At 41.2% G+C, this 64,714-nt stretch overlaps 2 protein-coding genes across 9 annotated transcripts in view; both read left to right on the top strand.

Annotated features, from left to right (window-relative positions):
* ZBTB8B (zinc finger and BTB domain containing 8B) overlaps nt 1-409 on the top strand; it is a 17,062-nt gene extending 16,653 nt beyond the window's left edge. Inside the window, exon 4 of the mRNA XM_037149197.2 lies at nt 1-409. This exon is cut by the window's left edge and continues 198 nt beyond it. Coding sequence (XP_037005092.2) covers nt 1-120 — 120 coding nt within the window. The 3' untranslated portion in view covers nt 121-409.
* Nucleotides 410-25,443: 25,034 nt separating this feature from the next.
* Nucleotides 25,444-64,443, top strand: ZBTB8A (zinc finger and BTB domain containing 8A). Of its 8 annotated transcripts, none has more exons than XR_008390635.1 (7): nt 25,631-25,823; nt 39,385-39,488; nt 50,339-51,159; nt 54,048-54,217; nt 60,629-60,957; nt 63,421-63,576; nt 64,176-64,443. XR_008390635.1 is itself a non-coding variant. In XM_037149800.2 (7 exons), exons 4-7 carry the CDS (start codon nt 50,340-50,342, stop codon nt 63,467-63,469), a joined length of 1,368 nt encoding a protein of 455 aa, XP_037005695.1. In that variant the 5' UTR covers nt 25,631-25,823; nt 39,385-39,488; nt 49,993-50,115; nt 50,339; the 3' UTR covers nt 63,470-64,443. The 8 variants fall into 8 exon arrangements, 7 of the variants coding, with proteins under 7 accessions (XP_053516097.1, XP_037005695.1, XP_053516100.1 ...); XM_037149800.2 differs by adding an exon at nt 49,993-50,115 and having other exon boundaries at nt 63,421-64,443; XM_053660122.1 differs by lacking the exon at nt 25,631-25,823 and adding an exon at nt 25,444-25,465 and having other exon boundaries at nt 63,421-64,443.
* Nucleotides 64,444-64,714: the final 271 nt, after the last annotated feature.

Below are 64,714 nucleotides of genomic sequence, written 5' to 3'. Positions count from 1 at the left end.
ACGGACAATGACTGGCCCATCTACGTGGAGTCGGGCGAGGAGAACGACCCTGCCGGAGACGATTCGGACGACAGACCACGAATGCGGCCCAACCTAACAGACCGAGAGACACTCATGTAGCAGTACCGTGGTGGGGAAGAGATTTTAGAATTTGTTATCACTCATTCTGTGGTTGAAAGCCACCATTTGTCCAATTTTGTGGAACCCTGAGAGGAACATCTTTTTCACTTTTACTATATTTGCATTTTTGTTAGACTATGTAGCAGAGGTTCGATTTTGTGACTCAAAGGACAAATGACTTTTTAGTACGGCGCCCTTGGTTTGCTGATGGCCTGACTGTCCCAGATTCTGAGTGAATCAGGGCTGGCCCTCAGGCTCCCCGCCCTTCCTGCTGTGCACCCGAACCCTGGTTAGGAGGAGAAAACCTCCATATGCCTGTTTTACATTGTCTGTCTTCTGCATTCCTTCGTCATCCTCCTCTTTCCTCTGGACAGGTGGGCAAGAAAATAGTTAAGTTTTGAGATCAGTCTTGCCTCTGCCTACCTATCGATTTCCATATTCTAATTTTCTGAAGTATTTCCGAGAAAGCTTTATTGACGTGAGGCTGGCAGGGCTGCCTAACACACGATTGTTAAGAGCACTTTCTAAATCTGAGACTGCAGTATTCAAAGCCGGGGGTATTTACGTGCAGGCAACCGTGGAGATGAGCTAAAAGCCTCGTCGTGGCACTTCGACTTCCCCCATTGAATTAAATTTTAAGTGAGCCCTGCGAGGAGGCCCTGGGAGCGCAGGTCTGGATGGTTTTCCTGCTTAGTTCAGCATTTGACGATTCTATACACATCAAGAACCTGTTTTGTGATCATAAAGCGTATTTTCTGGTTAAAACTAAAAATTCTCTCCTGCTTTTTCCAGCCATTTCCAAAGGCTATTGCTGTGGAACCTGGAAGTGGAGCTACTGCTGACGTTCTTTTACTTAGTTCCTGAAGAGAATTTTAATTGGAGGGAAAAGTGTAAGCCTATATAAAAATGTAGAAGTTATATTTCTACATTTCTTATCTTTTAAAAGATCCTCTGGAAGGAAAGGGATGTTGAGTAGAACAGGTTTTTAAAACAAGTCTGCTTTTCACCCACTTAGCAGCTGTACAATTACTCTCACAAAAGGCTGCATTTCTTTAAAGGGCTGAAGAACAGGAACTGTTGCGATTAAAAATATTCAAGGCACCCTGGCTGGTGCGGTTCGGTGGATTGAGTGCTGGCCTGCAAACCAAAGGGTCACCGATTCAATTCCCAGTTAGGGCACATGCCTGGGTCCCCAATAGGGGGCATGTGAGAGGCAACCACACGTTGATGTTTCTCTCCCTCTCTTCCTCCCTTCCCCTTTCTCTAAAAATAAACAATGTTAGTCATTGCAGAGTTCAGAAAGTGTTTAAGCTGTACTCAGGAGTTCAACTCTAGCTGTCAATACTCAAGCTGCGGCCCACCCACAGGTGCTGGCCTGTGGGGTGTCGACACCAGGCCGCACAGTAGGACCACCTACTGCTGGTCTGCAGTGGACTGAAAATTTAAAAACTGGTCTTTTACCACAGGGAGTTTGAAAATTATTGTTCTAGGTCAAGAGTTACAAATGGAAACTTACTAAGGACCGGAAACACTTTTCTTAATCTGAAATGAACATATTAGCTGCTTTTTGGGTGTTTTTTTAAATAAGTGTATATTTTTTTAAGATTTTATTTATTTATTTTTAGAGAGAGGGTAAGGGAGAGGGAAAGAAACATCGATGTGAGGAACATCATCAATCATTTACTTCTCAGAAGGGCAACCCAGGCATGTGTCCCAACCTGCAATCAAACTAGCGACCTCTTGCTTTGCGGGACAACATCCAGCCAGCTGAGCCACGCCAGTCAGGGCTGGCTATTGTTTTAAAAGAGGGAATCTTAGCAAAAGGCAAACCTAAATGGATATGTGGAAGCTGTACTTTGCAAGGAGTTATGTTTGGTATATTTGCTCTTTTCTGTTTATGAAGTATTTTTGATGTTTTCTTACGACTTTTCTACCTCACATTTTAACTTCTCTGCCTACTTTCTCAGGCAGAGCAAGGAGCCTCTTCAGTGACCTCATGACCTATTCATATTACTGGGTGCAAAATAAAAAATTTTACATTAGAGATATCATTGTAAGACAGTGATTCTCAACTGAGGGTGATCTCGCCCCCCAGGGAGATTTGGCAATGTCTGGAGACGTTCTGAATGGTTACATCTGGCCAGGGGCTGCTAACATCTATCTAGTGGGTGCGGGAAGGGATGCTGCCACCCATCCTGCAGTTCGTAGGAGGGCCTCTTACAAAGCATTAACAAAGCATTGTGCAGTCCCAAATGTTAAGAGTTTGAGGTTAAGAAACCCTACTAAAAAGTAGGATATAAAAAAGACTTTGAGTGACTTAATTTTGTGTTATATTTTAGGCTACCTTTTACCTTCTGAATATTTAATAGACTCTTAGGCTCCCACAAGTTTTAGAAAATAGTGGATAGTAAAATGGGGAGTGGAGGTCAAATTATTCACAACTTGCCCTCAAAGCTAATTAGGTTTGTGTTGCAGAAACTTGGAAATTTGAACTCCGACTCATACCCCTAGAACCACTCTAGGATTTGATCATTGTATTAAATTTTAAAGCAGCAGAATCTGTGGAGGGAAAACAGAACATGAAGATTAATATTTAAGTGATTCTCTTTTTCCATAATGTTTCAGATTGTTGCATTCCTGGTTGGCTGTTTAGAGTTTGTGTTGGTATTTGTAGTAACTGAATCGCTGGATTCTCTCACTTTTAATGGAGATCTTTGTCTGGGATATCAGACCATAAACTGCCCTGTTTTAAATTTATGTTTATATTTAGTGGTCAGTATTTATAATCCATGCAGTGTGTTTGAGGTTTAATTGTGGAGTTGGTGATTTTTTTAAAGATTTTATTTATTTATCTTTAGAGGGGGGAAAGGGAAGGAGAGAGGGAGAGAAATACCAGTATATGGTTGCCTCTTGTGCATCCCCTGCTGGGAACCGGCCTGCAACCCAGGCATGTGCCCTGACTGGGAATTTAACTGCGGTTGTTTGGTTCACAGGCCCGCATTCAATCCACTGAGCTATGCCAGCCAGAGCAAGTTGGTGATATTTTTATAGTAAGTAAATTCACAGTTGGGTCCAACACAGACCATTGGTGATTTAGGTTATGTTTTGGCATCTTTCTCGCACATTCTGTCCACATTCGCGAAGGGATACTTTTACCTTATCTTAGATATATTGCATGAATGGGAACAGGATTCTTACTTATAATGTAATTAAAAATGGTGTCCTTGGGAAGTTGTTTCACTTGGGGGAAGGGGACAGGCTTTCTCAGTGAGGGTTGGGGAGGAATATAAATAAGGCCTGAAATTGTAATACATTAAGAAATGATGTAAAGCAACATGATTTGTGGTCACTTGGCAGAAAGATGCCATTCTGGTGTAAATATTTTGGTGGCCACGAGACTTAAAATACTCCCGAAGAAAATGACTGACCTTGTGGTCTGCAGAGTATTTTGGAACTGTGTAGTCTGGTGGTTCAGAATGCTGTGATGGTTTTTTGTCATTATTGTTAGTTGATGTTGCGATAAACCACATGGAAAACAACAAGTAGGAAGGACTTCATGCACTGACTCTGAGGGCAGTGGGGAAGACTGGAGGGGCCATTGGTCAACGGGATTCGGGCTGTTCCACTTGGACTTCTGGGTTTTTATTGTGTGTCCCTCGTGAGGTATAGCGTAACTGCGTGGGGAGGGGCCGAGGGCTGGTTGGGCTCTGTTTTGAGCATTACCTGTACTTCCTGTTGTTGTGGGTCCTTTATAGCTCACCTTGTGCTTCCACGTGATCACACTATCTTCTAACCCAAAAAAGGGGGCACTTGATTCAGTTACTTCTGATGGGCAGTGTTTTCATTGATTTTTATTCAGTATTTCCACAACATCCCTTATTACTGTGTTCCTCCAACCTCATTATAGTGCTGAAAATTTGAATTCTTTTCATTGAATAATGCTTCTGTAGAAATGAATAAAAAGTTTTTTCTTTGTCAGAAATAGTTTGGTTGGTTTCTAACATGTCCTAGTTTTCCGAAGGTGACAGTAACTCACGCCATTGTGATCAGATGATACAGAAGCTTTGTGATTTAAGGAGGACATTTAGCATCTGCTCTGACCCTCCAGGTGGATGATTTTACCACTGTCAACTCTTCATTGACAACTGTGATTTTTGGAGCAATTTTTTAATCCATCATGTGAGTTTTGGACAAGGAGATGACCCATATCAGGCAAGTATGGGAGCTGTCCCGGCTTGGGGGCAATCTCTTATAGTAACCCAATGGACATAGCTGTTAGGGTCCCTGCAAGACACATGTCTGTTCCAAGAGTCACTGTACTTAGGGAAGCCCAGAGCTGTGGCTTCTTATTAGGTGTTTATTGTTCTCCCAGTTTGGATGCAATTTACTGATTAGGGGTTCATGTCTACCATATGTAATGTTGCCTAGCAACATAGCAGACACACTATTCTTTAGTAGATTATCAGGGGAATAGAACTAGGAGTTAACCAGTGGGCTTTTTCTCATAGTGAAGGATAAAAAATTCTGTTAATCCTTTACTAAAGAGTATGTTAAGCAATTATACAATAGATACTCTACCTAATTTCTCTAAAATACAGCTAGGGGAATTTCCTATAAAAATGTAGCCAACACCAACTAGCTTTTCCCCTCTTTCTCTCTCTCTCTCTCTCTTTTTTTTTTTTGTTAAAGATTTTATTTACTTTTTAGAAAGAGGAGAAGGAGGGGAGAAAGAGAGTGGGAGAGACATCAAATGTGGTTGCCTCTCATGCCCCCTACTGGGGACCTGGCCCACAGCCCAGGCATGTGCCTGACTGGGAATCAAACCAGCAGCCTTTCAGTTCCCAGGCTGGTGCTCAATCCACCGAGCCACACCAGCCAGGGCTAACTTTTCCTCTCTTGAAGAGTGTTCAATCTTTGTGCTTAGCTGCTTGTAATTAACATACCATTTGCAACTTTTGCTGAGATATGTGTAAGAATTGGATAAATAGTCAAAATGGTCCTGCCAAAATGCCAAGTATCCTTTGGCACTACTCCTAGTGAGCAGGTACAGTATGACATGTTATGAGGACATTGAATGAAATTTCTGGGGATCCCATCAGTCACACTTTGAGGGGAACCTGTGTGTACCTCGCAACCACCAAACACTGGGCTCTTGGTAATGGTGCCCTTACTGCTATGTCATGTGGTGCCACTCCTGCCTGCTTCTGTTGCTCCTTGGCAGACCCATAAGTGAGGATAGTGGGCTCTTTATCCAACAGTTATTTATGTAGTCCTGTATTATGTGTCAGGCACTAGGGGGACATCAATGAATAATCAAGCTCTCTGCCCCCAAGGAACCTGCAGTGCATAATCAGGAAAACTAGCAACCAAGCAACACAGTTTTGGGCGTGACAGTAGGGGCGAGGACAGTGCACTGGCAGTGCTTGGGTAGGGCCTCGTCAACCTGACAGAGAAACATCGACTGCCCAGCCGACCAGCCGGGACTGAACCTGCAACCCAGGCACGTGTCCTGACTTAGAACTGAGCCGGCAGCCCTTTGCCTTGCAGAACAAGGCCCAGCTAACTAAGCCACACTGGTCAGGGCCATAGAAGGCTTTCTGGTCTAAGCTACTGTTACTGTGATCTTTCCTATCCAGTAAACTTCTAGCTTTGGTATACAATTTATAAACAAGTCAAACAGTCTTGGGCATTTCCTGCCTTTTCCAAACATGGTGGTTTGGGACATTAACAGTGTTTAAATTTCTCTCTTTATTTAGGTATGTAAATTTAGTATAAACATTTTAGAATATCCCAGTCTTTAGAAAATATACATTAGATGCTATGGTTTTCTTATTAAGAAGAAACAAACAACTTCCCATTACCTGTATGCAGTGTCGTAAAACAGAACAAAGGTAGTGTTACTGTGACAGGTGTGGAGGGGCCCTACGGCACCTGGGTTGGGTCTTGGCTGGCCACAAAAACCAGTTAATACCCCAGAACCTAGGACAGATACGGGACAAGACCATGAAGTCAGGCATTTGGGAAGTAGAAGCCACGTTAGAGAGTCTAGTCCAACTTCATTTTATAAAGGGGTGAAATGCCTGGTCCTTAGTTCCCACAGCTCTGGCTGGGATCAGATGCCAGGTCTTGCCAGGCCAATGCTGATGACAGACATGTTTGGGTGATGAACAAAGAGCATCTGTAGGTACAGCATTTGCTTCCTTGGGGTACCCGTCAGACTGAAACCACAGAAAAGGAAAAGGCTGTGTTAGCCTCACGGAGCTCTGTGTACTCATGGCCTGCGTTCTTGTAATGCTTAGACAGGGAGGGGGGAACTCACATGTTAAGCGTGGGGGTGTTAATTTAATTTCCATGCCAATAATACCCACACATATCTTAAACAACATAAACCACCATCAACACACGGCAAACAAAAATCTTTATTGTCCACTTATTTCATATGCATCATGTATTTGATTTTAATATATTCCTTTTGTTTGTAAAAAACTTTCAAAATTAAAAAATATACAATATTATCTTGAAATTACTGTTGCCAACCTCTCCGACTGATTTTTGAAATATAAATTGGGCATGATTCATGAAAGTTAACAAGGATGATCTTATTTGAAATAACAACAACAAAAAAACCCTCACATATATGTAAGACAGCAACCCATATAATATTATCCATTTTAAATATTTCTTGACTCAGTAAATTTTAATAAGTGTACTGCAAAAGGTAATTTTATATAAAGGTCCATGATAATATATAACAGTTATTAGCAAAACACATTAGCCACTTTATGATCTAAAAAATACCTAGAAGCAGGGTTTCTGGTTGTTAATGAAATATTTATTAAGTTTTGGATTTAAATTAATGCAAATCATCTTTAATTTGGTTAAACCAGCCTTGGGGGGTAGACAGGGAATAGTCTCAAAATAGATTTTTGTTTTGGTTTATATAAGTCGGATTGAGACACTCTAGTGACAAATTTAGAATAGGAACAGCCTCAGCCGGATTCAAGGAAAAGACTTTTGTTCCCTTATTGCTTATTTTGTCTTCAGAAACAAATGTAATTTAACTGTTTTCGGTGCCTTCCAGAATTTTTAAATTGACCTAAATTAGATAACTGGAAATTTTAGAATGGCTAAGATCAAAATGATGGAAACGGTTTCTTCAGAATGGATGAAACAAATTAAGGCTTGATTCCCTCACATGGATGAGTTCATAATAATCCCTCATAATTTAAATTTAGTTAACTGTTTTTCACAGTGCAATTATTTTACAAGAATTTCTAATGAGAAATTTTACAAATAAGGTATTAGTTAAGGGGGGTGGGTGGGAAGCAAGCTATTAGAGTTCCAAACAATAGAAGCTTCCATCAAATGTCTTTTCCCGCCTCTCAGACCAATGGTGTTAGGACCAATTACTTCCTTCCTTATACGACATGTTTTCTATGCAGAGTAGCCCAAACCCAGATTTAGATTTTACAAAAGACGACTGACCACTGCTTGATGAATGAGTAGGTAATCATTCATGGGATGCAGTATAAGCAAAAACTAGTGTCAGACAACACAAAAATCAGAAAAGTCATAACCATTCTAAACTCCGAGTTCTATAGTCACACACTTTCCCATAAGTCTTAGAAGAAAAATAGTAACTGACTATCTTTGGCTGCCAAGTTGCCAAGTGGATTAGTTCCTCTTACAAAGGCACTTGCCAAAACTGCTATCCAAAAAGGAGAAGATGAAGTTGGAACTGATCCTGGCCATTTAAACAATAGCAACTGATACCTCTTCTAAGGAGTGGGAAACTTCCTACTTTTTGGAACTGAGTCAGTCTTTATGTTAAAGTGGCTATGTACCAAGTCTGTTTATGTGGTTCAATAATGTCCCGGTTGTGTGGTGTTTTCTTATTTTTACTTTTTATATATAAAGAACTAAAAATAAAATAAAGTAATAACTTAGTGGATATAATCTATATAATCTAGATCTGACTTCTCATTTCAGTTGTCTTGGTATTCCATTTTTTTATATAAATCTTTAAAAAAAGTGTTTTAAAAATTTATTTTAGAGAAGGGGAAAGGAAGGAGAAAGAGTGGGAGAGAAACATCAGTGTGTGGTTGCTTCTCATGCGTCCCCTACTGGGGACCTGGCCTGTAACCCAGGCATGTGCCCTGACTGGGAATCGAACTGGAGAACCTTTGTTTCATAGGCCTGTGCTCAATCCACTGAGCTATACCAGCCAGGGCTTATGTAAATCTTAAAGATGTGCATTTTTTATTTCAAAGATTTTTTTCTGCTTAAACAGTTTCAAATATTTATCTTTTTTTGTAAGGATTTTATTTATTTTTAGAGAGAGAGGAAGGAAAGGAGAAAGAGAGGGAGAGATACATTGATCGGTTGCCTCTTGCACGCCCCCAGCTGGGGACCTGGCCTGCCACCCAGGCATATGCCATGACTGGGAATCGAACCAGTGACCTTTTCAGATCGCAGGCTGGCAGTCAATCCACTGACCCACACAAGTCAGGGCTCAAATATTTATCTTTTGAAGACAGGAGGTAGGTTCAATTTTAGCAATGTGTTGATATCATTTTACATTTAGAAAACATGTTGAGGTTGGGTATATTTAAGATTGGCTGGGCTTACTTAGCTCCTCACAAAAGCATTTATAGCCTATAGGTTTTTAAAAGATTCCCCTATAACAATATAGAACCACTAACACTAAATATACTTTCCATTCTTTTGAAGACTCATTAACTTCATTTAGTAAGAGAGAGAGAAAAAAAAAAAAGGACTATCTAAAACAGGTTGGGCCAAATCCTGCTTGCTGACTGTATCGTGCAAGTAAAGTTTCAAGGAACCATCTGTTTCAAGGAAAACATCTGTTTCACCCAGCAAAAACTGGGTTCTCTTGGGTCACAAGGCACACCTTAAGTCGGACAACAAGGGCTCTGGGTGGTAGGGGTTGAGGCAATGTTATTTAGAAGTTGGGGCTGGGTGGTGGTAAAGGGAACAGATCCCCTGAGGAGGGCAGGAATATTGACCTACATGTCTCCTATACCCAGAAGATTAAAGCAGATGAAATTTTTCTGTCGCGAGCATGCATGATACACTTTCAGGTGTTCACAGAATCAATGGGGGGAAAACTGCAGGTGGTTATGGGGTTTTCCATTAGTAGCAGAGCAAAAGTCTAATTTAGTTATATACTTAAAAGAATTGAATATGAAAACACATTCAAATAAAACTTGTATGCAAATACAAACATTCATATAAGTATTATTCACAATAGCCAAAATTTGGAAACACCCAAATGTCAACTGATGAATGAATAAACAAAATGTTCTATACGCATACAGTAGAGTGTTACTCATTCACGAAAACTAATGAAGTTCTCATACATGCTATCTGATGTATCTTGAAAACATTATGCTAGGCAAGAGAGGCTAGTCACAGAGGACATCATATTGTATAATTCCATTTATATAAAATATCCAGGGTAGACAAAGCCTTAGAACAGAAAGCAGAGTGGCAGTTGCCAGGGGCTGGGCCGGCTGGAGGGAGTGACTGCCGATAGGCGCAAGTTTCACTTTCAGGTGATGGAAAAGTTTCAGAACAAGATTTTGGTGACGGTTGCATAACAGTGTGAAAGTAATACTACCGAATTATCCTTTAAAAGGGTAAATTTTGTTACATGTATTTTAACATGTTTTAAAAATAACAGATTACATTTTCAGTCAATACTGTTTCTGGAATTTTGTGGATTCACTAGAGGGCAAGGGAGCAAAGGCGCCACCGGCTTTGATTGCCCAGGCTGCGATTGCCCAGGCTGCGGCCCTACGGGTCTCCGTCGGGGCCAGCAGCGGAAGGAGCAGAGGCGAGCGGGCACTATTTCCAACCCCGGGAGCAGCGACCATGATGCGCTTGCTCCAAGGGGCTGGAGACGGTCACAAAGGTGGCGCAGGACGAGGCGGGAGGGGGCGGGGGGAGCCGCCCAGACGCACTGGCTCTTGGACACGGCGCCTGCGGGGCTGGCAGCCTGGCCCCGCCCCTCAAGGCATTCAAGGCTGTGCTGGGAGGATCTGCGGGACAATGGCAGCGCCTTGGCCGAGGTTGCTGGCGCACATCTCGCCTCCCCGTCTGGTGGCGGCTTGGGGAAAGGCGGGAAGGCGCGCGCGGAGCCTCTGGTGGTGGCGGGAAAGGGGCGCCAGGACGGTGCCGGGCGTGTCTGGAGCCGATGGGCGCCGGGATTCCCGGAGGGCTGGCAGCCGGCCAGGCTTGTGCTGCTGCGCGAGTGACCGACTGCTCGCCCGTTGGGGCAAACGGGGGCGGGGCAGCTAGTTTGGATAATCTTCCTGTACTTGGTTTTGTGTTTTCACTCTTTACGAGATTCAGGTTATACATTTCAGGCAGGACTGTCACAGAAGTGATGCCGTATTCTTCTCTTTACGAGATTCAGGTTATACATTTCAGGCAGGACTGTCACAGAAGTGATGCCGTATTCTTCTCCATACCTGATATAAAGCGAAACAAAATTTTAGCTAGTCAGTTTGTCTCATTGTTTATGATACTTTGGTCCTTGATTAAGATGCGGTCTGCCATGCTTCTCCACTATAAAGTTACACCTTTTCCTTTTGTAATTATAAAGTATATATGGGGGTACTTTCAAACTACATAAATCACCTATTTCTCATCAAACCTTTTACAATTTTATTCATTTATTTTTTATATCATATGGACTCATGGTTACCTGTTTTATTCATTTGGCTATAATATGGTGCTATCATTTAGTATAATAATAAAATTGTTCTAATTTGGCAAATGGAGGCTCATTCCAGCCAGTTTTTGTGTCCATTTGGCATGTCCCTATTGTCACTTGAGCACTTCCTTTCTTGCGCAAGATGTTCCAGGCTGATGTGGTACCTCATCCCTGTGCCAGCCCTGGAATGAGATCCTTCTCCAAGGAGCTTGGTTCTTTTTAGTGGAGAGCAGTTATTTAGAAACCAAAATCCAGATTCGAGATGTGCTCATTGCTTTTGAAGTGTTCTGCTTTCATGCCCTCTCAGTGGACATTTCCCACAGAGAGAGCTAGATAGAGTGACAGATTTATATCTAGATGTGGACATATAGAAATAACTCCAGGTCCAATCCAATATCACAGGAGTCATTCTCATTTTCTCCCTCATCATGATTTCTGGTATATGTGCTGTTAGAGTGAACACTACCACATTTATTCTTTCAAAAAAATTTATTTCCCTCATTAAAGAAAAATATTACCATCAATAACATTGGAAAGTACCGAAAAGAGAATAAATTGACCATAATCTCAGCAAAACAGTACAACTACATTTTATAGATTTATGTCTAGCCTTTTATTTACGTGTAGATCTCTTTTGAGTTACAAAAATTATGCTGTAAATACGATTCTGTACACTGTTCGTTTTCTCAGTCAATATTGCAGGGGTAGGCAAATGACAGCCCACAGGCCAAACCTGGCCTGTTACTAGTTTTTGTCCACGAACTAAAGCTAGTTTTTAAATTCTAAATGCTTAAACAAAATCAAAAGAGGAATGATATTTGCTAACATGTGAAAATTATATGAACTTCAAATTTAAGTGTTCATAAATTGTTTCATTGGAACACAGTCATGGATATTAATTTACATATTGTTTATGACAGCGTTTTGCTAACAGCAGTGTCGAAGAGTTGTAAAAGAAGCTCTACTGCCCGCAAAGCATAAATACTATTTGGCCATTTACAGAATAAGTTTGTCAACTCCTGAAATAACATCTGAATCATGTTATTAAATTGGCTGCTAAATCTGTTCTTTGAAATGTTGGGGAAGTGACAACAGTAATACTCAGCACATTTTAGGTGTTTAATAAAGGAATTTCCTCCAAATTTAGGAAGGGAAAGGATTAGGTGGAAAAAAAGGAAAAAAGATAATGAATTTTAGACATGTCTCTTTTCAAGCATCTGTTGAATTTTTTATTCCCAGTGGGAAAAACATGTCTTCTCACTAGTCATTAAGAAGAACAATGTGCCCCGGCTGGTGTAGCTCAGTGGATTGAGTGCCAGCCTGGGAACCAAAGAGTTGCTGGTTTGGTTCCCAGTCAGGGCTTATGCCTGGTCCCCAGTAGGGGACATGCAAGAGGCAACCACACATTGATGTTTCTCTCCCTTTCTTTCTCTCTCCGTTCCCTTCTGTCTTAAAATAAATAAATAAAATCTTAAAAAAAAGAAGAAAGATGTGTTTCATCAAACTTTCATGGCTAAAATAATAGCTTCCTAAATGTCCTTTTAAAAAGTTATTTGGCACCAAAATAATCTTGTCACTACCGAATTAGTAATATATCTAATTTTAACTTAGCTTTGCGGAAGCTTTGGTGAATTATGTATTTATTTATTTTTAAAAGTTTATAAAGTTTTTTATTGATTGATTTTAGAAAGAGAGCGGAATGGGCCAGGGGAGAGAAAGAGACATTGATGTGTTGTTCCACTTATTTATGTATTTCATCGGCTGATCCTTGTATGTGCCCTGACTGGAGGTATATGGGGATGACACTCTAACCAACTGAGCCATCCAGCCAGGGGCACTTCAGTACATTTTCATTTATTTATTTATTTATTAATAAATATTTTATTTATTTATCTTTAGAGAGGGGGAAAGGAAGGAGAAAGAGTGGGAGAGAAACATCACTGTGTGGTTGCCTCTCATGTGTCCCCTACTGGGGACCTGGCCTGCAACCCAGGCTTGTGCTCTGACTGGGAATCAAACCAGCAACCCTTTACTTCACAGGCCCGTGCTTGGTAAATTTTTTTATAATGGGTTTGTAACAAACTTGGGAAGATGGTGGGGAGCTAAAGAGGCCTTTCCTGTGTTTATCCCTCTCCCAATCACAGACATGTGGGCTACACAGGAATAAATGCTGAGACACCTTTTTTTAGCTCTCTTCAGCCAAAGAACAGTTATGAGTTTATCATTTTTATTACTTATGTCTGTGTTTTTTTTAAGTGGCAGTAAATTATTTTAATAAATCTGCTGTGGAGAGGTGGACATCTGTGTAGTCTCCCCTTGAATCTGGGTGGGCTTGTACTATGCCCTGTAGAGTACTGTGGAATGACGTGTGCTTTCTGAGGCTAGGAAAGGCCATGCCCTCTCCACCCAGGTTTCTTGCAATGCTGGCTTTTGGGAGACTCCCTCTGGCTCCCCCCTCCCCCCACCACGGAACTCAGACACCTTGTGGTGGAGAGCCAAGCCACAGGGGAGAGGCCACAGGTAGGTGGTCTGGCCCTGGCCCTGTAGCTCAGTTGGGTAGTGCATCGTGCAGATACATTGAGGCTGTGGGTCAGATCCCTGGTCAGGGCGAATAAACGAATAATGCCTAAATAAGTGGAACAACAAAAACCCATGTTTTTTTTCTCTCCCTCTCTCTCAAAAATCAGTTATGTACATCATTGATTTTAAGTGGCAATTATGTAAATATATATAAAATATATTAAATATATATATGCTGCATGATTTTGTATATACCCGGCATGACAGACAATTCCAGTTGAGCCCAGCCCTCAGTCTTTCCAGCCCAAGCTCAGCCACGTGAGCAAGAAAACCACCTTACCTGGCTGGTATAGCTCAGTGGATTGAGTGCTGGCCTGCAAACCAAAAAACTGCGGTTCGATTCCCAGTCAGGGCACATGCCTGGGTTGCAGGCCAGTTCCCAGCAGGGGACGCATGAGAGGCAACCAAACATTGATATTTCTCTTCCTCTCTCCTTCCCTTCCCCTCTAAAGATAAATAAATAAAATCTTAAAAAAATAAAAAAATAAAGGACTGTATACAATACCATTAAATAAGTATAAATTATAAAAAGCAGAGGGATAATTAAAGCTAAAAATAGTCAGTATATCTGAATATTAACTATAGTTCTAAGTTTTCTAGTGGCCAAAATTATAAGCAGACAGATTGCCAAATGTAATAGTTCTCATTTTATAGCAGTAAGAAAGATGATTATTTGTCAGGAGAAAAGAAATTTTTCTGGCATTAAACTCTAATAGGACTTTATTAAACCATTTCCTCCATAAGGGATATTGAAAAATATAATTGGCAAAATTTTTATCAGCAGTTTTATAGAGTTCATAAGGGCTGCTTCTAATATGGACCATCAATAAACTCCAAGTACACAATACTAAATCATAAACTCAGATTGTCTGAGTGTAGTTTAATTCAGGGACACAGCTTGTAAAACCTAGAGGAATGAATAGTTAGCACATTCTTTTGACCCTCTGAGCAATCGTATCAACAGGCTTTCATCAAGGACTCATCATCAGCCAATTAATTAAAAAATAAGTTTTCTGGGCTCAGGCCAGGTGACTAGGTTCGTTGAGGTTGCTACTTCAATCCCCAGTTGAGGGCCATGTGGGAGGCAACCAACTGATGATTCTGTCACGTCAATTTTTATTTCTTTCTCTTCCCTCCTCTCTCTATAAAATTAATTTTTTAAAAGTTTTCTGGTGCCCTGGCTGGTGTGGCTCAGTGGATTGAGCACCAGCCTGCAAACCAAAGGGTTGCTGGTTCGATTCCCAGTCAGGGCACATGTTTGGGTTGCAGGCTGGGTCCCCAGTATGGGGAGTGTGAAGGGCAACCACACATGGATGTTTCTCTTCCTCTCATTCCCTCTCCCTTCCCCTCTCTCTAATAAATAAATAAATAAGTAAATAAACAAATAAGTAAATAAATACAGTGGTGAGTGTACTACTGGAGCCTGAGGGGAATTAGAGTTACATGCAATGACATGGATGAATCTCTAACATATTAAGCGAGAGAAGCCAAAGAACTAATGGTTAAAATAGCAAATTTTGTTATATATATTCTGTCACAATAAACAAAGGACTACAGACTGTAGGATTCCATTTATATGTTATTCTGTAATCTTTAAAAAAAATACAAGGAAAAAAAGGTGGTGATGCCTACAGTCAACATGTGTGTGTTGGGGGGAGGCTATAGACCACAGGCAGGGCTAAAGTTCCTTTCAAAAATAATCTTGAAACTCATTAGAAACAAGCAACTCAATTTTTAAAAATGAGCAAAAGATTTGAACTTCATCAAAGAAGAGATATGGATGGCAAATAAACAAAGGGAAAGATGCTCAATAATATTACTTATGTGGGAAATATCAGTTAAATCTACAAGATAAAATCACTGCACATCAATTAGAAATGATACAAACAAAAACCAAACCTCACAGTAACAAGCATTGGCCAAGGACATAGATCACTGGAATTCTCATTTGTTGCTGATGGGAATGCAAAATGGTACAGCTATTGTGGGAAACAATTTGGCAGTTTTTTATAAAGTTAAATGCACACCTAGCATATGACCCATAAATTCTCCTAAGTGTTTATACCCAAGAGAAATGAAAACACAATCACACCATATATGATTGTTTATGGCAACTTTTTTCATAAATACCGCAACTGGAAACAATCCAAATGTTCTTCAACTGGTGAACAGATAAATGAGGAGTATATTCATACAATGGAATATTACTCATCAATAAAAAGGAAGAAACTAGAGTTACGTGTAATGACATAAATGAATCTCTAACATATTAAGTGAGAGAAGCCAAAGAACTAATGGTTAAAATAGCAAATTTTGTTACATATATTTTATCACAATAAACAAAGGACTACAGGCTGTAGGATTTCATTTATGTGTTATTTTGGGAAAAAAACAAAGCTATAGGGACATAGAACAGACCAATGGTTGCTAGGACATGGACCTGGGAGAGATGAAGTACTACTGTCAACCATGGTTGTTCATGCCAATGTAACCCTGGCAGGAATCTCCAATTTGAAGTAGGAAGCAGTGAAGAAGGAAATTTTCTTTAGTGCAAACAGCTCAGTAGTAGGTAATACGGCATGGCTGTGAAAACAGCACTACTGAGGAACAGCTTAATTGTGCTATAGTGCCACTGTGAAAACAGCACCGCCTTGAGGCTCTCCTGTGAACCAGGCCCGTCCTCACCTAGGCAGCTCCACTCTACCCCATTCTGCGCAGGTCTGCTCCATTCTTCTCCTACCTGCGTTGGGGAATCAAAGTGTTCAGTCATTGGTGGCAAGTGTGCTACCAGAGCCTGAGAGGAGCTGGCTTATATAGAGAGATGTACCCGCTTCTGGTTCCTGATTGGTCAGAGAGCCTCTCTGATTGGTCAGAGCTGTGGGGATCCAATTGGATGGGAAAAACCTCAGTCCTGTTAGTTGAAAAAAAACAGCCCTTTTTAAGAGTTGGCTTAGACAGCAGAAACACAGCGCAGGTAGGCAATTTAGCACAGAGGTTTCTCTGCAAAGTGTAGTTTGGTTGAGAGCCCCTCTGTACAGAAATGGCTGATGAGCTCTGCTTTTTTTTTTTTAATAATTTGAGCCCAGTTAGCCACCAGGAGCCCTTCTTAGTCCTCAGGGTTTACACTACTAAGGTTCAGCATAAAGAAAGTTTTGGGGGGAGCTTAGAGAACTGACCTGTATCTTAATTGTCGTACTAGTTATATGACTCTATGCCTTTGTCAAAACTTATAGAACAATCCCTGGCTGGTGCAGCTCAGTGGATTGAGTGCAGGCCTGTGAACCAAACAACTGCATTTCGATTCCCAGTCAGGGCACATGCCTGGGTTGCAGGCCAGTTGCCAGCAGGGTTCTGCACGAGAGGCAACCAACCATACATTGATATTTCTCGCCCTCTCTCCTTCCCTTCCCCTCTAAAGATAAATAAATAAAATCTTTAAAAAAAACTTATAGAACTATACATTAAAAAGAGCAAGTTTTACTGTATGTTAATTAAAAAAATTTAGTGGCCACGTTTAAAAAGATAAAAGATTAAATAAATATTAAAATTAATAGTATTTTATATTTCCTTTAACTCAGAAAACTCAAACTGATTTCAACATGTAATCAGTATAAGAGATTATTTAAGAAGCTATTTTTCATTCTTTTCTTTGTACTGTCTCAGTAATTGGTATATATCTTACACTTATGTTAATTTAGACTAGCAACATAACAAGTGTTCAATAGCCACATGTGGTTATGATAGGGGACTCTAGAGTTGGACAATTTTAGTTTAAGTAATAGTTAATAAGCTTAGTCATCAATGCATGTAAAAACTATCATTCCAGGAACTGAAGGTATGGCCCACCCTGACTCTAGGAGACCACAAGCAGTCCCACCTTTGTGCCTCAGGGGGACAGCAAGCCATTGAGGTGGTGTCTGAGCCATTGTCCCCCAGACTGAGCACAGTACATGAAGACCACTGCCCAGGCCCCAGAGGAAAGAATGCTGCAGCTTTTATCAGGTTAACTTTTTCCCTGAGTTCCAAACCCCTTACCTACACTTTGTTCTTCTTATAAAAAGGGCCATTTTAAAATGGAATTTAAGATGGTCTGTTAGGGTATGAACCTGCTGTCTTCCTAGATCGCCAGCCATCTGAAGAAAATGTCCATAAAGATTCGATCCCAAGCAGCACAAACTCTGGTCTTTTCGGGTTTCAGGTAGAGACTTCCATATTGGACAGTGCAGGTCTCGATCATGAAATGAAAAAAAGTAAAGGGAAGTGTTTCCAGCCTGGAGCAGCTCTAACCAAATACATTCAATATTTCCTCTATGTGGAAATATACTACTTAAAGTTATCACTTAAAATATCTTAAAAGAATCATAATGGGTTGGTGTCTCCACACCATGCCCCTCTCCTTTCTTGGAGAGTGAATAAAATCTTTACTCTCTATACTTTCAAAAAAAAGAATCATAATGAAAAGTTATAAAAATATCAACTCAAGGGAGTCATAGTCCTACAAATGCATCCAAACTGGCATCATCTTCAAAGGTGACCTCCCGCCCTTATTTGCATCTTCTGGAATACGTCCTAAAAAACGCCATTTCCTTCCATACTGCGCTTGCTTGCATTTTCTTCTGCTCTCTTTCTTATCTCTTCCTCACTGCACACACCCACGTACACTTCTCCACCCTGGTGAAAACTTCTTTTTAAGACCCAGTTTCAGCGAACTTCCTTCCCCCAAATCCCTGCTCCAGGAGGGCAGGAACCATGCCTTTTGTTTTGCATAGTGAGCTCTCAACACTGTTCTTTCTTCTAATCTTCAGTGAAGACCTTCAGGTGCTGAGGGTACCTGGGTGAATGAGCTACAGCCCTGCCCCCCAGCTATCTTATGGTCTGGTGGAAATTAAGAATCAAATGGCACATTAATATAGTTTGCTAAATCCCAAAGCACAGTGTTGTGGAGAAGCCAGCTTTTCCTGCACGACCTCTGAGGTTGTACCTTCCTGTTTTCCTTTCCACTGTGGAAGTAGTATAGGGCAGGCCTTGTACTGAGTTCTCGGGGCTACTCAGCCTCGGCCAGCCATGGCCTTGAGTTTTATTGGGGCACTCAACTGGAGATCACTGAGAGAGTGACCACAGAGATTAGACGCCCTCTCTCCTTCCCCCATACTAATATTGTACTGTGGGTACTTCTCCAGCAGCCTTGTCCCCTGGTGAAAGCTCCCTGATAGGCTCCTCCCTTGGAAACCCCTGTCTGTACCACTCTAAAGAAACGATTCTCCCACGATAGCAATTTTGGGAGACATGTCTGTGGGCCAGCAGCCTCATCTGCCAATCTGCTCAGGCCTGGGACATCCAACAATGTACACAGAAGTCAGCTGTCTCAAGCTCCAAGAGCCTCAGATTTGGTGCTTCTAATATTCCTAATTTTGCTTTCAAAAGTGGGGAGGAGCAATAAGACAAAGCTGTAAGGCTCATTGAATATGCTTTATTTCTTTAAAAAATATTTATTGATTGATTTTAGAGAGAGAGAGAAGAAGGGGGAAGAACGAGAGAGAAAAACATTTATCAGTTGCCTCTTGTATGCACCCTGACTGGGAATCGAACCTGCAACCTAGGTATGTGCCCTGGCTGGGATTTGAACCCACCACCTTTTGGTGCACGGGCTGATGCTCCAACTAATTGAGCAACCCGGCCAGGACATTTAAAAAATTTTAATTTGTTGCTTTGAGAGAGAGACAGAGCAAGCAATATCAATATATTCATCCACTCTTAATGCATTCATTGGTTGCTCCTCGTATGTGTCTCAACAGGGGGGTCAACCCAAAACTTTGGTGCATAGCGACAGTGCTCTAACCAACTGAGTTACCGGACTGGGGCAAGGCTATCTATTTTCAAAACCATCAAGTTCTGGCTTCCTTTTGTTTACTAGTCCTTCCTTTAGCTTATCTCTCTCCTTTCAGATTTTACTACAGGTGGCCCTTTCCACGCTCCAGTTGAAGATCTCCTTCACTAGATCACCCAATTCACCAGGTACATTTTCTACTCTTCACCTTACTGCAGGCAATAGTGTTGCTAAGTTTCTGCCAATACGTAACAAGGGCCCCCTTTCCTCCAGTGTCTGATAAGATTTTTACCAATCTGCAACCTGACCAAAAAATTATGGCTCAAACAGAAAAACAAATGAAAGCCCCAGAGCCAATACTTTTAAGCAACCAAGAGATAGCCAGCCTATCAGATGCACAGTTCAAAACACTGGTGATCAGGATGCTCACAAAACTGGTTGATTTTGGTCACAAATTAAATGAAAAAATGAAGGCTACACTAAGTGAAATGAAGGAAAATGCACAGGGAGCCAATAATGATGGAAAGGAAACTGGGACTCAAATCAATGGAGTGGACCAGAAGGAAGAAAAAAAAAACAAACAGAAAAGAATGAAGAAACAAGAATTCAAAAAAAATGAGGAGAGGCTTAGGAACCTCCAGGACATCTTTAAATGTTCCAACATCCGAATTATAGGGGTACCAGAAGGGGAAGAGGAACAGCCACGAGTAGAAAACTTATTTGAACAAGTAATAAAGGAAAACTTCCCCAATCTGGCAAAGGAAATAGACTTCCAGGAAGTCCAGGAAGCTCAGAGAGTCTCAAAGAAGGTGGACCCAAGGAGGAACACATCAAGGCACATCATGATTACATTAGCCAAGATTAAAATGAAGGAGAGAATTCTAGAAGCAGCAAGAGATAAGGGGACTGTCACCTATAAAGGAGTTCCCATCAGACTGTCAGCTGATTTCTCAAAAGAGACCTTACAGGCAAGAAGGGGCTAGAAAGAAGTATTCCAAGTCATGAAAGGCAAGGACCTACATCCAAGATTGCTCTACCCAGCAAAGCTTTCATTTAGAATGGAAGGGCAGATAAAGTGCTTCTCAGAGAAGGCCAAGTTCAAAAAGTTCATCATCACCAAGCCCTTACTATATGAAATGTTAAAGGGACTTACCTAAGAAAAAGAAGATAAAAAAGATGAACAGTGAAAGGACAGCAAACTCACAGTTATTAAGAACTACACCTAAAACAAAAGCAAACTAAGTGGATCGCTAGATCAGGAGCAGAACCACAGAAATGGAGATCACATGGAGGGTTAGCAACAGGGGAGTGGGAGGAGGGGATGGGGGGAGAAGGTACAGAGAATAAGTGGCATAGACATGGTGGGTAGAAAATAGTGGGGGAGGGTAAGAGCAGTGTGGGAAATGCAGAAGCTAAAGAATTTGAGACACATGGACATGAACTAAAGGGGGGGAATATGGGGGGAGAGGGTATGAAGGGTGGAGGGGAAGGAAGGGGGGAATGGGACAACTGTAATGACATAATCAATAAAATATATTATTTAAGAAAAAAGATTTTTATTATTCTCCTTTAAGCCCTCTCACTGGAAACTTCCTGAAAGGCCATCGGGAGTCTTTTTTTTTTTTTTTAAGATTTTATTTATTTATCTTTAGAGGGGAAGGGAAGGAGAAAGGGAGAGAAATATCAATGTATGGTTGCCTCTCATGAGTCCCCTGCTGGGAACTGGCCTGCAACCCAGGCATGTGCCCTGACTGGGAATCGAACCGCAGTCTTCTGGTAGGAGTCTATTTTTTAAAAGGCTCAGGTTTTCACCAATGCTCACCTCCAAGTCCTTCCAGCATCTTCCCATTGCTGTGTTCCAAAGTCATATGTTTAGGCTATTGTTATGGTAGCACTTTCAGGTACCACAATTTATTTCTGCATAACAAATTATACCCATGAGCCCTGGCTGGTGGAGCTCAGTGGACTGAGAGCAGGCTTATGAACCAAAGGATCGGAGTTCGATTCCCAGTCAGGGCACATGCCTGGCTTGCAGGCCAATTTTCAGCAGGGGACACACATGAGGCAACCATACATTGATATTGATATTTCTCTCCCTCTCTCCTTCGCTTCCCCTCTACAGATAAATAAAATCTTAAAAAAAATTACACCCATGACATAATGGCTTAAAACAAAAAAACATTTATTACTTCACAAGATTTCTGAGGGTCAGGAATTTGGGGGCATCTTAGCTGGTTGGTTCTGGCTTGGGGTTCCTGCTGAGGTTTCAGCCACGTCAGCTGAAGGCTTGTCTGGAGCTGGAATATACATTCCAAGGTGGCTCACTCGCTCACTCACATGGCTGTTGGCAGAAAGCCTTAGCTCATTTCCACAGAGCATCTCCCAGAACAACTGACCCAAGACAGGAAGAAGAAGCAGGAAGCTGCTTTACCTTCATCACAAAGACTCTGAAATCACACTATTCATTTCTGCTTTATTCTGTTCTTTAGAAGCACGTCACACTAGGTCCAATTCACACTCATTAGGATCAACCTCTTGGAGGGCACAGGGTCAAAGAATAAGTAGGCATTTTATTATTTTTAAAGATTTTATTTATTTATTTATTTATTCATTTATTTACAGAGAGAAGGGGAGGGAGGGAGAAAGGGAGAGAAACATCAATGTGTGGTTGCCTCTCATGCATTTCGTACTGGGAACCTGGCGTGCAACCCAGGCATGTGCCCTGACTGGGAATCAAACCGGTGACCCTTTGGTTCGCAGGCCTGTGCTCAATCCACTGAGCTACACCAGTTCGGGATATGTAGGCATTACCACCCATAACTATCTGTGGTTATCTTTCTGCCCTCCAGTTTCAGTGGGGGCAATGAAGTTGTCACTTTTCCTATCCAAGAACTGTTCTTCTATTTGAGATTTTGATCTCCTCCCTGAACTTCCAGAAATTTAGCCATTGTTGTCCTCTCAGGCTCAATTGGTTGGAGCATCATCCCATACAACAAAAGGTTGTGGGTTCAATTCCTGGTCAGGACAAGTACGGGAGGAAACTGATGTTTCTCTCTCCCTTCCTCTCTCTCTAAAACCAGTAAAAATGCCCTCAGGTGAGACTTTTTTAAAAAGTCAGCCACTATTAATTATTCCTCCTGTATATTCAATGTCTCCTTCTCATCTTTATGCTTTCCCTGAGCATTTAAACATTTTTAAGTCTTTACTCATATCCCTTTCTATCTAATATCCTCTTTGCCTGTAGTAGTTTTTGAATATGACTCAAAATTCTCTGACATGCTTCCCATTAAGAGATAGCAGCTATGTGCCCTTCTGCTTGAATCGTAGTGGGCTTGTGACTCCACAACAGAATATGGCCAGTGAGGCAATGCAACCTCTGTAGGTGGCTATAAAAGATCATGCGGCTCCTTCCCAGTTCTCGATACTGCCTCTTGGGGATGCCCCCCTCTGAGAACCCAGGCACCATGCTGTAAAAAGCCCAAGCCACATGGAGAGGCCACGTGTAGGCATTCCAGGCAACAGTCACTGCTGAGCCATTTTTTTAAATTGATTTTTCCTAAATTTATCAATGAGAGAGGAAGAAATATAATCCCACTGCCTCCTATTTGTCCTCAGACGGAGGATGGAACCTGCAACGCTGGTGCAAGGCGATGATGCTCCACCCGACTGAGAGCTACCTGGCCAGGGCGCTTAAGCCTGTTTTTCAAGTGATGGTACCCTTGGTACCAGATCTGTGAGTGAAGAAGCCTCCAGGTGGTTCCTGTTCCTAGCAGTTCAAGTTACCTGCCAGCCATTGGAGCTCCCCAGCTGAGATTCCAGACATTGTAAAACAGAGAGAAGTCATCTCTGCTGTGATCTATCAAATCCTTGACCTTTGGAATCCATAAGCACAATAAAATAGTTCTGGTTTTACGCCATTAAGATTGGGTTGGTTTGTTACATAGCAATAGTAATTTAAACATCCCCTTTACAAACAAATCTCTTAAGAGTTGTCTATTTTCATCCCTATTTCTTCACCCCCCACTTATTCTCCTAATCTGAATCTTGCTCCCTACTTTCAAGCTTAATAATGGTCTGTGAAGTTCATGATCTCCAAGTTGCTAAATCTGATAGACATTTTTCTCTGAGACTGCTAAGAGAAATATTTAACACTATTGTCCAATTCTTCCATTTTGAATACTTTCTTCTAGTTTCTGTACCACCACACTATCCCAGGTCTCTTCCTCCATCTCTAGTTACTTCTCGGTCTTATTTCCAATTTCACCTTCCTCTTCCCAGCCACTAGATGATGAAGCTGCTCAAGGCTGGTTCTAAGCCTTCTCGTTTCATATTTTATCCATTTCCATGGTTTTAATTCCCATCTATATGACATTGATAACATCATTTTATCTCAAACAATTTTATCTATTAAGCTCCAGGTCACAAGTTTAGATGCCTTTTTAATGTTTTGTACCATTCGCTGTTCTTAGGTGAACAGAGACTGGCTTTGGCTGATTTAAGCAGAAATGAACGTATTAAAAGTTCATAGAATCACAGGAAGAGCAGAGCACAGGGGTTTGAGTCTATGCTAAACAGGCAGGAACAACAGCCAAGTCATACCACAGAACTGGCCTGGTGAGGATACCAATATTGCTCTCAGTAAACAGAGACATGGCAGCTGGCACCATTGATGGCACTAGCACTGGACAGCGAATGCTGTCACCAGCAGCAGCACTGCCTCTATGGCACTTGGAGATATCTTTATCTCCACTGTCACCAGTTGCAACTGTCACCACTACCAGAAAAGATTCTTTGGGGTTTCTGCTATAGCTTCCTCTCCAAAGTTCCTGGCTGGTGCATCTGATTATCAAATGTAGACCTTGACCACGGTCCTTACTGCAAGAGATTCTGGGAAAGCAAGTCACTGGCATTTCCAGGTTCTTTGCAAAAGGCAGATTCTTCCACTTCACAATTAATTATAATGCAAAAAATTCTCCAAATATGTAAAGGAGTTTCAGAAGCTAGGAGTGGGAAGGTGAGGAAAAAGACTTCCATGACCTCCTCCTTTCAACAGAGTATATCACCAACCTAATATGCTCTCTTGAGGAACAAATTTGTAGAACTCTTTTGCATGTTTTAATGTGTAAAATAAAATCTTTTGCTATAATAATGGACAGGTCTTTCCATCAGAATTTTCAGCGGGGCTTTGGACATGCAACACTCCTGATCCCAATACCTAATGATTTTCAAACATGTTTCCTTTCACCTTCCTTGTTTTCTTTCTTTTTGTTTCGTTTCCTTCCTTCCTTCCTTCCTTCCTTCCTTCCTTCCTTCCTTCCTTCCTTCCTTCCTTCCTTCCTTCCTTCCTTCCTTCCTTCCTTCCTTCCTTCCTTCCTTCCTTCCTTCCTTCCTTCCTTCCTTCCTTCCATTTACCTTTCTGAATGTGAGGAAATGCGACTACATAGCAAAACACCCTTACAGTAATAGAGAAGTGACATTAAGAGATAGGTGTGAATACTTTGTGTCCTTTTCATGGAGCTGTGTGATCCTCAAAATACATAACTAATTGTTGATGAAACCAAAGGGATAAACTTTGTCCAATAGGACTATGACACAAGACAGGAATCTACAAATAGAAAAACAAAATTAAAAAATTTTAGTCTTTTTTCACTTTAACTACATCAGAGTACTTTTCAGTACCTGACCCCCCACCATAAGGAACTAGAAAATTAATTGTTTATAGAATTAATGTTTCTGTAGTAACAGTGAAAAGTCAGTGATTTAAGATTTTAGCAAATATATAACCTGTTTGTACTGTAAATACCAGGGACATACATATATCAGAAGAGAGACTTGAAGTACAATAAAACTTTTGTATTTGAAAACACGAGACCTACTATTTTTACTAGTTTTCTATTTTGTCTGAACTTAACCGAGAATTATTTTCTTATCTTAGCCTCTCTGGGTTTTCCTCTTAATACCATGCTTGTGACCTGTACAGATTTAGAAAAGGTTCCTCCGACTAAAATAAGTGCTTCGAAAAAAGGAAAAATTATGTGGAAATCTCTTACATTTGACGTTGCTAAACTTCAGTACAATACTGTCACATGTACTTATACAGCAATTGTGAGACACGCCTAAGTCCCTCCCTCTTTCCTAAACCAAATTCCCCATTTCCTAGAAATCCAGCCCTTCTGCCCTCCGGAGGCGCTTTTCCCAACGTAAAGTACAATTTTAAATTTCAGCTCCTGACTAAAAAATGATTCCGTAACTGCTACAGTATCCGGGCGCCCCAGTGCCTCCGAAGGGTGCAGCGGGGTGTAGGCAAGGGCTGGAGGAGTGGGCGAAGCTGCTGGTTGGTGCCTGAAATCTGTGCGTTGCCCCTTTAATTGTGTCCTCAGCCCTCGGGCGTTTCTGTCCAACGCCCACGTCAGCAAATACCTTTTGTTTCTCTCACGTTGGGGCTACTTGTTTTAGGGCGCAAAGGACCGGCTCGGAACAGGGGTATTCCCCCGCGGAGGACCAGGAATCTCGCCCCCAAGCCTGCGTGCGCGACCCGCCGGTGCGCCGCGGCCCGCGGTAAGAGGCTGCGGGCGGCGAGGGCGGGCGGGGCGTCGGGGCTGCCGGGACCGGCTGGACCGGCTCGCGAGCCTCGCCACGCGCGGAGGCGCGGGCGGCGGCGCCGCGGGCTCTGACTACCCGGGCGGCGGCGGGACGCGGCCCGGGGCGCGGTGCCCCTCGCGTCCCCGGCCGGCGAACGGCGGGAGGCGCTGAGGAGAGCGGGCGCCATTTGCAGCCCCGGGCTCAGCGGCGGTAACGCGCTGGCTCCACCGGGCTGGAGATGGTCACAAAGGCGGCGCAAAGAGGCAGCCGGCGGCGGGGGACGCGGCCTCGGGGCGGTGGCCTGCGGGAAGAAGCAGGCGGCGCCGGGGCGCACGGATTCCCAGACTCCGCGCCCGCCTGACCGGGCCGCCCCGCCCGGCCAGCCCTTCCTGCGCCCCCGGGAGGGGTTGCGGGACAATGGCCGCGCCGTCGCCGCCTGCGCCCGCTCAGTCGCCCCCCTGGAGCGCCGCGCCCGCTTCGCCTCCCGGCCCGGCGGTGGCGCGGGGAAAGGCGGGAAGGCGCGCGGAGCCTCCTGTCGGCGGCAGAAAGGCGGCGCGGGGACGGTGCCGGGCGTGTCTGGAGCCGTCGGGCGCCGCGGACTCCGGGAGGGTCGGCAGCCGGTCGGGCTTGCCCTCAGCGCGAGTGACTGACCGCCGGGCAAACGGGACGGCGGGGGGGTCGGGGCTGCCTCTTCTCCGCGGCTCCGGGCACTTGCTTGCGCGGAAGGGTGGCATGCTGGGCAGTAGTCCCAGTTTTTCCGTAACTCCTACATCCTTGGGTTTTTATAACATGCAGATCCAGGCTTAGAACAGAGCTCACCTAACAAATACTGATCTATGATTATTTTTTAATTATCACACGTGTGCACGTTCTACTGATGTAGACAGCCACTTTTGTAAGTGAGCGGTTTAAGCTCCTTCCCTTTAAAATGCGCTGATATATCGTTGATTGTGCCAGTAGTTAGACTCCACATCTTTCAAAAAGTGGAGTTTTGAAAAATGAGATAATAATCGACATGCAGCATTGTAATAGTTGCAATGTTATATGTTAGGTTGTGTTTGCAAGCAGTAGATTGTGCTATTTTTAATAAACGTTTATAGTTGCTGAACTTTATTTAGCAAATTAAGTACTTTCACTTACTGAATCACTTCATTTTCACGTAAAACAACCATACAGTCAGGCGGATGGTTATTCCACTTTCCAGATGAGCAAAGGAGTTAAACGCGGAGTTTCACCTTTAAGCCACTTTTAAGGTAAATGGTGGCAGCCTCCCAGCGCCCTTGCCTCCTGTTCTTGCTATTTCCTCCTAAAGTCACCTCCAGAGTCTTCCAAAAAGCGAATCAGTCACTTCGCTCTCCAGGTCTAAAATCCTTAACTGATTCTTATCTGAAAAAAGTTCAATCAAAATCCTCAGCGGAAGAATCAAGAGCCAAATGTTCTCTCCAGTCTAATTTCCGAGCCTCACTTATGGGTGGTTTTGTGGGACCCTAGGAACAAGAGCCCTTCGCTGATAACCAGGGATCTCGAATATCTTTATTCCTGGGAATGTACGTGGTCTCACGAGGGGTAAAAGGGAAGTGGGAATCTAATCTGCCACCCTTGGCCACATGGGCGCATATGGGTTAGGCTCTGTCAGTAGGAGGCATCCTGAGTCCCTGGGCTCCTTCTAGGTCATGTAAATTTCAGGTGCCAGTAAACGGCACCCTGTTAGGTCTTCTGAACTAGAAATCACCAGCCTTTCTGTTGATAATGATTTGGGCCCAGAGGAAAAAAAAAAACTTTATAAAGTAACACAATTCATTTTATATAATTTAAATGGTGTTTTCTACATACAGAATTTTTCTCTATAGGCTTAACCCTTTCAGTGACATACTTACATGTGTATAGTAAAAGATTCAATGTAAGTTTATTTGATTCCCCCTGAGGGAAGATTTTGTCTTTTTTTTTTTTTTTGCTCAAAATTGGTCAGTGGCTCATTTTATTCAGTTTAACAGTCAAAACCCCCCACATAGGCTACCAGGGCCTCCAGGGACTGGTCTCATGATGTTTCACCTGCCTGATGATCTGCCCTTCTTTTTCCTTTCTTTTGAAAAATATTTATTTTTAGAGAGAGGGAGAAAGAAAGGGAGAGAAACATCCACAGGGGGCCTGGCTCAAACCCCAGGCATCTGCCCTGACTGGCACTGGAACTGGGGACCTTTTGGTTTGCAGAACTCCGCCCCATCCCCTGAGCTACACCCGTTTTCTGACTCCATTTCTCGTTGCTCTCCCCATCCCTCCTTGCCTGCTCCACCTCAGAGCTGCAGGTGCTGTTCCATCTGCATGGAAGGCTTTTCTCCCAGATACCTGTGTGACTCTCACTGCTCTTGGACTTAAATGCCATTTTCTCAGTGAGACTTTCCAAACTATGGTTTTGATTTTCTTAAGTGTTTTCCTACTTCTAAATCTTTGCAGAGTTAAGATGTCTATCCACTAAAGAATGTAATTACCATGTCAGTTGGCTGAACTCCTTTATGACCCAGGGATTTTTGCTAAGGAGGCTAATGAGAATTATTTTGGTGACTCTGATGGCACACTCTAAATTCTAGATTAATGACTATATATCTTAAAGGAGAGAGTCTTCTAGCCTACAACATTAATTCAAGTTATACTCATTACCTAAATTTTCAGTTTATTCACAGAAATACATATATTTCCCTTCTATTCCAAAGACCTTTGAACTTAATGGTTTCCAAAATACGAAATTACTTTTTCAATCCATCTTTTTAAAGATCTTTGAACTTAGTGGGAATCTTGAATTCTTTAATGTACTCCGGATCATTAGAGGTATTTAACTCTCACAGATATTTAAAATGTTTCCCATTGAATTTTGGATGTCTGACACAAATTAGTATAACTTGCTGTTTCAACTTTTATTGTCAATTGACTGAAGTAAGAAAGTTTAAAACATATTACTGATTTCCATGATTTAGTCACATTTTGAAAATAAAGCTTTTTTGATGACTTAAGAGTACTATTATGAATGCAAATTGTGTTCATGCCTTATACAGAAGTAAATGTTACTAAGTTATAACCGACCCCAATTTATAGGACAATTCCCATTTCCTTGGAAAACTGCCTGTTTTGCTCCTTTTGTCTCCACTGCCTTAGCTCAGCACCTTCCTCACCAGTTCTTGCTTTGACCTTTGCAGTTGGCCCTTAATTTGGTCTCCCTGGCTCTGCCTCTCCCACCATTTCTCTTCCTCCATGCTGTCTCAGTTTTTCTTCTGGGTGTGTGAATTGGATCATCATAACAGTAAGTAGCTGCTTTTTATGGAGCCTGAGCCGCATGCCACGCATTGTGCTAGGCATTTTGCACACACTGTGGTCAGAAGAACGCAAGACTTAATAAGAGTGTCAGAGTGTCAGCTTGAGGCCTGAATTCCAGTCTCTGTTCACTTGCTCCTTGTGCAGTCTTGGGCATTTTCTTCTGATTTCTTTATGCCTCGTTTTTGTTTTTTTTTTAATCTCTACTATGTGGATCACAGCAGCAGAGGGTGTAAAGTGTTTAGCACAGTGCCCAGTAAACATTCAAATTGGATGCAGAAGGGGTTTGCTGGAAAGTACATGATCATAAATTCCTACATGGGCAGGTTATATCAGCTCTTCATGCCCCAGGTATATAACTTCTTTAGTTAAAAGGCTTGTCTTTAAAAAAAAAAAAAAAAAAAAGAGGGATACCCCACCTACTGTGGCTCAATGGAATGAGCTCTGCCCTGAGAACCGGAGGGTTGCGGGTTTGATTCCCAGTTGGGTCTTGTGCCTGGATTTCTTGTTGTATTCCCGGTGGAGGGGTGGAGGGTGTGTGGGAGGCAACCACACATTGATACTTCTCTCCCTCTCTTTCTCCCTCCTTTCCCCTCTGTCTAAAAATAAGTAAATAAAATTTTTTAAAAGGGGGGGGCGCTTTTTTTTTGCCTTAGGCAAACTTTGTCCATTGTTTTTGTGCGTCTAGGTTATGCCTCTTTGAAATGCCTTTTTCAGACCCTTTCTAAAGGGTGATCACTCTGAAAAGAACAAGTAATTTTAACTCTCTTGTAATCCTTTCCCTGCCTCGCTTTCTCCCGCCATCATATAATCTTCCTTACAGTTGGCAGTGAAACAGCACCCGCATATTACCAGCACTTGATTTCAGGCTAAGAAAGAATTCAGAGGAAAGACTCAGATACAAGCAAAAGTTTATTTACGAAGTCACAAGAGGTAGAAGTGAGCTGCAGAGGAAATGGGCTCAGGAAAGGGGAAAGGGGAAAGGGAGAGGGGGGTAACCCAGGCAAGGGAGGGTCTCAGTGGAATATGGATCAGCTTTCCAGGTGTGTCACCTCGGGGTTGTGGTTTCCACATATTGGTCAGTGCCAAGTGTAGGGTACGGGGTCATTAGTCATTGCATCTGGTCCTGAGGTTAAGCCTGGCATTGCTACAGTCGGGGCCGGTTTTGCTGCTTTCTGCTTTTCTGGACCTAGAGCTGAAACACAACTGAGCCAGAGGGGTCCAACGTTTTGGAAACTTTTAGAAACTTTTCTGGACACTCCCAGGTACAATCATTTGCTGCCTTGGTTTTATACTTCCCTTCTACCTCGAGTGTTTTCTTCATTGTATTGTAACTTTAAAAGCCTCTCTTTCTTTTCCTCTCTGTCTCTTTCTCTGACTCTCTTTTCCCCTGATAGAAGTTGAATTGTGCCAGAGGACTGACCTTTGACATGTCATCATCTCTTTGTATTCCCAGGGCCAGGTATAGCCTGGCATAGAATAGGTGTGCAAAAAATATGTATTGAGTGAATACATTTACCTTCCAGTTTGAATATCTGCCCTTCTCATAAAAAGAAAATAGAAGATTTTTGCTTTAAGTAGGAAAATAAAACATGGATAGCTATATGGAGTTCAGAACAGTATAAAAATAATTACTGAATCAGAGGATGAAGTTATTTTCTTTCCATTGTTTTTCTAACCCTTCAGAAAACTCTCCACCTGGAACTGGTAGCTAAGTTGGTTGGAGCAGGGGTCCCCAACCTCTGTGGACAGGAACCGGGCTGCACAGCAGGAGGTGAGCTTGAGTGCAATGCCCTTAAATCATCTCAAAACCATCCACCAGCCAGGTCTGTGGAAAAAATTGTATTCCATGAAACTGGTCCCTGATGCCAGAAAGGTGGGGGACCGCTGGGTTAGAGCCTCCTCCCTAAATGGCAAAGTTGTGGGTTCTATCCCATTAGGGCACATACAAGAATCAACCAATGAATGCATAAATAAGTGGAACAACAAATCTCTCTCTCAAATCAATAAATAAAATAAAAATAAAAATAGCTCCCTACGAGACAAAGCTTTGAAAAAAATTTTAAAAGTCTCCATTGCTTTGAGTCCTTGGTTCTCAGCAGCATCTGAAACCTTGAGAGTTGAACAAACACCTGTGTATTGGCTTCAGTTTCCTCATCTCAACTGGCACTGATGGATAAGGTGCACCATTAGGTTCTCAGAATTTCAGAACATTTGGGGGAAACTTCATTCCAAAATCTTCAGTGTATTTTTCATCATCAGGAGACACTTTAGCACACTGAACCAGGCCATTTTATCTAAGATATTTCGTTTAAAGATTTTATTTATTTATTTATTACAAAGAGGAAGGGAAAGAGAAAGAGAGGGAGAGAAGCATCAATGTGTGGTTGCCTCTCATGCACCCCCAACCTGGGACCTGGCCCGCAACCCAGGCAGGTACCCTAGACTGGGAATTGAACCAACGACCCTTTGATTTGCAGGCTGGCACTCAGCCACTGAATCACATTGGCCAGGGCTTATCTAAGATCTTAATATGTACATTAGAGTAGTATTTTAAACCTAAACACTAAAGTTTTATACTTTCAGATTGCAAATCTTACAGAATACAGATTCCATTCTCATGAAATCTCTGCAATAATATTTTTCTTTAGATTTTACTTATTTAGTTTTAAAGAGAGAGGAAGGTAGAGAGGAAGAGAGAGAGGAACATCGATTGTTGCCTCTCGCACGTTCCCAACTGAGGACCTGGCCTGCAACCCAGGCATGTGCCCTGACTGGGAATTGAACCAGGGACCCTTCGGTTCACAGGCCAGCACTCAATCCACTGAGCCACACCAGCCAGAGCTGCAATAACGTTTAAAAAATATCAATAACAAAACAAACTGTCTTTTAACAGATGAAGATGTGATTTACAAATGTAAGATACACACACACAAATAATAATCAGCCATTAGAAAGAATGAAGTCCTGTCATTTGAGACAACATGGATGGACCTGTGAGGGCATTCTGCTAAATGAAATAAATCCAGTCAGAGAAAGGCAAATACTGCATGTTACCACTTACACGTGGACTCTAAAAGTCAAACTCACAGAAACAGAGTAGAAAAGTGGTTGCCAGGGGTGGGGTCAGGGAGGGAAGTATGGAGAGGTTGGTAAAAGAGTACACACAAACTTGCAGCTATTAGATGAATAAGCTTTGAAGATCTGTATAACATGATGACTAGCTGGGAACACTCTTGTGTAATTGAAATTTGCTAAGGGAATAGCACTTAAATATTCTCACCAAAAAAATAAACAAACATGTAAGGTGATGGACATTAATCAACTAGTGGGAAGAATCCTTTCACAATGTATTCATACGGTATATTAAATCACCGTCATGTACACTCAGTACTTTACTATTTCATTTGCCAATTATATCTCAATTAAGCTGGAAAAAATCTCAATAAGAAACACCCTGGTTTGTAAAGCATTAGTAATAAGGTAACATTTGAAATGGAAAACGGCACAAATAGTTCCTAACGAAGAACTGTGCCATAGGGTGAGGTGTGCAGTAACTGGAGTAGACCTTGGATACTGCTGGGTCCACTGTAGCTTTGAGACGATCACGTTCTCCGGCTGGGCAGACATGATGGAAGCAGGCACGTTTTTGTGTCCACCTTTGCGTAAGTTAGCATTGTGTAGGCCACAAGAAAAATGTGAAGTAGTACAATTTATAAGGTTTACATTTTCTACTTCGTTAAAGCAGTATTTTAAAGTCATCTGCATAATTAGTAGTAGTAAAAATTATTATTACTGTTAGCTAACATCATCAAGGGCTTGTCTTAAGGCAGATACTATTGTAAACACTTGACTTAGATTATCTTCTCATTTACTCTATCCCATAACTCTAGGTGTAGGTGCTATTACTATTCCCATTTTATAGATGAAGAAACTGAGGCACAGGGGGGTTAACATCCCATGTTGTCCAGATAGTGGGTGGCAGAGCCAGAATTTGCACCAGGCAGCCTGATTTTACAGCCTGTTCCCCAGCACACTGCCCAGTACTGCTGCTCACAGACAGACTACTCATCCTTCAGCTTTTAAGTCTTGAGGCAAATGATGTACTAACATGTCATCTCAGCCCAGTTTCAGAAAAGAGAAACCGCTCCAGTGTTTCAACTTGTTTACTAAAGGGAACTGAGTACTTACAAAATCACTGGAAGGGCTGAAAGGAGTGGGCTCCAGCCTGAGCCTTCAGAAATTATTCCCAGAAGCAGACCGCCAAACAGGCCCTCTGGTGGGAGGGAGCTACCGGCGCTGCTGAATTCCAGATGGCATTGCTTGCTCAATTCAAGGTTCAAGAAATTGCTACCCTGAAACTGTCCCTCAGCATCCAGCAAGTAATGAAGGCTTTCTCACCAAACTTGTCTCCTGACAGCCATGAAGCTCTGGGACACTGGCAAGCTGCTGCAGAGGCCGATGTTCCCACAAGGGTGCTGCCAGCATCAACAGCCAGAACAGCAGAAAGACAGTCCCGCCTCATTTCTGCTTTCCAGATCTCAGCACAGCCTCTGGGAGCTGGACCCCATCTCATATGGGGAAACTTAACTAGAAAGGAGTCTGGGAAATGTACTTCTAGTTTTCCAGTTAGAAAGTCAGAAAGGATGCTCAACACAGAAACCTATTCTAACTTACATCTGCCAGGGTAGAACTTGATGGTTGTCTCTTAAAAATGACATTTCATTACAGTGTAAAAACTGTTTAGGACACACTAGGTTTAGAAATCAATTTTCTTAAGCCACAAAATTAACTTTTGCTTGTCACTGTAAAGACCCAGTACACTGGACAGTACTCGTTAGTGCACTCTTTTTAAAAAATATATATTTTATTGATTATGCCATTACAGTTGTCCCATTTCCACCCTTCATTCCCCTCCCCCCTGCACACCCCTTCCCCCCATATTCCCCCCCTTTAGTTCATGTCCATGTGTCATAAGTTCTTTAGCTTCTACATTTCCCACACTGCTCTTGCCCTCCCCCTATTTTCTCCCCACCATGTATGCTACTTATTCTCTGTACCTTCTCCCCCCATCTCCTCCTCCCACTCCCCTGTTGCTAACCTTCCATGTGATCTACATTTCTGTGGCTCTGCTCCTGTTTTAGGAGTTCACTTAGTTTGCTTTTGTTTTAGGTGTAGTTGTTAATAACTGTGAGTTTGCTGTCCTTTCACTGTTCATATTTTTTATCTTCTTTTTCTTAGATAAGTCCCTGTAACATTTCATATAATAAGGGCTTGGTGATGATGAACTTTTTGAACTTGACCTTCTCTGAGAAGTGCTTTATCTGCCCTTCCATTCTAAATGAAAGCTTTGCTGGATAGAGCAATCTTGGATGTAGGTCCTTGCCTTTCATGACTTGGAATACTTCTTTCTAGCCCCTTCTTGCCTGTAAGGTCTCTTTTGAGAAAGCAGCTGACAGTCTGATGGGAACTCCTTTGTAGGTGACTGTCCCCTTATCTCTTGCTGCTTCTAGAATTCTTTCCTTCATTTTAATCTTGGCTAATGTAATCATGATGTGCCTTGGTGTGTTCCTCCTTGGGTCCACCTTCTTTGGTACTCTCTGAGCTTCCTGGACTTCCTGGAAGTCTATTTCCTTTGCCAGATTGGGGAAGTTTTCCTTTATTACTTGTTCAAATAAGTTTTCCACTCGTGGCTGTTCCTCTTCCCCTTCTGATACCCCTATAATTCGGATGTTGGAACATTTAAAGATGTCCTGGAGGTTCCTAAGCCTCTCCTCATTTTTTTGAATTCTTGTTTCTTCATTCTTTTCTGTTTGTTTTTTTTTCTTCCTTCTGGTCCACTCCATTGATTTGAGTCCCAGTTTCCTTCCCATCACTATTGGTTCTCTTTGCATTTCCCTTCATTTCACTTAGTGTAGCCTTCATTTTTTCATCTTATTTGTGACTAAAATCAACCAGTTTTGTGAGCATCCTGATCACCAGTGTTTTGAACTGTGCATCTGATAGGCTGGCTATCTCTTGGTTGCTTAAAAGTATTGGCTCTGGGACTTTGATTTGTTCTTCTGATTGAGCCATTTTGGTCAGGTCAAGCCTGTTATGTATGAGGGGCAGAATCTTAGGTGTTCACTAGGGTGGGGCAACCCACAGTGTGGGTTGTGACTGTATGTGGGGGCAGAGTCAGAGGGAGCAATGGTGCTTGTTTCCCCACCAGATATTGGTCCCCACTGCCGCTTCCCACAAGCAAATTGGGCTCTTCTGGTGCTGGTTCCCAGGTGGGTGGGCTTGTGTACTTTGTAGGGCCCCGTGGGTCTCTCCAACGAACTCTCCTGTGAGGCTGGAAGTCTCTCCCAGCACCTCAACCCCCACAAGTTTTTTCATTCGGTGCTTTTAGGCTTTATTTCCTGTCGCTGGGGCTCTGGGTTGCACGGATTGTCTCACTGCCCATTTTTTGCCTGGTTTATCTGTGCACAAGTGTGTGTCCTTGGTCAGCCAACCATCTTGGGCGCCTTACTGGGTTTGCTGGTTTCCTCCCCATTCCCGGTCCACCAACCACTGCCTTTTCCTGCTGGGACCCCTCTCTGCCGGTTGCTGCCCCTCTTACAGGTGTGGATGAATGGTTCGTTGTTGTTGGACTTCAGTACAGTTCAATTTTCTGTTTATTCTGGTTGTGTTTTTGTTTCTAAATCTTTGTTGTCCTTAAATTTTGTTGTGCAAGGAGGTACAGTGTTTCCACCTATGCCTCCACCTTGGCCGGAAGTCTAATTAGTGTGCTCTTAAGTAGCATTGTTGAAATAGTGACTCTGAAGCTATCAGAGTAAATACCCTTTGCTGAGTGCCTTCCTAGCTCACTGAGGCTAGGAGGTAGATGAGTGTTTGGTGTAGCAAGGAGTTGTTTTTAAAAGTTACTAATTTTGTTCCCCCAACTACAAAATCCTAGTTCAGCCCTCAATTTGAACTCACTGTTTTAACGATGAGTTTTTCTTTAAAGATTTTGTTTATTTATTTTTTAGAGAGAGAGGAAGGGAAGGAGAAAGAAAGGGGGAGAAACATCATTGTGTGGTTGCCTTTTGAGTGCCCCTTACTGGGACCTGGCCTGGAGGTCCCAGGTCCCAGTAAGAATTTCCCAGTAGAATTTCCTTTTTTTTTTTACAGCTGCATAGTAGCCCATTGCATCAATATTCCACAGCTTTTTCTCCACTCATCTACTGATGGGCACTTGTGCTGCTTCCAAATCTTGGCTGTTGTAAATAATGCTGCAAAGAACATAGGGGTGCATATATTCTTCGAAATTAGTGTCTTGGGCTTATTTGGTTATATTCCCAGAGTGGAATCATAAGGCAGTTGTGTTTTTAATTTTTTGAGGTATGTCCGTATTGCTTGCCACAGTGGCTGCACCAATCTGTATTATCACCAATTGTGCAAGAGTGTTCCTTGTTCTCCACATGTGCCCAGGCGTGTGCCTTGACTGGGAATCAAACCCGGTGATCCTTTGGTTTGCAGGCCTGTGCTCAATCCACTGAGCTACACCAGCCATGGCTAAAAAAATTGTTTAAAAAAAACTTTAATGTAAATTCATTGGGGTGACAATTGATTAAAAATTATATAGGTTTCAGGTGTACAGTTCTATAATATATTATCCGTATATTGTATCATGTGTTCACTACCCCAGGTCAAGTCTCCTTTTATCACCAATTTTCCCCCACGCCCTTTCCCTCTGGTAATCACCATACTGTTGTCTGTGTCTGTGAGGGTTTTTTTTTTTCTTTTTTGCTCAGTCTCCTCACCTTTACCCAGCCCTCCAACCCTACTCACCTCTGACAGCTGTCATTCTGTTCTCTGTATCTATGAGTCTGTTTCTGTTTTGTTTATTTTGTTCATTAAATTCCACACATAAGTGATATCACATGGAATTTGTCTTTCTCTGACTGGCTAGTATTTCACTTAGCATAATACTCTTTCAGGTCCTTCCATGCTGTTGCAAAAGGTAGAATTTTTTTTTTTTTTTTTTACAGCTGCATAGTAGCCCATTGCATCAATATTCCACAGCTTTTTCTCCACTCATCTACTGATGAGCACTTGTGCTGCTTCCAAATCTTGGCTGTTGTAAATAATGCTGCAGTGAACATAGGGGTGCATATATTCTTCCAAATTAGTGTCTTGGGCTTATTTGGTTTTATTCCCAGAGTGGAATCACTGGGTCATAAGGCAATTGTGTTTTTAATTTTTTGAGGTATGTCCATACTGCTTGCCACAGTGGCTGCACCAATCTGTTAATCACCAATTGTGCAAGAGTGTTCCTTGTTCTCCACATCCTCGCTAGAACTTGTTTATTGATATTGATTTATTGATGACAGCCATTCTGAAAGGTGTGAGATGATATCTCATTGTGGTTTTAATTTGCATTTCTCTAATGATTAGTGCCATTGATAATCTTTTCATATGTTTATTGGCCACCTGTGTGTTCTCTTCAGCGAAGAGCCAATTCAGGTCCTTTGCCCATTTTTTAATTGGATTGGTTTCTCATTTTTGGTGTTGAGTTTCGTAAGTTCTTTATAAATTTTGGACATTAAGCCTTTATCAGATATATCATTGGCCAGTATGTTCTCCCATTCAGTAGGTTGCCTTTTCATTTTGTTGATGGTTTCCTTTGCTGTGCAAAAACTTTTTAGTTTGATGTAACAAAAAAATGTTTTGTAAACCTCTAGGTCAGCAGTGTTTGGGATGGTTTAAATTTCCAGAATTCAGACCTCCTTATGAGTGGGTACTTGATGCGTATGTTATTTTCTTTATACTTGCTTGTATATTCTAAATTTTCTGTAAGTATATAATACTTGTGTAATCAGAAAAAACAAATATTATGTTAAAAAATATTTCATTGATTTAGTCAAAATTATTTTGACGGGAATTCTTAGCTTAATTGTTTGGTCTCCCCTCCAAGTACTAACCAGGCCCGACCCTGCTTAGCTTCTGAGATTATATGAGATTGGGCGTGTTCTGGGTGGTATGGCATTAGACAGCTTAATGGCTTGGTTTAAAAAGCATCAAATTCATTTTTCCACTGCCTATGGACATAGAGTCTTACCACTCTACATTAATAAAATTCATAGTCAATGAAGAAACTAGTGGAACAGATTTTGTTTTTGTTAGAGTGGTAATTGAAACGGTCTGGAATACAGTAGAAACTGAAACTGTTAGATAGATAGATAGATAGAGAGATATATATAGATATTATTTATTTATTTTTCAAGGGAGAGGAAGGGAGGGAGAAAAAGAAACATCGATAGGTTGCATCTCAAATGCCCCCACCTGGGGACCTGGGCCACAACCCAGACTGGGAATTGAACCTGCAACCTTTCGGTTTGCAGGCTGGCCCTCAGTCCACTGAACCACACCAGCCAGGGCAAAACTGCAGCATTCTTGTAGCCAGAGTTGTCAGAGCTGCTGTTAGAAGTTGTGGTGTGCTCTGGCATACTTGGGCAGGTCGGTAAGAGTTGTATAAAAGATCTGGGTGACTGCAGTGGGACTTTCCGAACCTTGGTTGTAGCATTTCCCCCCACTTCCCTCTTAACCATACAGTTTTTAAGTTGAATTTTTCAAGTTGAATCTTGAATGCTTTCTGTTTGGTTTTCTTGCAAATCATATCTGTGTCATGTGCAGCAAAAGGGACAAGTTGCTGTCTTGGTATCTCATCCGCTGGCCTGCCTTTGACTAGATGTTTTCTTCAGAAGTTTGTTTTATTGTCAGAGTTAAAAAGTGTGTTTATGCTCTGGCTGGTGTAGCTCAGTGGATTGAGCGCGGGCCCGTGAACCAAAGGATCATGGTTCGATTCCCAGTCAGGGCACATACCTGGGTTGCAGGCTACTTCCCAGCAGGAGACGCATGAGAGGCAACCACACATTGATATTTCTCCCCCTCTCTCCTTCCCTTCCCTCTAAAGATAAATAAATAAAATCTTTAAAAAAATCACTTAAAAAAAAGTGTGTTTGCTTTCAATTTGCCATAATATATTGTAATATTAGAAACTTTACAGATTTATATATTCAGGTTCAGGTAATAAATAAATTTCTACTCATTAATAATTTGTGCCAGATTATCTATTTTTACATGTTAAAAATGATATCTGATAGATGCTCCTACATAATTTATTTAAATAAATATTTATTATATATCTTAGCAGATGTTTATGTCTCATTACAAAAATACATTATAAGTAATTATTTTCTCTCTGCAGGGCAATCCTTCACACAGAGACTGTGTTTGACTTGAAATCTTCCCTTTTTTACGCTATTCAGTTGACTTAGCAGGATTTCACGAGCAGCATTTGTAAATTTCCAGGTAGGAAAAATTTTAATTCTTGATATTATGCCTAACTTAAATAGAGAAAAAGTATGACTTTGCAGTTGTAGATTTTATGAATCAGAGAATGGATTTATTGCTTGAAAATTCAGTGTATAAAACATTCAACATTTGGATCTTCTTGGCCAGGTCTCCCTGTTTGCTTACTGCTAAGTTTTTAATTCATTGCCTCTGTCGTGTCTTCCATTCCACCTTAATCAAAGACTCATATCACATGGGGCTGGAGAGTGTCTAGGTCAGTCCCCTCAATTTGCAGAGAAGGAAATAAGCCTAGAAAGGTGAAGTTGCTTGTCCATGGACATACAGCTGATGCAGTGGGAGAACAACTGTCAGCACTCTGATCTCCCACTGCCCCCGCCCCCGCCCTCAGTGGTAAAGGAGTGTAGCTCAGTGGTTACAGCCTATAGCTTGGGAGTCGCTGTCTGGGTTAATACCCTTTTCTGTAAAATAGGGGTAATAAGACTACCACCTCAGCCCCTGTTTCCTCGGGGCCCCTTCACTCTATTCGCAGATATCTCCCACATCTCTATCTTGAAGTCTGACTTTCTCTGTGAATGTCAGATCAGCATTTTCGGTGGCCCTCTGGCCAACTTTACCCGATTTCTCACTCTCCTCAGACACAGTGTATTTCGAACCAAAGTCATGCCTCTGAACCAGTTTTTTCTCCTGTCTTTCTAATTTCTGTTAGGGATACTACTAAACACCTAGGTTTTAAAAATCACTGTGTCTTGCCCTGACCAGCGTGGCTCAGTTGGTTGGGCGTTGTCCCATGAAGTGAAAGTTCGCTGATTTGATTCCTGGTCCAGGCAGATGCGTGGGCTGTGGGCCTGGTCCCTGGTTGGGGTACATGGGAAAGACAGCTGACCAATGTTTCTCTTTTACACAAATGTTTCTTGCCCTCTTTCTCTCTACTTTCCCCTTTATCTAAGGTAAATAAATAAAATCTTTAAAGAAAATCACTGTGTCCCTTTAGCCTTCCATAGCCAGTCAGCCATTAAGACTCATGAATTTATTTCCCATACAAATCTTTTGTATCATTTCTTTCCATTCCTGCCATAATCACCAGGTTCAGACCATTAACCAGACTGACACTTGGGTAGAGTAGCTGTTTTGTCACTTGGAAGTAGCTTGCTTGGTATTCTCTTTCCCAAGAAGTCTAACCTCTTGACTTTCCATAGTAGAGTATTAACATGTCACTTGTTCATGTAGCATGTAAATCTTGATTTAACTAAAGACAGAATATCATTACTCAGAATAGCATCATATCTTTTTTAAAAGAATTTATTCATCCATTTTTAAACAGAGGGGAAAGGAGGGAGAAAGGGAGAGAAACATCAATGTGTGGGTGCCTCTCGCACACACCCCTTCCCTCCCCTCCCCCCTCCCCCCTGCTGGGCACCTGGCCCGCAAGCCAGGCATGTGCCCTGATTGGGAATCTAACTGGGGACCCTTTGACTCACAGGCTGGTTTTCAATCCACTGAGCCACCAGCCAGGGCAGAATGTCATCACATCTTAATTTTCATTTATAGCCTACATCTGGCTAAATGTGAGACCGATGGTTAATATTTTGCCCATTTATTAGACAGACTTTAATTTTTTAATGTATTATTATGACTCCAGACTCAAAAAATATTTTAAAGTATGCAATGTAAAATTTGTTGCCCTGGCTGGGTAGCTTAGTTGGTTAAAGCATCCTTCCAGTACATCACGGTTGTGGGTTCCATGTCCAGTCAGAGAACATACAAGAAGCAACCGATGAGTACATCAAGAAATGGGGCAACAAATTGATGTTTCTCTCTCTCTAATCAATTTAAGACAATTTTTAAAATAGTTCGTCTTCCATCCTTGTCTCCTGTCTCCCAACAGCCACCTGACCTCCAATTGACAACCACTTTTTTGTTCATCCTTCCAGAGTTTCTACTTATTTTTTTCTTTGTTAAATATGTATACATATTCTTGCTTTTAAAAAAATTAAAGAAATTGTCACCCAAGTATCTGTTTATTGATTTTAGGAAAAGAGGAAGGGGGAGAGAGAGAATGAGAGAGATATCAATTTGTTGTTCTACTTATTTATGCATTAATTGGTTGATTCTTGTATCTGCCCCGACCGGGAATAGATAGAACCTGCAACCTTGACATACTGGGATGATGCTCTAACCAACTGAGCTACCCATCCAGGGCCTATCATTATTTCAGAGTGTACTCTTTCTAATTATTTTAAAAAAAACAGTTTGCTGTCAAAGAGTGTGCTGTGCTATGCAGGCAGCAGCCATATAGATCTTGGGTTTACTGTGTGTGTCTCTCTTTTTATTGTAATCTTCACCCGAGGACATGCTTATTGATTTAGAGAGAGGAGAAGGGAGGTAGAGAAAGAGGCAGTGAAACATTGATGTGAGAGAGAAACATCTGTCGGTTGCCTCTCATACACTCCCAACCGGGGATTGTGTCCTGACCAGGAATTAAACCACTGAGCTTTGGTTTATGGACAACACTCCAACCAACTGAGCCATACTGGCCAGGGCCACTGTGTCCTTTGATTGCATCATTTTCTCTGGTGCTTGATTTAATCTTGTATTTTTTTACCAAGTTTAGTGTAGCCTAAGTGTACAGTGTTTATAAAATCTGCAGTAGTGTACGCTAATGTCCCAAGTCATCACATTCACTCACTACTCTCACTGACTCACCCAGAGCAACTTCCCATCCTGTGAGCTCCGTGCGTGGTAGATGCCGCTTTTTGCTTTATGTCTTTCGAAGCTCTGTTATTAGGTGCATAGGTACTTTTGATTGTTATATTTCCTTGATGAATTAATTCTGTTATCATTATAAAGTGCCTTTATAGCTCTGGCATTACTTTGTCTGATATTTAACATAACCATCCCAGCTCTCTTACAGTTAGTGTTTTCATGGTGTACTTACAAAAGAAAAACACACACATACACACATATATACACATATGTATACATATATGTATACATATACATATACATCCATCCCTGACCAGTGTGGCTCAATTGGTTGGGCATCGTCTGGAAAAGCAAAAGGTTATGGGTTTGATTCCCAGTCAGGGTACATACCTGGGTTGCAGGCCAGGTCCCTGGCTGGGGGCATGTGAGAGGCAACTGATCAGTGTTTCTCTCACACATCAATGTTTCTCTCCCTCTCTTTTTCCCTCCCTTCCCCTCTCTATAAATAAATACATGAATGAATGAACAATGAATTAATGTTTAAAATAATTTAAAAAAATATTTGTAATTTTCATCCAAGGATATATTTATTGATTTAACAGAGAGAGAGAGAGACATCAATGTGAGAGAGAAACATTGATTAGCTGCCTCCCGAACATACCCCTACTAGGGACTGAACTCACAGCCTGGGCATGTGCCCTAACTTGGGAATGAACAAACTGAGCCACCTGTCCAGGGCTTAGTGCTATTATTTTATTTGTTTGTTTGTTTGTTTTTAGAGAGGGGAAGAGAGAGAGAGAAGGAGAAGAAGAGAAATATCAATGTGTTGTTACTTCTTGAGTTGTCCCCTACTGGGGACCTGGCCCAAAACCCAGGAATGTGTCCTGACAGGGAATTGAACCAGCAACCTCTTGGTTCACAGGCTAGAGCTCAGTCAGTCCGTTGAACCACACCAGCCAGGGCCAAGATACAAATTTATGTAATGTTTTGGGAAGGTAATCTGTCTGTACCTACTTGGCAATTGTACTTCTAGAAATTAGATTATTTTACAAGTGCTCAAGGATTTGTGTGCAGAAGTACTCATTGCAGCATTATTTATAATAGCAAAAAATTGTCATGACCCACTAGTATATTTCAAATAAGGAATTATTAAGTTTTAACCAACAAGGTATTAGTAAGGAATTGGGTATTGATTTGATAGTTCCCCGGCAGTATCCCCAGGTGTGTTGTTTTGGCAGGTGTGTTGTATGACATAACCCTGAATATATTCTCTCTCTGTCAACATAGTATCCCTAGTTTGTACTCAGAGATATGGTCATGTTAGCACGCAGAAAAATCTGGGTCTTTGGGCACATGATAGGAATGTGAAGACCCCAGTCTCTGGCTAACTGATACATTCTTACTCATATAAGAGTTTCTAGGAGGTTTGGGATTTTGAAGCCTAATATTAGCTAGAAACTGGATTACATTAAACATGGAAGAAATTTCATTACAGATAAAACTCCTTATCACAGGTATACAATGGTTAAGGTTAAAGTTACTGTATGAATACTAAACAGAAACATTATTTTGGATGTTAAAATGAATATTCTACAGTGGCTTGAGCCAGGGAAACAGCTTCAGATAACTGATCAGCTGTTAAGCAGAGATTGATCAGACTCCCGACATAATGAAAGGTGCCACAAAAGTTACCGTAGCCTGAGAAGGAATGACTCACAACTATATCTGAATGAACAAAATTCAAAGAAACTTGGCCTGGAGGCACGCCAAAACTTCAGGTATTATGAAGGAAAAAACCTGCAATGTAGCAACATTAGTAACTATGTTTTAACGACATGATGGCCTTAATTGCACTGATTCCATTAATATTCCTATTTATAAAAATGAGTTCTCCCTGCTAAATAGAGTATTCTTGAATGGACCATAGTTACAGCCTTGGAAAATGATACATATTAGGAATAAATGATTCCTGGTCACTTAAATTTAAATAGAAAAAAATTATTGGTTTATTTAACTAAAAATGCAGAGGGAGCATTGGCTGTAGGCACAGCTGGATCTGGGAATTAAAATAATCTCATTAGGACTCTCTCTAAAACAGTTTTTGTCTGGCTTTCTTTTGTGTTAGCATTATTCCTATGTGGGCTTTCTCACTTGTGGAAGAGAACTTTTTGTAGTTTTGGTCTTACAAGATCCTTAAGGCCCACACCCTCGTAGTGAGACCATCATTCTTAGCTTCCATCATGTACCCCACTGAAAGACTCAGGGCGATCAGTCTGGGTCCGTGCCTATGGGGTTGAGGAGGCCAAAGGACGAATGGCATCATCAAATTGTAGAAGGCAGTTCCTAAAAGTAAGAAAGTAATCCTGTCCTGAGGAAGAGAAAGGGATGCTGTGCAGGCAAAAGACAACAGAGGTTCAACTGTAACAACAAGAATGGAAGGAGGCTCGTGTAAAAAGCACATCTGAAATATTACAGGTAAAACGACTTGATGCCTTTGATTTTATTCTTAAATATTCTGGGGAAAAACGTGGAGGCAGATCAAAGACACAAAAATGGCAAAATTGTTGAACGTTCAAGGTGGGTAGTAAGTACATGAGCCTTTCTTATATTATCTACTTTGTTTTGGTGAGTGTTTAAATTTTTGCTTAAAAAGTTAACAATTAAAACAAAATACCAACAATGACAGCAGCAAAATCAGTGCAGTTTCTAAGTGACTAAGGTTGTCTGCAAGAAGTAAAAGGTAAGAGAGATGCTGAGAGGAAAGAATATATCATTTATCCAGAAGGTCAGGTCTCAGGGTGATAGATCCTTTCAGCTGATTTATCTCTCTTTGGTGCTGGAAATGGTATCAGTCACATTCTACTCAGGAAAACAGAAACCACTTTGAGTAATTTCCAAAGAGAGGAAATTTACTGTATGAAGTTGGTTCCAAATGTCTAAGAAGGATTGGAACAGCAAAAGGGAAAAGGGGGGCCGGGGGAGCCAGAAGAAGTATTCTGATAGGTCAGAAGCTTCTGTGCCCCCGAGCTGGAGCCCACAAGTCTGTCCCAGCTGCTGTGTAGTTGGAATTGCCATCATAGTCAGTTCTGGACCTGCCAAGGAAGTGTCACTTGTATCAGAGATGGGAAGTCCAAAGGATGGAAAGGCTACTACAGTCCAGAAGGCCCCCAGCCCTGGGGCTACTGCACCAGCAGCCAGAAACTGCTGTATTTCTACTGCCCAAGAGCAGGAAACTTCTTTTCCTCTTTCTGATCTCCTGTCAGTTCCTTCTATTGATAGAATCTAACAGGAAGACAGCTTCAAGGAAGGAAGCCTGTGAAATATCACTTGCAGAATTCCGATTCCATCAGTAGCAAGTAGAGTAGATCATCGGGGGTCATGCAAAGGCACCCTCGTGTTCTCCCTGAAATGGGCAATGTTAACTCGTCTTTTAGGTCTGTCACAATCTGATTTTAATGGAGCCATGCAGTCTTTCCCTGGTGCAACTTCCATTCCTGTCTTGGGAGTTAAGACCTCTGCAGGGACAGAAAGCAGAGGTCTTAAAATTCTGTTAGTAGATTATTAGAAAAATAATAGTTAAAAAATAGTAAAAGTGAAAGGAGGGACTTTTTATTTTCTAGAAGTGAGTGTCCTATCTGTGGCAAAAATGGCATTATATTATGGCGGTTAAAAGTGTATACCACATCCATATGGATCGCGCCCCAGTCTCTCAGGGTATCATCTGTCGGATGGGGTCATAAGTGAATAGTCAGTTGTTTATTCCACTGTTTTATCAGGCAAGCCGCTTCTGGGTGATGGAGTATGTGGCAGGCTTCATGGTGGTGAGGGAAAAAGGCCAGCCAGCATCCACAGAACAGGGCATTTTGTCCACCTGATTTCTGAGAGCCTCCTCAGCAGCTGGTACCTTTTTATTAAACATTCACATAACACTCTGAAACCTCATACCTTATGCCCATTCCAAAAAGTATATCCATCTACTTTTTCTTCATATGCCTTTCAGTTGCCAGTAGTTCTGTTTCTTTCTAAATCCTTGAACATTTGACCCACTTGTTAGCCACTGCCCACGAATTGGGTAAAAAATCTGTCCTTGTGTCTCTGTCCATGCCAAGTGCACAGCCAGATGCCCAATGGGGTATTTCCCTTCCCATTGCCTTTCAGGGACACTCCTGATTGGAGCCGTGATGTTTCAGTCATCCTCTTCCCGCTGGTCCTTCTATATTGTGCAGAACCACCTCTAAATGAGGCTTCAGCCTTTTCTTCCTCAGTCAGCTAGTTGGAGGTGACTCACCATGGGCCATATGTGCGAGTCAAGGAAAGGCAGCAGGGTACTAGGGGTAGGTGCTGTGGGAACTGCGCCATTTGCTTATGAACTTATTTGTGGATTCAGGATCTGTTCAGTCTGAGCTTGTACATAACACTTGCTCTTGATGATGGAATGCTGCTGCATGTGCCCAAATGTGTAATTTGGGGTGTTAGTAACACTCACTGATAGGCCACTCAGGCACAGCCACTTAGTGTCCCATGGTCAGCATCAAGCTCTAAGAGAGCCTGGTAGCATTCCAAAAGCTCATTTTCCAAAGAAAAATAGTTGTCTGCTAGACTTCCAAATCCAGCTACCTGGCTCTGGTGTTCATGCTTATACCTATAAGCTGGTCTGTATCAACTTTTATCTCTTTGACCAATTTAAACTTATTATTAAGAGTCTTTTGGGTTTTTATTCAGTATTTTCTGAAACTCTTGGGGTTCTGATTCTCCTGTTTGTATGCCTGCTCATTCTTTTTTATTTTTATTTTAAAATGTATTTATTGATTTTAGAGAGAGAGGAAAGGGGTGGGGGGAGAGAGATGAGAAACACATCAATTTGTTGTCCCACTTATTTATGGATTCAGTGGTGGATTCTTCTGTGTACCCTGACCAGGGATGGAACCTGCAACCTTGGCACATTGGGACGCCGCTCTAACCAAATGAGCTACCTGGCCAGGACTCATTCTTCTTTGTAAAGAATTACTTCCTTGTATGTTTTAACGTTTTGATTTATTTATTTCACAACACTGATTGAGCATCCACTGTATAGTCGAGTGCTGTTCGAGGAGCTGGGAGTGCATAAGTAAACAAAACAGGCAAAGTTCCTGCTCTTTTGGACCTAGCAGGAGAAAACAGACAATAAACAAATAAATAAAGGAATGGAGGGTGGGAGGGATGCTCATATGAGATGGTAAAGGAAAGCATCTCTGATAAGGTGACAAATTATCAGACACCTTAAAGATATGAGAATGTGAACGATGTGTATATCTGGAGGAAGAATTGCCAGGCAGAGGGAATAGTGAGTACAAAGGCTGCTTGGCAGGAATATGCCTCGAATGTTCAGGAGTGAGCAGAGATTGTCGTATCAGGAATGCAGTGCATAAGGGTAAAGCAAAAGTGTTGGGGGCAGAGAGGTACCAGGAGTGGGAAGGTGCAGACCAGGTTGAGCCTTTTGGGTTGGAGTTGGATGGGGGACCACCGGAGGGTTTTGCACAGAGGGGTTCCATGATTTTACATATGTTTTAGAAGGGTCACTCTGCCTGCCGCACTCAGACTAGACTGAAGTTGTAAGCCTGGGTGATAGGTGATAGTGACTTGGATAAAGGTGGTAACATCAGTAGTGGACAAAAGTAGTAAAGATTTTGGGTTTGGTTTTTAGGTAAAGCCAACAACATGGAGTCAAAGGTGACTCTGAATGGTTTTGGCCTAAGTAACTGGAATGGAGTTACCATCCTGAGGTGGAGTAAGACTGTACTTACTCCAGGTAAAAAACAGGTTTAAGATGAGGGTGAATGAAGGATATGGTTTTGGATGTGTCGAGCTTAGGTTGCCTATTAAGCATCTGAGAGGAGATGCAGGTAAACAGATAAGAGACTTAGGTTCAGAGAAGAGGTTGGGGGCTGGATATTTAAATCTGTGAGGCATAGACTCAAAGACGGTATTTCACAATGAGATGGGGCAGGCTGTCCTAGGGAATGATAATGGGTGGAGAAAAGGTCTGAGCCCCACAGCCTGGGGCATTCCAGCTATAAGGGAGGAAAAGTTTTCCTTGATCCTCTTCCTAGCTGGGTCTAAAATTAAACCGACAAAGATGGTTAACAGGATTAATCCAAACAAATTTACTTAATGGAAGTTTTATATGACACAGAAACCTTCAACAGGAAAGGAAGAAATAGCTGGACCCGAGTATTTTTATGCCAGGTTAGTGAAGAGTGGACAGTCCTGGAGGAACACGGTGGGGTAAGGAGGACGGGGTGAGTTTAGTGAACTGGGGAAACTCAGCAAAGCCTGTCGGTTCGGTTTCTTGTCAGTGCCCCTTTGTCTTTGAGATGAGGCGGCACCTTTCCTTTGGGTGTAGGGAGGGCACCTCTCATGAGGATTTTATGATCTGTTGTAGGGAAGAAAGGAGGTGAGTGTCAAAGAGTGGCCTTCCTGTTTCAGTTCAAAATATTCAGTGTGCCTAGGTGCCATATTTTGGGGTAGCGTGTTCTGAACCCCACAGCACTGCCAGGTTTGGAAAACGGAAAACCAGCAAAGGAGACTGAGAAAGAGTGACCAACAGAAGAAGAACCATGAAGGAGAGGCGTCTGGCAGTGAAGCAGAGTGTTTGAGGGTGAAGAAAGGGCGTGACTGGGCCAGTAAGATGCAGGCAAAGAACTAAATGTTGGATTTAACAACATGCAAGTTGCTAATCTTTTAAAAAATTGTTTTGCTGAATGGGGATGAAACCCTGATTAGAAGAGGTTCAAGAAAGAACGAGAGGAAAGTGAAGACAGCAAATGAAAAATACGAAACAGAAAAACTCTTTTGATGAATTTTGTATAAAGGGAGCAGAGAAATGGAGTAGTAGCCAGAGGTAGATGTGAAATCAAGGGCAGGTTTTGTTTGCTTACTTGTTCGTTTTTACGGCAGGAGAGATTAGACACCATGGTGGTACGATATTAGAGATGAGTGATTCTGAGTCCAGCTTAAGCAGAGCTTTTTTTCCCGTGGCTTGGATGCTGGGTTGTGTCTTGTACACTCTCCGACTGGGGACCGAACCTGCAACCTAGCCATGTGCCCTGACCAGGAATCAAACCCACAACCTTTTGGTTTGTGCGACAACGCCCAGCCGACCCACACCACCCAGGGCCTTCTTGAGCAGTTTTGCATTTGCGTCTGCAAGATGCCCTACAGGCACCACCAGCCCAGGACTGATTTTCTTGTTAAATTTTTAGCTCAAAGTCTCCCACACTAAGCAGGTAAAATAAGTCTGGACTCCAGAACCTAAAAAGACACAACCTTGGGTTTGATAGCGTACCTAGGGACAGTTATTTTTCCCCACCCAAAGCCCTGCAAAGACAAACTTTCTTCATTAAGAGCGTGGTCCTTAGAGGATTCCAACCTCTGCTGGTGGTAAAAACCCAAGCCCACGTTGCTGTTCACGCTCTGCTCCCTCTCCCCTTCTGGCACCCAGACATTTCATATTCTTTCTTGCAAGCCCAAACACACACATTTAAAAATTTGTGGTTAATGTTAGCCAGCATCTCTGGAGGTCTGTGGCAGGAAAGTTTCAGCACTTTCCAGACCCCTGTTTTTGCTTGAATCAGAAATCTCCCTTCATTCTTCACCTGGCGAATTCCTGGTCATCTTTGAGGTCTCAGCTTAAATGTTACTTTTCAGAGAAGTATTCCCTAACCCTCTCCATCTCAGTCTAAGCTAGTTTACATTTGTATCCTTCCCACAGCACCTTCTTTCTGTCTTAGCAAATAATCTGTCATTTGTAACTTCATAGGAATATTTGTTCAATGCCTGATACCTACGCCAGATTGAAAACTATGTGAAGGCAAAAATCAAGCCTGTTCAGCTCATCATACAGCAGAAGGCCCGATTTATAAAAGATGCTAAATGAAGTTTGGTGACTATACAAATAATTGTCTGAAAATTTAAAAACTAATAGTATGGTATTACACGCTATCCTAAAACCTATTATTCTCTGTGTCCTAGAGACTATATTCTCTAACAAAGTGGTTTTCATGGGGAAAAAAAGATAGAGATTTCTGATTGTAATTTTAGTTCATTCATCTCAGAAAACAGTGTCATTTTGTGTTTGGTAATCACATGTGTCTTCTCCTCTTCAGAATGGAGATCTCTTCTCATCAGTCTCAACTCTTGCAGCAACTAAATGAGCAGCGTCGGCAAGATGTGTTTTGTGATTGTAGTATCCTCGTTGAAGGGAAGGTCTTCAAAGCACACCGAAATGTATTATTTGCTAGCAGTGGCTACTTTAAAATGCTTCTTTCCCAGAATTCAAAGGAGACAAGTCAGCCGACGACAGCTACATTTCAGGCTTTCTCCCCTGACACCTTTACCGTTATCCTGGACTTCGTCTACTCCGGCAAACTCTCTCTTACTGGTCAGAATGTCATAGAAGTGATGTCAGCTGCTAGCTTCCTTCAGATGACTGATGTCATTAGTGTATGTAAGACCTTTATTAAATCTTCATTAGACATTAGTGAGAAAGAAAAAGATCGCTATTTCAGTCTCTCCGATAAAGATGCCAGTTCTAATGGTATAGAACGTTCCTCTTTTTATAGCAGTGGCTGGCAAGAAGAAAGCGGTTCTCCACATTCTCGCCTGAGCCCAGAACAAGGAACAGGTGTGCTAAGTGGAAGATCTTGGAATAAGTATAATTACCCTCCGGTTTCCCAGAGGAATACTCAGCAACCCTTGGCCAAGCATGAACAAAGGAGAGATTCCATTAAAAAGTCCAAGCACTTGAGGTTGTCACAGCCTTCTGAAATTGCTCATTGTAAGTCCAGCAAGCGAGACGCGCGAACATCTGATTCTTCCAGCCATGTTTCCCAGTCCGAAGAACAAGCACAAATTGATGCTGAAATGGACTCTACCGTTGGCTTCCAGTACGGTCAAGGCTCTGAAGTCACATCAAGAAGTTTTCCAGGTACTCAAAAAGAGACTGTCCCCTCTCAGGTTCCAGTACCCTAATATAAATCAAACCTATCCCACATGCCCTTACTTTTAGGTGTTATGGGTAGTTGAACCAAGTGATTTTTTTTTTAAGATTTATTTTTAGAGAGAGGGGAAGGGAAGGAGAAAGAGAGGGAGAGAAACATCCATGTACGAAAGAAACATTAATTGGTTCTGAGAGGGTCAAAATCCATGATTTTCCGATTTTCTAAACCCATATCCTTGGGTGATTTAGATTACCGCTAAATGTTTAAACTTCTTTTCTAAATGGTTCAATTCCAAAGACCAATTGAGCCATGCAGGTGAGGGCCCAAGTGATTTTTTTTTTTTAAGATTTTATTTATTTATTTATTTATTTATTTATTTATTTATTTATTTAGAGACAGGGGAAAGGAAGGAGAAAGAGAGGGAGAGAAACATCAATGTGTGGTTGCCTCTCACATGGCCCCCATGGGGACCTGGCCTGCAACCCAGGCAAGTGCCCTGACTGGGAATTGAACTGGTGACTCTTTGGTTTGCAGCCTGAGCTCAATCCACTGAGCTACACCAGCCAGGGCCCAAGTGATTTTTTTTTAAAGATTTTATTCATTTATCTCTAGAGGGGAAGGGAAGGAGAGAAAGAGAGAATATCAATGTATGGTTGCCTCTTGTGAGTCCCCTGCTGGGAACTGGCCTGCAACCCAGGCATGTGCCCTGACTGGGAATCGAACTGCGATCGTGTGGTTCGCAGGCCCGAGCTCAATCCATTGAGCTACACCAGCCAGGGCTCCAAGTGATTTTTTTAAAATCACTTCTCTAATAAAATTTATTTCATAAAACATAAATTCAAAAATTTTTGGTAAGATTTTATTTATTTATTTTTAGAAAGAGGGGAGGAGAGGGAGGAAACATCGATGTGAGAGAGAAACTCCGTTCAGTTGCCTCTCAAGCTCTCCAACCAACCAGGGACCGTAACCCAGGCTTGTGCCCTGATCAGAAATTGAACCATTGAACTTTTGCATTGTGAATGACACTCAGCCAACTGAGCCACACTGGTCAGGGCATAAATTGAATTTTTCCCCCAAATTTTATTTATTCATTTCTAGAGAGAGTGGAAAGGAGAGAAACACTGATGTGTGAAAGATCAACTGGTTGTCTCTTCCATGCCTGTAACTGGGGACCTGGCCCACAACCCAGGCATGTGCCCTGACTGGGAATCCAACCGGCGACCTTCAGGTTCGCAAGCCAGTGCTCAACACATTGAGACACATCAGCCAAGGCTAAAATTTTTTAATTAAAGTAATATTGGGAAATTTAATGACAAGTCAAAACAATGAAGTTCTGAGTGTTAAAAGTCCATGATTTTCAAATTTGTATCTGTAGTTGATCCACTAAATGTTTAAAGCTGTTTTCTAAATGGTTCAATTCCTAAGATACATGTTTTCACTTTAAATAGTTTACTTTTTTCTGAGTACTTACTTGGGAAGAGTATTTTTACACTTAAAAGTTAAATAGAGCAACCATGCGTATTTGCTAAAGTTCTCAGACCCTTTATCCGAAAGAAATTAGACTAACTCTGAATTTATTATGATATAAAAACATAATTAAAAAAAAACAACGTACATTCTGTAGCATTGATACTGTAATTCATGTGCAACAAACAGGACATCTTTGTTTCACTTTAAAACAGCAATAAAGTCATCCTTTTTGTATTTGGGCTCTGCCCTTTCATAAATCTGGGCAGATTTATAAAATCTGGAGAGATTAATTAGGGTTAATTAAATCCTAACTTCAGGAACGAACAGCTGAATTAACAGCAGTTAAGTTGACGAGGTTTGCTTTCAATCACAACTACCATGTTGAGTACGTGAGTTTTAAAATAAAAAAATTAAAGATCCCTTAAGTCAGCTATACTTTAAGAGCTTTATAGCCCTGTCTGGTGTGGCTCAGTAGATTGAGTACTGGCCTGCTAACTGAAAGGTCGTGGGTTCAATTCCCAGTCAGGGCACATGCGTGGATTGTGGGCCAGGTTCCCAGTTGGGGGCTTGCGAGAAGAAACCAGTTGATGTTTCTCACTCTCTTTCTCTCTCACTTCTCCTCTCTCTAAAAAGAAATTTAAAAAGAAAACAAAAAGAAAGAGCTCTGAATTTCAGAATGAAAAACAATTGATCCTTGAAGATCCTTTCAAGAGATCCTTGAACTTTTTTCACCTGTGAAAGTATTACAAGTGTAAAAAGAATAAAGGCAAGGGAAAGAAAAACATGTAAATGAAACAAGTTACTTAAAAGCTTCAATATTAAATAATTTTACTTTTGGATTGTATCTGCAGTTTTATTTTATTTATTATTTTTTAAATGATAGGATCCCGGACTTTTTTTTTTTTTAAGATTTTATTTATTTTATTTTTAGACAGAAGGGAAGGGAGGAAGAAGGGGAGGGAAACATCAATGTGTTGTTGCCTCTCGCACGCCCCCCACTGGGGACCTGGTCCGAAACCCAGGCAGGTAACCTGATTGGGAATCAAACTGGCAACCCTTCGGTTCACAGGCCAGTGTTCAATCCACTGAGCCACACCAGCCAGGGCTGTATCTACAGTTTTAAAAATCAGTACTACATTTTTACATTCAATATGTATTGACTCTATGACATTTAATAAAAAGGTAAGTGTGACCATCTAACTTTACCCAGACTGTAAATATGTCAGATATTAATACTAAAGTTATAGTTCTGTACTTAGGGTTACATTGACAATCAACTGTTAATAACATTTCTTCTCCTTTCTCCTTTTCAAGATTGGACTCACCAACTCCTTCTGGATTCTTTTTGTTACTAGACTTGTTACGGTGAACTTCCCAGGGATTTAACCGAGTTGTCTCCTCACAGATGACCTGCCCAGGATGAGATTCAAGTGCCCGTACTGCACACACGTGGTGAAGCGGAAAGCAGACCTAAAGCGCCACCTTCGCTGTCACACAGGAGAACGGCCCTACCCCTGTCAGGCCTGTGGGAAAAGGTTCAGCAGGCTAGACCATCTAAGTAGTCACTTTCGAACAGTATGTATTTGATTTTTCATCATTTTACTTCTTAAAGAGATATGTGCGTTGATCTGCTTTAGGAGAATCTAACTTGTGACGGAAATATTTTCACACAATTTTACCATATTAAAAAATTTTCCAACTTAATGTTTTTACTCTGCACATAGTACATAATTGTCTCTCTATATATTTATTTATTCCCCTTTGAGACCTTGAAACTGGAGATATTTTTTGAGTGCTTATTTCAATGCATTTAAAATCTGATAGGTTTATATATACTGGTCTTTTTGGAGCCAAAGACAATGTAAACTGTAAAAATGTTTTAAATGTCTGGGTTAGAACCACCACTTCAGATACCCAACATCTAATGGTGATTCTTGAGTCATCTGATAGGATGTCTGGTTTCTGCTGTCTGACCTGTCTGCACGACACCCCCTTTCTAGTGTTGCTCCCTTTTCCTTATGGTCTCCTCCAGAGAGGCAGCAAGGTGGGCAATAGAACCACTCCCAGTAAGGGACCAGACGGTCAACAGTCAGAAAAATCTCAGGCCATTTGCCAGCAGATGCTCTGGTGCTTTAATAACATAGTGATGCCTGGCTGGGGTGGCTCAGTGGATTGAGCTCCGGCCTGAGAACCAAGGTGTTGCCAGTTTGATTCCCAGTCAGGGCGCAGGCCTGGGTTGCAGGCTGAGTCCCCAGTGTGGTGTGCAAAAGAGGCAACTGATTGATGTTATTCTCCCTCTCTTTCTCTCTCTCTTCCCCTCTCTCTAAAAATAAACAAAATCTTTAAAAAAAATAACGTACTGATATAGGAACATTGTTTTACTTTTCATCTTGCAACAAAATTTTTTTTCAAAATCTGTTCTTTGCTTGTATTTCAATTCCATTCATAGGACATCCTTTTAATTTTAAAGGACACTGGGTCCGTTAAAGTAGTTTGTTTTTTAAGAGAATAGTATCTTTTTAAAAAAAGATTTTATTTATTTATTTTTAGAGAGGGGAATGGAGGGAGAAAGAGGGAGAAAAATATCAATGTGCAGGAGATACATTGGTTGCCTCTCCCATGCCCCCTACCGGGGACCTGGCCCACAACCCAGGTGTGTGCCCTGACCGGAATGTGCAGGAGATACATTGGTTGCCTCTCCCATGCCCCCTACCGGGGACCTGGCCCACAACCCAGGTGTGTGCCCTGACCGGAAATTGAACCAGCGACCTCTCGGTTCACAGGCCGACACTCAATCTGAGTTCCGAGCCACACTAGCCAGGGCCCTTAAGGTAATTTCTTAATGTATTGCTTTATAGTTATCCAACAAATATAACTGAGTACCTATTATGTGCCAGACCCTTTTCTAAGTGCTAGGTATACAGCAGTGAGCAAAACAGACAAAATGTCTTCCTTCAATAATCTCATGAAGCTAGATCACTGATTTTCAGCTTCCTTCATGTCACGTCACAACATAAACTAAGTCTGCAGCACACCAAAAAAGACATTATATATATATATTTTTTTTTTTTGCCTGTCTGACCAAAAAAAATAGGTATAATTTTGATTCATTCGTGCCAGACAGCTATTGTTGTGTTGGCTGTTATCATTTTTTTATTTGACAATACTAAGGGAAAAGAGGTTAGTGCTCCTCACTGAATAGTCAGGTATTGCATGTTTTAAAATTTTTTACGGCACTCTGGTTGATAATTGCTGAACTAGATTATTAAAAATTAGCCCTGCCTGGTGTGGCTCAGTGGATTGAATGCTGGGCTGTGAAACAAAGGGTCACAGGTTCGATTCTCAGTCAGGGCACCTGCCTGGGTTGCGTGCCAGGTCCCCGGCAGGGGGCGCATGAGAGGCAACCACACACTGTTGTTTCTTTCCCTCTCTCCTTCTTCTCTCTCTAAAAATAAATAAACAAAATGGTAAAAAAAAATAAAAATAAAACCAATGTTATTACAAAAGCAGTAAACATTTATTATAAAAAGTAGGAAAAAAGAAGTAAAAATAAGAAAATAAAAACAGCATATTTTTACCACCCAGATATTACCATTCTTAATACTTAATCATGTGCATTTATGGTATTTTTTTACTAACACGAGATACTGCACATGCTATTTTGTAACTTGCTTTCTTTAGTGAACAGTCTCTACCTTTACATCTCAATAACATTTTGTCCAGCACCCAGTACAATTTTAAATTTCCCCATAGTTCTCTAAACACCTGTTACACTTGTCTGTCCACACCAGACTCTGATCCAGAAGCATGTATTACATCTCATTGTTAGCTCCCTTTGGGGTGTTTTGAAGCTCTCGTCATATCTCCTCCCCTTCTCTTTCATAGCACTGACTTAAAAAAGACACCGAGCCGACTGTTTTACACAGTATTCTGCCTCTGGATTTTTCTGCTTCCACACGATGTCATTCCTCTCACCCCCCCCCCCAACATTTTCTGTAAAATAGTTTTATCTAAAGCCTCAATGGATTCAAGTTGAATACTTCTGACTACAACACCTCAAGACTGAAAATTTTTTTGTTCTTTTTATATATATATTTTATTGATTATGCCATTACAGTTGTTCTATTCCCCCCTTCATTCCCCTCCACCCTGCACACCCCTCCCCCACCATTCCCCCCCTTTAGTTTATGACCATGTGTCTCAAGTTCTTTAGATTCTATATTTCCCCTACTATTCTTGCCCTCCCCCCTATCTATTTTCTACCTACCATCTGTGCTACTTATTTTCTGTACCTTCTCCCCGCTTCTCCTCCTCCCACTCCCCTGTTGCTAACCCTCCATGGGATCTTCATTTCTATGGTTCTGCTCCTGATCTAGCTGTCCTCTTAGTTTGCTTTTGTTTTAGGTGTGGTTGTTAATAACTGAGTTTGCTGTCCTTTCACTGTTCATCTTTTTTATCTTCTTTTTCTTAGGTAAGTCCCTTTAACATTTCATGTAATAAGGGCTTGGTGATGATGAACTCCTTGAATTTGATCTTATCTGAGAGGCACTTTATCTGCCCTTCCATTCTAAATGAAAGCTTTGCTAGATAGAGCAATCTTGGATGTAGGTCCTTGCCTTTCATGACTTGGAATACTTCTTTCCAGCCCCTTCTTGCCTGTAAGGTCTCTTTTGAGAAATCCGTTGACAGTCTGATGGGAACCCCTTTGTAGGTGACTGCCTCCTTTTCTCTTGCTGCTTCTAGGATTCTCTCTTTCATTTTAATCTTGGCTAATGTAATTATGATGTGCCTTGGTGTGTTCTTTCTTGGATCCAAGTTCTTTGGGACTCTCTGAGCTTCCTGGATTTCCTGGAAGTCTATTTCCTTTGCCAGATTGGGGAAGTTCTCCTTTATTAGTTGTTCGAATAAGTTTTCCACTCGTGGCTATTCCTCTTCCCCTTCTGATACCCCTATAATTCGGATGTTGGAACATTTAAAGATGTCCTGAAGGTTCCTAAGCCTCTCCTCCTTTTTTTGAATTCTTGTTTCGTCATCCTTTTCTGTTTGGTCATTTTTTTCTTCCTTCTGGTCCACTCCTTTGATTTGAGTCCCAGTTTCCTTTCCATCACTAATGGTTTCCTGTGCATTTCCCTTCGTTTCAATTAGTTTAGCCTTCACATGTTCCTCTAATTTGTGACTAAAATCAACCAGTTCTGTGAGCATCAGATCACCAGTGTTTTGAACTGTGCATCTGAAAGTTTGGCTATTTCTTCATTGCTTAGATTTATTGGCTCTGGGGCTCTGAGTTGTTCTTCAGCCATGTTTTGATCTGCTTGTGCCTGTTATGTATGAGGAGCGAGCCTTAGGTGTTCACCAGGGCGGGGCTGCCCAGGTCACTGGTTTGTGACGCTGTATGTGGGAGCGGGGTCAGAGGGACAATGGCGGTCCCCTCTGCTGCTTCCCGCCGCTGGGGCCTGCTCAGTCAGTCTCATCTCACTGCTCACTCCTTCACCAGTTTATCTGTGTGCGAATGAGTGACCGCAGTCCGCCCTCAGTGGGTCCGCCCACTACTCCACACCTGGGATCCGCCCATGGCTGCTGGCGTGCCTGGGTAGCACGCCCCAGTCGGTCCGTTGGATCTTTCCTGCTCAACCCTGCTCTGCTGCTGGCTCTGCCCCTCTTACCTGTTTGGCTGAATGGTTTGTTGTTGTCAGACTTCCGTATAGTTCAATGTTCTGTGGTTTGGCTGCGTTTTTGTTGCTAAAACTTTATTGTTTTTAAATTTGGTTGTGCAGGAAGGCACAGTGTTTCCACCTACACCTCCATCTTGGCAGAAGTCTGAAATTATTTATTTTATATTGTGTCACATTAGGAGACCCATCATATCTGGAGGACCCATCGTTGGTGTTATTCAGATCCATCGCTGGATTAGGGTGATGGCAGTGTGATCCCACCATTGTCCAGTTAAAGGTGCCGCTTGTGGTTAGAAAGGAATCCGTGTGGAGCTGTGTTGGTTCCAAGTCACTGTCCATTTCCCCATCACCCATTCATTGAAATTATTAATTTTACTTGAAGTGGTGGACTAATTTACTAATTTTATGCTCCCTTCTACATTATCAGCTGGAATTCTACAAAGTGAGGCTTTCCCTTGTCGTGTAAGGCTATTAGGTTATTTGACAGAGGGTTTCTGTAGAAGCACAACAAATCTTTGATTCTTTCCCTTTAATTAACAATTTTCAAAGTGAAGAGTTGATTTCATAGTAATCTTAAGTGATTTGAGATTTTATCTGGCTTTGCTTTTTTTTAAATAGCACATGATCTCAGGAATTTTTATTGGTTCATTGTGTTTGGATTCATAACAATTACTGTTCTTCTTGATGCTCACATTTTCAGTTTTGTCCAGTGGGGACATCTTGAAGATGGCTTTTGTGTCCTTTTGTTACAACTCATTAGAATTTTAGTGTCCTTATTCTTTGGCTCCAAAAGAGCCCTGGGCTCAGCTTGTACTTTCCCTGTCACGAAACTGGAACCAGCCATTTCTCAAAGGAGCTCTGTGTCCTTTTAGTGGGGAATAAAATTTGAAACCAATATTTGGACACCTGGGTGCTCATTGTCATTATGTTGTCATTCTTTTTCAATTGTTTCAGTGAACAGAGCTAGAGGACATGTATTTTTACATGTGTTCATGTTTTTCAATTTTAACATTACAGTGTTTCACTTGATTTCTTTGACTTCATAACTGTATTGGGATGGGGGAGGAACATGTAACATGTCAGAACTTTGTAACAAAAACAGTGCCATGTATGATAACTGTAATGTTACTGTGTCAGGAGAAATAAGGACACACTCAAATTGTGTGCCTCCAGTCTTTACTGCTTAATAGGGCAGCGGTTAAACGGAAGGTAATAACTGCTGAGTGATTGTCCCATACACTTTCTTAGATATTTTTTACTGGAGCGTGTTAGTTTTCTTTTTCTTTCTTTTTTTTTTTTGTGGCCCACTTTCATACTCTACTTAATTCAGCATTATATAATTAATTGTAATAGTGTTTAGAGTAGACCCTATAATCTGCTGCTCTGAGAGCTGTTGAGCCAAGTTGTTTATTACTAACTAGAATATATAATTATTCATCAAGTGCAGCTTTCCCCCCAAACATTTCACACGCATTAACTCCTTTGTTCCTCACAACCTGGGTTGTATCCTCATTAGTACTAAAGAAGCAGACGGAGATAATATAGGCTGATAGACAGCAGAACTACCATAGAGATGGTTTATAACATGTCCATTCTGATTAGTCAGGTTTCTGTTTGGTTTGGGCGGTGCCTACAACTTACCAGTTGTTAAATAGTTTGACTCTCACCTGGAAGCAGGTTTACAGTGTTTTAAATTTACTTGGTTCAAGATACATGATTAGCAAACAATAATGTTAGTAAATGACAAAACCAGGACTAGAACCCAAGCCTTAAAATTCCTAGTCCAATTCTCTTTCTACTAGATCAACCTTTCATTAATAATAGTGGCAAGTAATCATCTATCCAAAATATTTTTATAAAATTAAATGAGACAATATTCTTTCTTTCTCTAGCAAAATAACAAAAAAAATTAATACTCATATAAAATGAGAGGGTTTTTCCCCCTCAATTGAGATATGTAAAGTCACTAGAATAGTACATGGCATATATGTGTTTGCAATTATTATTATTCTGAAAAGGTGTCCTGCATTACCTCAGATATCAAAATACTTTTGGATTAAGGGATATTTGAAATTACTAAGTATGTAATGTTACTCATAAAAACATTAGAGTCATTCTTTCGAGAAAACTAGTGTGTAATATTTCTGTGACATCAATTTATCACCAAAACCTGTATCTTTTTCTAATGACTAGGTGGTAATCTAATGTTAATGCTTGGCTTTGAACATCTTAAATTTATAAACTGGTACCTAGAATATCAAATTGTCCTGCTTTTTAAAAATCCTTTTTTATCACTATTTACATCTCTACACAGATTCACCAGGCATGCAAACTAATCTGCAGAAAATGCAAACGCCATGTGACTGACCTGACAGGTCAAGTGGTACAGGAAGGAACCAGGCGCTACAGACTCTGTAATGAGTGCCTTGCTGAAGTTGGCATAGACAGCCTCCCCATTGATTTGGAAGCTGAACAGCATCTTATGTCCCCATCAGATGGAGATAAGGATTCCAGATGGCATTTGAGTGAAGATGAGAATAGATCGTATGTGGAGATTGTAGAGGATGGGTCTGCTGATCTGGTCATACAACAGGTTGATGATAGTGAAGAAGAAGAAGAAAAGGAAATAAAGCCCAACATTAGGTAGCGGTAATGTGAACCAACAGAGTTGGCATTCTGCAGCTTATAGTGACCACCTGTATCTCTCCCTCTTTTCCATCATCAGAGACTGGTTAACACATTGTCAGACTGACTTAAAAGTAATCACCTGATAAAACTTGCATGTTTTCTGAACAGGCCGTTGTATCCACTCTGAACTTTGTTGCCCTAAAATATGTTGCTGCACTGGAAAGAAAGACCTAGATTGAGTTGGCATGATAGATGGACAATTAATCCTCTTTTATTACAGAGGAGATACCTTTCTTCTTTTAGTATTAGAAGCTCTACTTAGCAAATCTATTTCAAAGAAAATATTTTAAATAAATTGACCACAACCAAACTTTATGTAAGATAATTTCAAGGCGTTTCAAAAACACATATTGAATTTTCATAGGGAACCAGGTAAGAGCACATTTAAGAGTCAGACACCCAACCTGACTGAACTAATAAGTCATTCTATTAACTTGGGGGCCACAACCACCTATCATTTTCATAAAGCAGGAAACTAATACTTCCTAAAAGTCAAGGCAGTTTGTGAAGATGTGTCAATATAGTTCTTAACCCAAAACAAGAAAACTGGAGGTTCTTACCAGTTCCTGAGAGCAATTTCTAACATTTATGAATATTATTTATACATATTATTTATAAAGGTAATATTACTGTCTCTGATTTACAAATGAGGAAGTTAAGGTCAGAAAGTGTAAGTGGCGGGACAGGTGTCTATCTGGACAGGTTTTCATTTTAAACAATCCTCTTTCAACTATTTCTCCTCATAATGTCCCCAGAAATGGCGAAGAACTGAAGTTGCACTTTACCGAGCTGCAGTAATTATAAAAGAAGCCTATCAGAATTAGAAAGTGTGAGAAAGGAAGAAGTTAATCATCTTCAACAACATATAATATCTTGAACTAGAGTTATTCAGATAGTGCTAAGTAATGTCCCTATGGTATCTATTGACATGTTTTTATGTCGTTATTTATATGTAAACTTTATATATAAAACTATTTGAACAAGTTACGCTCTTAAACGCTTTAAACATTTTTTTTTGCTTATCTTGTATAGATAATTTTTCAGAGTAAACTTTTCTCCTGGGATACAAAGTTAAGTTTAAACTCTTACCCTGTGTGAATAATGAAACATTCCAAACTTAAGTTAATTTGAAGAAGCATTATTTTAGTTCTAAAGATAAAATCTGTATGCCAGAAGGAAAGAACTGACCTCCATAAAGGTCTCTGCAGGTTATCACAATAAAGCTTGATATTGTTGAATTTAGATAGAGGCTCCATGTATTATACGGTATTTTTAAATACAGCCTGACATACCTCAAGATGATACTTTTTTATCATTATTTTCTTATATTCTTTAATTAGTGATCATTTCTAATACCAATTTGTGGGCTAAAATGGTTCATTTCTTAAAAAAAAATTTTTATAAGTAGATGAATAACCACTTTGTTTTATGGTACTTAGCTCTGAGATTCTGAGACATTTTCAAGACTCCTCTGATGGTAAATTTCCAGTTGCTTCCAGGCTAGAGGGGGTGCATTGAGTTCACTGTTCTCCTGACATTCATGTCCTGAATCAGGAGTCTAAACAATGAATTTGTATCCCAGTGAGGGAGGGGACAGTTGTCATGTCACTACCTAGTCTCACCAGATGATGAGAGTATCTTTCAAATTTATAATCTGATTTTTAGTTGTTGGAGCCAATAGGAAAAACCTACTGATTTGAGCTTTATTCATAGAAATGAAGTAGTGCTTGCATGTGTATACTCTTAACGCACTTTATGATCTAAATGTTTTTTTATGCTCTGCTCTTCTGCATGCAAACCTTACCATACAGCAGCATGAATGCCAGCAAAGCCCACTGAACACAGTGCCACCAGCACTTGTAGAGCCTTAACAGAATAACGCTCTCTTGTAATTGTTTCTAACAGGTATTGAAGAATCCCCACAGAACAGCCCTCAGGTTCCCCAAATAGCACATCGATTCTATCATCTTAGTATCAGAAAAGAAGAACATTCATAACATGTTTGCAAGTTGTAAATAATACTCCAGTTACCATCTCCTATGTCTCTGAGTCTTTATAGAGACCAGCTCTTTTCTGGAATGAAACTGTTTATTATTGGTTTCTGAGAAAACTGAATTCTTTGGCTTTTAAATGTGGGGAAATGTTACATAGGTGTATAATCGGTTAATATAAGCCTATTTATGCAAAGGGTTTTTTAAAAAAGTAATTGGAAAATAATGGGAATTGATTAGACCAGTTTGCTCTTGCAGGAATGCTGTTTATAAGCTTCTGAACATCCTTCTAACTATGGTCTTGAGGAGTGTCTTGTTGATGGGATGAAGTTTTGCAAAAATAAAAGCATCACTGCAGTTGTGCCTAGTATCTGGGGGAAGCAAAATAGACTAGATCAGTGGTTTAAAAGATTTTTTTTTACCCTAGAAAACCATTTCTGCTAGTGAATTGTTTCATAGAGAAGCCCAACATTTAAGGAAGAAACTCTAAAATCAGAGTTGCTCTGGTTAAAGCCCCCTATGAGCCTGTCCCCTGGCGCCTTGGCAGAGCTCAGAAGTGCAGCACCGAAAACCTTGGAACTAGGTAACTTTTTCATTTCTCTTTGAGCGTTAGTTTCTTTACTATTCCTATGACTCACTGCACTTTTAAGCTGATAACCACAGGTTCTCTTAAAGCTGCTAATCAATCATCCTTATTCAGTGTTCCTCCTGTAGTTACATCATAGGACTTTAAGAACACATTTTTCAGTGTTGTATTGTTGAGTGATGAAATCAAAACAGGTACTGCTTTTTTTTGTGGCCATTCTACTGTTTAATGTATTACAAAAGTTTCTTTTTTCAATTATTTATGAGCTAAGAACTAAATTCATTAAAGTTATTTTCCCAAGTCATGCTAAGATATATCGAAATTCCCGTTTGTCTGTGTATATGTATATATATATTTTTTTTGGGGGGGGGCCTAAAGTTAATGCAGTGGAAAATCACTAAAAACAATACAGCATAAAAAGATGTGTTTAACTGGGAAGGGTGATAATAGTAGATCCTAGAGGACCAAAATTTACATTACAAATGGAAAGTTCTATGTTATTTTATATGAGTGAATCAGTATTACTATTTATCATTTATATTGCCTTTTATATTCACAAAGTATCTAATAACTTTTGTTATTCTTTACATATCTAGGAAATAGGACAGTTATTCCACATAAGTAAAGAAATTGAGGCACAGAACAGTAAAGCAGCCTACCTAAGACAACCCAATGAAACACAGGCAAAAATAGGAATTCGAATGATCCAAACTTCTGAGTCCTGGAATATCAGTGTAATTCATTGAAGTGTGTTGTGTATTACTCTATTTTATAAGATGACTTTATACAAATAAGAGTCAATTGTTTTAAAGCTGACATCATTGTATGTGATTAAATTCTATACAGAATAAATGTTAATGTAAAGTATGTGACTTTATTTACAAGAGTTTTAATGATAAAATTCAGATTATCACAAAAATGACACTTCAGCCAGTTTCTGTATATCTTGTGAAGTATAATTAATATTTTATTTTGATACAGGAGTTTCTTAACTATGTATTCACACTAATGGAGCCACAAATACACTAAGAAAAATGGGATCCACAAAGGATCTGTGCACTTCATTTTCTAACATGTCAGTCTTCTCCCTGCAGAACTTGTATAAATGCTAACAAAAAGGTGTGTTAATAATAAG

This window comes from Artibeus jamaicensis, unplaced genomic scaffold (genome assembly GCF_021234435.1).
Source record: "Artibeus jamaicensis isolate MK-2021 breed Jamaican fruit bat unplaced genomic scaffold, CSHL_Jam_final scaffold_847, whole genome shotgun sequence".
In the NCBI taxonomy this organism is placed as follows: domain Eukaryota; kingdom Metazoa; phylum Chordata; class Mammalia; order Chiroptera; family Phyllostomidae; genus Artibeus; species Artibeus jamaicensis.
This window is presented reverse-complemented; position numbering and strand designations above follow the sequence as displayed.

Bases quoted from the DNA above. Each gene is read 5' to 3' on its own strand.
- ZBTB8A (XM_053660122.1), top strand. From the start codon at position 50,340: ATGGAGATCTCTTCTCATCAGTCTCAACTCTTGCAGCAACTAAATGAG. The intron at 51,160-54,047 runs GTACTCAAAAAG...GTCTCCTCACAG, and splicing joins CACATCAAGAAGTTTTCCAG to ATGACCTGCCCAGGATGAGA. The intron at 54,218-60,628 runs GTATGTATTTGA...ATCTCTACACAG, and splicing joins TAAGTAGTCACTTTCGAACA to ATTCACCAGGCATGCAAACT.